Below are 72,089 nucleotides of genomic sequence, written 5' to 3' on the forward strand. Positions count from 1 at the left end.
GCTATTCCTCTAACCAGTTTGTACCTGGGGGGGCAAATAGAAACCTAACACTGCTTATTAGTAAATCTTAAAAAATAGAGGGCAGGATTATCTCAGGTTATTCTATTGACATTCTTGTTTTGTTTCTGAGGCAGTGGCTTAACTGCATTAATGAAATATGGTATAGTGTAAAAAGAATGGCAAGATTCTACACAAAGTGAGAAGGCAAAGTCTGATGAAAGGATACAAATTTATGAGAAGAGGATGACGTGATTTACAATGTAACTACCAACCAGGGAAATGCAAGGAGACACAGGTGAGCAGATACATGCTAATATCGCAAAACACCAAAATGAATTACCTCAAGAAATTGATTACCAGAAGCCACAGAGAGGTGCAAAATGTATCAGTGTCAGGACATATTACACAGAATAATTTATGGCATGCCAAGAAGTATATATCTGTAAAAGAAAAATCCTGTGGGTTTTGCAATTTGGAGTAGATATATATATATATATATGTGTCTATATTTCTCTAAGGCTGATAAACAGAAGATCTTTAAATCTAAAATATTACGCTGTGGTTACAGTAATAAGTTATTTTTATCAACAGCCTTCTATCCAGTTTATACAGCGGCTCTGCAGAGGATCACATATGAAACTAGGTATGTTCTTGTAAGCTTGTCAACACCAGACAAGACCAATAGATGCAATATTTTCTATACTAACACTATAAATCTATTTTGTTTTGAACAAGGCATCTGAAAAACATCTGTGATGGAGGCATACAAATAATAGTGGCACTGCTGCGTCCCTATATTTTAATCCTGCCCTGACAATTAAAACCTTGAACTTTAAATCATTTGAGCCTATTCAATCCACTTCCCCTTTTTAGATTAAAAACAAACCCAGCAAGTACTTCAAGTTAGCTCCCATTTATGGTGATCTTGACATGGCTACTTACTTGTGCTGGGGATTAAGTTTAGACAGCGTGAAATAAGTTGACCCAAGCAGCTATCAGGTCAACACAATTCTTTTCGACACATTTGTTCAGGGCAGATTTAAACTAATTACTTACACATGAAAGGTCTCGCTGTCTGCAATAACAGATTGGGACATACATACAGGCGCAGTCAAACCTGGATTAAAACCACCCATACAAAAGGACCACCTCTCAGTAATGAGCACACTGAAGTACTGTATGTTGAATGGCTTGTATATGAAGACCACCTTTGAAATACAACCAATTCACATGGTCCTGTTAGCAGTTGCTATAAGTTTGACTGAAGTGAATATACATTCAGCACAGCTGTACAAGTCAAAATAAAAATTTATATATATATATATATATATATATATATGGAGGCCCAGGGTACCAAATGACCTGCATCTGAAAATGAATAAGTATGTCTCTTATCTATAACAGAATGCAGGTTTATGTTTGTAATTACTGTGAGTCGTGGATCCAAAAAGGTATGATTGCACGTTACAAAGAACAGTGACAAATTGAAAAATTGAGCGGGCTGCTCTGCGTTCACTGAAGATGGCTGATCTAACTTTCTGCCCTATCTTATCGTTGCATGAAATTACCCAACAAATGTGTTTATTTAAATCTAATATTAAACTATCATGCATACTTTCTAACTTTTAGAATCTAACCTCTAGGAAATCTCTAAATCTTCTGAAAATGTGTTTCGTCAAGATAGATGCTCCAAAATGAGTCCTTGGTTCTATAATGCTTTTGTAAATTGACATTGCGATTTGTTTTACTATTCCAATGTCACCTAATCAGTGACTAGATCCTAGGTGTCTAATATGATGCATGGTTAGGCTAATGAGTTATTTTCAACGCAGTGTGATGGGTGTCAATCAAAACACACACACACAAAAAAACCCAAACCATTTTTATAAAGGAAAATCCCCTTTTGATAGGCATGTCACATCGACAAATTCAGGGAATATTACTGTTCTTTATTTTTTTTGTGTTCTTTATAATACTTGAGAAATTAACCAGCCTTATTCCTGTACCTTGTTTAATTGAACCTTGTAGACCAAAAACTGTTCTATGGCATACTGTCGTTACATCAGAGCCAAAAGTGGCATTGCACAGTAGTCAAATGCACGGTTTGCAATTTGCATGAGCATTCAACCATGCTTTTTAAACCAACCATACTGTATGAATGCAGAAAGTGAAAAAAAAAAATACTATTACTGCAGGGCTAGACAAATGCAGTTCCATTCTAGGCATAATAGATATAATAAAAGGGTGTTGCCTTAATGCGTCATTCTTAACAACTCTTACCCATGTTATCTGCAAGAAAAGTGTTTGAACAACTTTATTAAAAATCTAAGTTTTAACATTCAAGTCCTATTCTTTTATTGCTGATTTAGACACCACCACCAGTATGTATGAACTACTTTCAAAGCAGACTGCACAATCGATAAAACATATCTTGAAACTGAGGTTGTCTGCTGGCGCCACCTAATGGAGAAAAGTTATGAACATATCGGCATAAACACTTCACCCTTTTTGGAATGGTTTGGTTATAGCTTGTCACATCTTACTATAAAATAAGGTTTTCAATAACTTTCAATATGAATCCCACAGCAAGTTAACGATACCTTTGTGTTCATAAAAATAAATCTTTCTAGAGATAGTTTTCTAATAATGCAGAAGTATGCAAATCCATACATACTATTTATACTTTGATTTTATTGGTTATTTATTAATAATTAAAGTACCTGTATGACTTTTAAAATACTGCTTTTTCTGCCTGTTGAATACTTCTTAGTAAATCAGTTATTTCACATTATTGTATAACTTAAAGGTTTTCTTACAGACTATCTATTGGAATTCAAATTCAATTCAAATAATGAAAACTTAAAAGCACTTCGCCTAATGGTGTCTGAGGGCATTAATTGAATTTTGAAAGCCTTTAAGCAACCAGGACAGAATTGGACACACCTACAAATTCTTCATAAGTAAATGTTTTGGAAGAGACTGCAGGCATACCAATATTGACAATGCATGTGTATCGTCTAGTCTGCTAAACAGAAACCTCTTCTCACCAAATAGTTGAGGGAGAAAACTGATCAATCAGAACAATACTTCTAGATTCATCAGCAATGGGGTATCAGTAAACACTTCTGAATTCTAACCAAAGTGGAAAAACAAAGTTAATGTTATTATTATTATTTATTTCTTAGCAGACGCCCTTATCCAGGGCGACTTACAATTGTTACAAGATATCACATTATTTTTATATACAATTACCCATTTATACAGTTGGGTTTTTAATGGAGCAATCTAGGTAAAGTACCTTGCTCAAGGGTACAGCAGCAGTGTCCTCCACCTGGGATTGAACCCACAACCCTCCGGTCAAGAGTCCAAAGCCCTAACCACTACTCCACACTGCTGCCCACAATGTTCCCAGCATTGACAGAATACATGTACTTTAGTAGTCATAAATCACAGCATAAAACCTCCCTCAGGAATAATCACTGTAATTCACAAGACGCCAGTGACTGCTTTGCTAAAGACACAGTGCAGAGCAACACATTATTAATGGTTGGATAACCTTACCAGCATGATTCATGTTTGTTTGTTGACAGTGTACTGCTATTTATAGTTGGGAAGCCTACTTTACAGAAGCTCCAGGTGAGCTTTTACCCTATGATTTCCAAACACACAAAGACAGATACATACATTTTAAAATTCAATAATCTGAACATGTGGCTGTCAAATGTATATTTGAAAGTTTACAGGGAAACAGAAGAGCATGCTCCTATACCCCTTTTCATAACATTCCATGCAATAACCTTTATACTCAATTGTACTTCCATTGGAAAATCTAAATAATTTGTCTACTAAACACCAGAATTTGTGACCTGCATAGCAAATAAAAATGCACAACAGGAACGATTTATGCTACCATTTCAGTACCATTACGTGTTTATTATTTGTATACATGATTTGTTAGTAGATCTATTGCAAATTTGAGCTCAGTGATTTAATTCAGACCGAGACAGAATGCAATCACCTTCACCATTATTTTACTCTATTATTGGTGTAAAGTACTGGTTTAATTTCACACTACATCAAGAGGCCACGTACTGTATATTTTCACTCAACCAGGACTTTACTGTCAGTCACTAGACATGAACATTGAATTCTTACAAATTGACAATTTTTTCCCTCCCCATCAAAATGATACCACAAAGGGTGGCTAGAAATACACAAAGTGAAAGTTTAAACAACTTACATTTGGTAAATAGAAAGAAACCATTTATTTAAAACTAGTAGCTTACTACTGTCACTGAACATATTATTCACAATAATCATCATCAAATGAAACATATACCAAATAAGAAAATAAGTGATCTGGTGTTTCATAAAGAAATCACCTTGGTTAGAATGAATATATAGCTAATTTTAATTACTCATTTACAAAATACAGTAGAGAAATTAAATTATTAGACATACTATTCACTCAATTTACTGCAATGTCCAGCAATTGCAATTGAAGCTTATGAAACGCAGGTATGGGGAAGCATGTAAACTTGCCAGGTTTTAATAATAATCACTTCAAGCCTGTTTTAGGTATCGGTGTCATCTTGAATATTTTTTACAAATGTTGATCCCCGACACAGAAAATTCCTGTGCACAGAAATGCCACTTAAAGATGGGACACGAAGTGGACTGTGGTGTGTAATAAAGCAGCGTCAGAGAGAAAATAAACGTGTCAATAAATAGTATGCAACTATGCAGTTTCTACTGTACAGTAAAAAGTAAAAAAATAAAAACTGTGAGCAAGAGTCAGAGAATGCAAGTGGACAAAATAAAATGTCATCAGCTTCATCTTTCAGCCTACGACCTGCCACACATAGTAGAAAGACGTTTCTGAAAAGAAAATACAGCAGTTTAATTAAACAAATATCTATTTATCTATCTATATATGTTAGAGAGCCTGTGGCAGTTTTAAGTAGATAAAATTAAATAATCGAAGACAGGGAAGCAGAACCTAAGAGAACATTACCCATGCTCTCATGTTGTCTGCTGACTCCACTAATAAAACAAAGTTGTTTAAATAAACCCAATACAATTAAAGTTATTTGGAACTTTTTGAATGAACTATGGTGCGATTGTTAATCTTAAAATACATTGCTGGATACAGAGCCCGATTACCAGTAAGGTAACAGGGCTAATCCGGGTCTGTGAAACCAGCCAACAGTGGTACTGCATACATAGACCTCTAGTGTTGATGCACAAATTAAAAGCATTAACCTTAACATTTAGACTCACCAAATGTTTCTAATAAAATGTAACAATAACTTACCAAGAGCAACTTAATTTTCTGCACTGCATGTTCATCAAACTGACTCAGATCAGTCTCGTTCATTTCACTTGCCAATATCTGCATACTCTGTAAAAAAAACAACAACTTTAAATATCAAGGAGTAAAGAAACTTGATTTGTTGAAGGGAGCGAGATGAACAAGTGACAATAGTACCACATCACCAAGGAATTGGAAATGCCTTGCTAATTTTCATATTCATCAGAGGTTTAGGGTGCAGTTTGTGCAAAACTAAATTCAGAAAAAAAACATTTGCTATCTGCAAGGGCATTAAGGAACTGTCTGAAGCTCAGTAATGTCATATTTAATTGACATAAAATAGCTGTTGGAAACCAAAACTTACCTCTCCATTTCCAATTGGTATATTAATTAAAAGATCATTGTTCGGAGCAATCGGACTGCCATTCACCGAAATGCTATAAATACGCTCTCTGTGCCTTGGGTTGCGTACTGCTGGGGTTTTTGGAAGTCTAAACAAAAAAAAATACATATACATTACAAACACACACAATTATTATTTTATATATGAAAAAAGGCTTTTAAAAAATTTACACAAAAAGTTTAAAAGATTAAAAAAAAAAAAAAAAAAAAAATCTTATTTTCAGGACATTTCGGGCAAAAGCCCTTCCTGAAAAAAAAAAAAGATTTTTTAATCTTTAAAACTGTGTACATTTTTTAAAAACCTTTTCTTTCATATGCGTTCAATTTTGTGCAGTTATATATATATATAGACACGCATACACAATATCCACAGGGTGATACAAATAAATATGACACAACTTACCTTGAATCAAACCTTGGAGTAATAAGGGGTGTGGGTCCCATGAAAGATGAATCCAGTGCATTTGTAGCTGGAGTTGCGCAAGCTTTCCTGGTAGACCTAGTTCAAAAAAGATGCGGTTCAGTAAATACTGCAGATTTTTGCCAAATAATTTACTAATAGGTTATTATAATAAATTGTGCATTAGTACAGAAGGTAGCAGCATTTACTAGGAACGTAATAAAGCCAGGAGGCTATGCATATTGACCCATTATTATATGGCTTTACAGACTCCAATAAGGACCTTTACCAATTCTGGACTAACATACATAAGCTAACATTTAGTCCAAGAACCATGCTAAAGGTTATCAGTGAAACCAGGCATTGGTTGTGAATAGTAAGTGATGTGCTGATCATTAGTCACTATATTACTTGAAAGCATTAGAGAGAATTACATTTTTTCTTATGGCAGAGAATTTTCTTACTGCCCCCTCCCTTAACTACCCCCGTCACCTTGCTTTCTTAATATCCCACAATTATGTATATTGCATATCCTAATTCCTAAACTCAGATACAAGTCGAAGACATATGATATACACCAAAAAAAGTGTCTTAAAAAACTTAACCATTATGAATGCATTCCACATGTATACTTACTTTCTAATGCCAGTACCTGCTTGGTTTACTGAAAGAGCCCTGGGCTTTCTGGTTGATGGAGGAACCTTTTTGGTGGTTGCTTTACCCTAGGGAAGAAAAGTTTGATTTATTTAAGGATTTTTATAAAAGAAAAATGCAACATAAAAAAGAGAGAGAAAAAAGGACTAGAACGATGCAGTTGAACAAGAATCCAACCATGTGCTCATAAGTCACAAATTTCAGGGGACCTCCACTCTTCCATATCCCTGTCTGAGATATGCACCCCCATTTTGGGAAAAATCAATCATGTGTGGAACACATTGACCACTGCCCTGTATAAAGCAGTTACTGACCTTTTTAGTGGTTGTCTTGATTGGTGGAATATTTTCTGCTTCTTCTGAAATTGTTTCTGTGCCGAGCTTCTTTTTATTTGCTACATGAAAGAAAAGAAAAAAACAAAACATGAACTGCTGTTTATTTATTGTTCAGATAATTAGATAGCAGCAGTGTTTTCATACTAAACATTATTTGAAAACCACAGAAACAGGTTTCCTGACCTTTTTGTGTTGATTTTGGTAGCTTCTTAACTTCAGCAGCATTGTTTGCTACTTCTGAGAGGCCCAGTTCAGTCTGAAACAATATTTTAGGGATTTAGTCATTACACGTTTTGTAGTTTCACATATATACATGGGTTTTGCAAAATAATTTTTAATTGTAAAACACACACACATATATATATATATATATACCTTTTTAAATCCACTGATTCAGCAAATATGAACATACATACCTTTGCTACTGCTTCTATGGCTTTTAAGCTTCCTCCTACAGCTTTGGGAAACAGAGAGGGGGGTAACTGGTAGGGCATTTAAATAAAGCTTCAGTCAAAGTGTAGTTATTTTACTGCATTATTTTAAAAGATACATTATTTTACAATATCGGTTCAGCAAACACTTTACCAATTAAAATATGTAACATGTTTTAAGATAACTGTATTACCAAAATAATCCATCCATTTCATTTTTCTGACGGTCACAGGAAGCTTGATGATGGCAATGTTGTAGAAGTTATCAGCTTCTTTCAGGAGGCTGCTGGCCGTTGATTTAAGTTTTTCAACAATAGCCTTAACTGCAAGAATACAATTATTAAAAACAATTTCAGTCATGTATGCAGTGCCATCATCAGTGTACCACTATGTATATAGGTTTTGCCACATCCAAATGAACAACAATGCGCTACAGTGTAAAAGGGAAACGTATTGAAGCAGACTGTACCTTCACTATCAAAGTCTATGAAGAAAGCTTCCAGCTTGTCACTTTTTACAGCATTTTTACGCCCTCTGGCAGTTGCTCTCTTCCTTGTAGCCCGCATGACGTCAGAAACTAAAATCAGTGAAGGAAAACACGTCATGGAACAGGTTCACAAAGCAAGGAAGAGAATATGGACCGTTCATGCTAATGGGACACTTTCCACCCTCCCCCAGTAGCTGATTATACAATTGTTGAAGACAGACATGTATTTAAGAAATATACAGTCTAAAAATAAAGCCATGCATAAAAACGTTAAGAATGAGCAGTTTTTTTGTGTCAAATGGAACATTTTGGCAGTTATTTTCTTAAAGTAGGTATTTAAAATTTGTAATTCGTAGTTTTGTATGCGACCTGTCAAATGTTACAACCAGTGAATTTGGTCAGTACTTACAATCAGCGGCTGGCTTCAGACCTAGCACTAAACTTGGACTACTGTATCTAATGTTACTTTTAAGGTAAGGGGATTCAAGACTAATGCTCATTGAGCCATATATCTCAACGTTATAGAGTAATATTGTATATAAATAAAACAGACAATTACAGAAATCCAATATAAACATAATTGCCAAAATGTTGTTACTACAATTATGAGGCTCAAAATTTACGTGATTAGTTTAACACACACACACACACACACACACACACACACACACACACACATTATATATACACACACAGTATATTATAATATGTTTGTTTGGTTTGAAGATTGCAGTTATAAAGTTACATTGAGAAAGCCTTTCCTTTTGTAACCAGTTGCCGTTTGATTTTGGAATTACCGGTGTACCGCGAGTTGCTTTTGACACAGGCTTGTTAGTGTGTCGTTAGCAGACTCACAGAGGACGGTACGCGGTATTTCAGATCATTTTACAGTTCCACATGATGTTGTATTTACAATGTACCCAATCAACATGAACCATTATTCTGGAATTCCAGTTTTACACATCATAAAACAAATCCTACCCCCCCCTCCCTCCAAAATACAAAAAAAAGGTACAGTTCCCGTGTGCTAGATTGTGTATACCGCACTTGCAATGTTAGAAAATGAGATGAAAGGTGTTTTATTTTATTTAATCCAAGGCCTAGCTCAGCTGTTACCAAACAACAACACCCATGTAAACACGGACTGCACTTTTTTTTTTTTTTTTTTTTTTTTAAATACCGGGAATAGTATAATATAACACAAACAACATGTCTTTCAGCTATAATGCAAGAAAGCGTTGGTTGCGTTGTACGAACATAAACACTTTATTTCTTAAAAATTAGACGATGGTACGTTACGTTACATGTCTACGTCTGCTGCGCAAAAAAAAAAAAAAATACCTTGTCCCTATCAAGTAAAATCCTTTTCTAAACAACATATCGATATCTGCGCTTCAGTAAAACACACTGGACGCCGTGAAGGTTTATTTACCATCAATCCTAAATAAAATATTAGCTACCATGATCTACATACCTCCGTTTCAGCCCTGCAGCCTCTTTTTAAAATGCTGCTGTACTTGAAATTTTCAAATTCAACCGCCCATAGCCAGCCAATCATATTTTCCCACAGACTTCTGCGTCCTAACGCATTCCTTTCTAGCCAATCACACAAACAGAAAATAAACCTGTACTTATTTTAACCAATGAAACGGTAAATATTATGTCCAATCAGCAAATAGTTTAGGGCTACGAATAACAATAACGTAAGCCAACATCGTTCGACCAATAGATTTTTAAAACTACAATTCACAGAAAGCATTTGGTGAAGAGGCGTAAATTGACGTAAAACACATGAAGGCAGTTGATATACATGAGTTTCGACGAAATGCGTTTACATGCATGTAAGAATTACACCACGTAACAATTTTTTTTTTTTTTTTTGTTCATGGGTAGTAAGTGTTATTTCCTAATTGCTTATGCCTCAAAAGTATAGAAAATGTCTATTATTCCCCACAAACTTTGCTTTTGTGACCAGTTCAGTGATATTTTGAAATTTACCTATTTCCAATGAGTAAACGCTCGAATTTGTGTCTTTTCGTTCACATAAAGTCAGAAAAAAACAACATATGAATCCAAATTAACATGTATTTATACTAAAGTAATACAAAAATGACTACAAAAGATTTAGAAGTGAGTAGTTTTTCGAGATTTACGATTATACTGTAACTCACTTTCACGAATCAGCCCCCAAATGTAGTCTCCCATCATGTTCTCGTTATACTGTCCTTCATTGACAGCTCATCCAGGAGCCTCAAAGACGTGCTGCTCCATAATGGTAACAAGTACCCGTCTCTTCCCCTGGCTCACTCGGTGCACCTCAAAGAGGATTACAACAGCATCAAGACCTTGCTGGACGTCTTGAAGTATGATGAGTACGGCTGGGACCCCCGGAAGGTGCTGATGCCACCACTGCACATCAAATTGGGCCTTATGAAACAATTTGTCAGAGCTCTAGATAAGGAGTCGGCAGCCTTCAAGTACCTTCAAGACTTCTTCCCTAAGCTGTCTGAGGCAAAGGTCAAAGCCGGTGTCTTCGTCGGACAGATAAAGAAGATCCTGGAGTGCAGTGAATTCTCCAAGAAGCTCACTAGTAAGGAGAAAGCAGCTTGAAACAGCTTTGTCACAGTGGTTCGGGGCTTCCTGGGCAATCACAAGGCCGAAAACTATGTGGAGCTGGTTGAGACTCTGGTGAAGAACTACGGCACAATGGGCTGTAGGATGTCCCTCAAAGTCCATATCCTTGATGCTCATCTTGATAAATTCAAGGAGAACATGGGAGCGTACTCGGAGGAGCAAGGCGAGCGCTTCCACCAGGATATACTGGACTTTGAACGCCGCTACCAAGGACAGTATAACGAGAACATGATGGGAGACTACATTTGGGGGCTGATTCGTGAAAGTGATTTACAGTATAATTGTAAATCTCGAAAAACTACTCACTTCTAAATCTTTTGTAGTCATTTTTTTATTACTTTAGTACAAATACATGTTAATTTGGATTCATATGTTGTTTTTTTCTGACTTTATGTGAACGAAAAGACACAAATTTGCCCGTTTTCTCATTGGAAATAGGTACATTTCAAAATATTACTGTCCTGGTCACAAAAGCAAAGTTTGTGGGGAATAATAGACATTTTCTATACATTTGAGGCATAAGTAATTAGGAAATAACACAAAAATTGTGTTACATAGTGTTATTATTTTTTGAATCGCTGAGGGTATGTATATTGTTTTCTGCATACAGTCACATTTTTAAGATTGAAATAACTATAACATGCTTTAGCTGTTCAGATTAATGCATTTCGCGTATGTTAGTTTTCTTACCGCTTTTATAACATAATGCTGCAACGTGGTGTTTTATGATTAGTCGATTAAAATAGGGTTCCCAAGAAAACAGCGTCTTGGATGTTCGTATTCAGGGTTTGGTGTGTTTTTAAACAATTATAGCTTTGCCAGTGATACCAGTGCTGAGATCTATCTATCTATCTATCTATCTATCTATCTATCTATCTATCTATTATTAAATATAAAAACATTAGTACCGAGGTGTAAAGTTAAGTATTGATAGTTTTGGTACTTTGCAATCAGTTTTCATATTGGTTAATAAACGTTGATTGAGGTATACCATGGTAAACACAGCAAAATAGGTACAGTAAATTAATACTGTATGCATCATTGCCTTGACTTCATATGGTGAATTAAAGGGGGCTGTACTCATTTTGGTGTGTTCATTAAATCGTTTTACATTTTTTGGAGTCGGTATAACTGCTCATCAGCTTAACACATTTCTCACAAGTCATTTTGCATTAGATATTTTAATATTTTACTTGGACTTGTCTGAAGCCCCTTTATACATTATTATTATTATTATTATTATTATTATTATTATTATTATTATTATTATCCTGCTCTGCTGTTAACAGGACCCCCCCTGAGCCCCACAATCAGGTTATATGTGGAAAATTAAACTCATTGTCAACTTATTGTCAAAGAGAAAGATAAAAATGGAAAAATAAAAAGCAAAGTGAAATACTTGTGAATAGGTAGTAATGCGACAGTAATGAAAATAGCCTTCAATGAATACCACGTCACAAATGTCTAACAAAGTTGTTGTCGTGGCAGGACAGCATGTCAAAACAAGCCGCCATCTTGTCAGTTCACCAGGCAACCAAGAAGTGCTTCGAAGTGATAGGGCAGCAGCAGAGTGTTTGGGACTGCACCCTGGCAGACTGCTTACCTCTCCTCAGTTCCCTGAGCAGCCTGGGAGAGCAGCTTCAATCATGCAGCAAGGTCCGCTTCAAGAACACACCTTTACAGGGCTTTCCTGAGCTGGAACAGCGGCTGAGATGCAAACTCATCCAAGCTGTGGAAACAGTGCTGGGAAAACTGGGGGAGAAAATGTAAGATGCCAGCCAATGTTCTAATGTTGCCTCAGAAGCTATGCAAGATTATGCCTGGTCATACATGGATCAGTGACCTCCAAGGAACAGCAGGGCTTAAGTAAAAAAAAAAAAAATATATATATATATATATATATATATATATATATATATATATATATATATATATATATATATTGCTGTGAACTCCGTTATGCCTTTTTTTGCGGCATTTTTAATTTATAAAGCATTAAAAAAAAAAATTAAAAATAAATGCGTACCAGATGAAGACGTTAATTTCTGAGACTTTTTTTGTCTTGCTTATAACCAATCAGAAAAGCCATCATAAGAAACCATCCATCACTTGTGTGTGTTTTTGTGTGTAAGACTGTATGTGGACAGCATTTAATTATATGTAATGAATATGAAATTAATTGGACTTCATTGTACACTTCCTACTAGGAAAACACTAAGGCTAACGCCTATATTTGGCCAAAATTGTAAATGTTGGTTAATATTTAAACTCTAAACTATTAACACCCTGTTTTTAGGTTTCACATATATCCAGAGAACCAGTTGTTGCATATGTGGAATACAGATTTGGTCCTATATAATATGAATGAATTGTCATGTGACCCCCTTAATGCAAAACTATTTTAAATACTTGACCTATTTTCCAAGTACTGCAGTCTCCTTGAATACTACTGGCATATAACATAGGTGTCCTTAAAACTCTAGTTGTGATAGCTTAATAGTAGGGAGATTACATATAATCACTGGGCAATCTTTTTTTTTTGTAATCTAAGATGGTAGCACAAGAAGACATTACTTCTCAGATTTGTAGTCAATAAATATTCCACAGGATAGCTTGGCAACACAAAAAAAAAAAAAAAAACTTTTAGATCTTTACAACTTCAGACCAACTAAATTTAAAAATGACAAGGTCCTGAATTCACATCTAAAGCAAAGTTTGAAAAATGTAATATTTTACTGTATTTTGAAAATGCCATGCCAGATGCAAGCTGGACTTTGAAGTGTTATTGCTCTCAATTTTTTTTTGTCTTGCTGATCTAAATCTTAAAAAATCTGTCAAGAAAGAGACCCTTAAAGTGTCAATATGGGGGGAAAAAAACAGAACAAGTGGTTATACTTTATGGAAGGCTTAGCAGAATTGAACAGATGGCTTTATTTTATTTTTTTTGTGGAAAATACCCAATTTGCTTTATTTTTTCAGCATTCTCTACATGAAAACATTTAATGTCTGGCCATTAGTTGCATAAGATATCATGTGTAACTGCATATCCCCTTCAGTCACTGTATGCACAATTGTACCATGTTACGTTTCCTATCTAGGTATCTATTTTAAAATGCATGTATATATTTTTCAAAGTTATGGCAGGGGAACTTCTGGAACGCCACAGAGTTCACACAAACTTAACATTTTTAAAAATGTAATAAAAAATGTGTGACCGAAGGGGATATGATAATCCTATAACGGTGTTAAACATGTCCTGTATTCATAAATCATTAGCACAAGGTATTGATGACTAATGAAGTCAGTCCAAATCTATATTGTGATATGAATGTTATGTATGGTGTACACACCAAAACACAGTTTCTTGATGCATCTCATGTTCTCTTTTCTAGACAGATTACCACTTTCTCTCCATAATCGTTTTCCATCCATTAACATGGAACAGACTCCCATCCTAGGTGGATGGTCAACCTTCTAAAAAAACAACTCTCTTAGTTGCAGACCAATTACATGTGTTCTTATCCTTATTGCAGGAGTGTTCTGCAAACTGTTCAAGATGCTGTCAGTAACCAAGTGGCTACAGTTTTCCAGCAGTATGAACAACATGCAGACACAATTGGCCTCAGTGCTTCAATTGAGAGGTCATCTCTTGCTCCCTCAGTGGCAGACATGCTGGAATGGCTACAGTAGACCTTCAGAATGTTACATGTACTGTTAGGCTAGTTGGAGATACATTTACGATAATGTTCTCGCCTTCCCTCTTGGAAAAAGCTCTTTATATTCATGTATATTTAATACCTGTCTTCAAAGATTGTGAGAAAAATGCCTGACCATATCAGGGTTGCCCACAAGGACACAGAAACATCCCACTATGATAGCCCTCTAACTCTTATAGTAAGTAGTCCATCTATATTTTTGATAATCTGGAGTTTTATTCCCCTGCAGGGAAGTACAGATGCATGAATAGTTGGATCAACTAGTACTAGTATGCAAGCACTGTAGAGGTTAACAGCATTTCACAAACGCAAACCATTTAAAGACTTAAGCATTCTAGAAAGAGTGTTTTAGGACTGAATATTGGTAAAATGAGTGTGCTAAAATGTATTTATTTGTATCATTCTTTACAGACATTATAACCAGCGTTTTGTTTTGTCTCTTACCTGTTCATTCCTTTACTTTACATCAATATTCTTAAAGAGGAAGCTTTTACTTCAGACAATAAAGCCTGACAACTTTTCACACATACAAGCACTCCCTCAGTCCTGGAACAGGGTGTCTACTCAAAAGGGACAGGAACTGATACAAGGTAACCGGCAGCAAATGAACAGTGGACTTTGAAATAGTGCTTTTTATCTCTGTTTATTCCACGGTTTAGGGTGCAGTTTGTGCAAAACTAAATTCAGAAAAAAAACATTTGCTATCTGCAAGGGCATTAAGGAACTGTCTGAAGCTCAGTAATGTCATATTTAATTGACATAAAATAGCTGTTGGAAACCAAAACTTACCTCTCCATTTCCAATTGGTATATTAATTAAAAGATCATTGTTCGGAGCAATCGGACTGCCATTCACCGAAATGCTATAAATACGCTCTCTGTGCCTTGGGTTGCGTACTGCTGGGGTTTTTGGAAGTCTAAACAAAAAAAAATACATATACATTAAACACACACAATTATTATTTTATATATGAAAAAAGGCTTTTAAAAAATTTACACAAAAAGTTTAAAAGATTAAAAAAAAAAAAAAAAAAAAAATCTTATTTTCAGGACATTTCGGGCAAAAGCCCTTCCTGAAAAAAAAAAAAGATTTTTTAATCTTTAAAACTGTGTACATTTTTTAAAAACCTTTTCTTTCATATGCGTTCAATTTTGTGCAGTTATATATATATATAGACACGCATACACAATATCCACAGGGTGATACAAATAAATATGACACAACTTACCTTGAATCAAACCTTGGAGTAATAAGGGGTGTGGGTCCCATGAAAGATGAATCCAGTGCATTTGTAGCTGGAGTTGCGCAAGCTTTCCTGGTAGACCTAGTTCAAAAAAGATGCGGTTCAGTAAATACTGCAGATTTTTGCCAAATAATTTACTAATAGGTTATTATAATAAATTGTGCATTAGTACAGAAGGTAGCAGCATTTACTAGGAACGTAATAAAGCCAGGAGGCTATGCATATTGACCCATTATTATATGGCTTTACAGACTCCAATAAGGACCTTTACCAATTCTGGACTAACATACATAAGCTAACATTTAGTCCAAGAACCATGCTAAAGGTTATCAGTGAAACCAGGCATTGGTTGTGAATAGTAAGTGATGTGCTGATCATTAGTCACTATATTACTTGAAAGCATTAGAGAGAATTACATTTTTTCTTATGGCAGAGAATTTTCTTACTGCCCCCTCCCTTAACTACCCCCGTCACCTTGCTTTCTTAATATCCCACAATTATGTATATTGCATATCCTAATTCCTAAACTCAGATACAAGTCGAAGACATATGATATACACCAAAAAAAGTGTCTTAAAAAACTTAACCATTATGAATGCATTCCACATGTATACTTACTTTCTAATGCCAGTACCTGCTTGGTTTACTGAAAGAGCCCTGGGCTTTCTGGTTGATGGAGGAACCTTTTTGGTGGTTGCTTTACCCTAGGGAAGAAAAGTTTGATTTATTTAAGGATTTTTATAAAAGAAAAATGCAACATAAAAAAGAGAGAGAAAAAAGGACTAGAACGATGCAGTTGAACAAGAATCCAACCATGTGCTCATAAGTCACAAATTTCAGGGGACCTCCACTCTTCCATATCCCTGTCTGAGATATGCACCCCCATTTTGGGAAAAATCAATCATGTGTGGAACACATTGACCACTGCCCTGTATAAAGCAGTTACTGACCTTTTTAGTGGTTGTCTTGATTGGTGGAATATTTTCTGCTTCTTCTGAAATTGTTTCTGTGCCGAGCTTCTTTTTATTTGCTACATGAAAGAAAAGAAAAAAACAAAACATGAACTGCTGTTTATTTATTGTTCAGATAATTAGATAGCAGCAGTGTTTTCATACTAAACATTATTTGAAAACCACAGAAACAGGTTTCCTGACCTTTTTGTGTTGATTTTGGTAGCTTCTTAACTTCAGCAGCATTGTTTGCTACTTCTGAGAGGCCCAGTTCAGTCTGAAACAATATTTTAGGGATTTAGTCATTACACGTTTTGTAGTTTCACATATATACATGGGTTTTGCAAAATAATTTTTAATTGTAAAACACACACACATATATATATATATATATACCTTTTTAAATCCACTGATTCAGCAAATATGAACATACATACCTTTGCTACTGCTTCTATGGCTTTTAAGCTTCCTCCTACAGCTTTGGGAAACAGAGAGGGGGGTAACTGGTAGGGCATTTAAATAAAGCTTCAGTCAAAGTGTAGTTATTTTACTGCATTATTTTAAAAGATACATTATTTTACAATATCGGTTCAGCAAACACTTTACCAATTAAAATATGTAACATGTTTTAAGATAACTGTATTACCAAAATAATCCATCCATTTCATTTTTCTGACGGTCACAGGAAGCTTGATGATGGCAATGTTGTAGAAGTTATCAGCTTCTTTCAGGAGGCTGCTGGCCGTTGATTTAAGTTTTTCAACAATAGCCTTAACTGCAAGAATACAATTATTAAAAACAATTTCAGTCATGTATGCAGTGCCATCATCAGTGTACCACTATGTATATAGGTTTTGCCACATCCAAATGAACAACAATGCGCTACAGTGTAAAAGGGAAACGTATTGAAGCAGACTGTACCTTCACTATCAAAGTCTATGAAGAAAGCTTCCAGCTTGTCACTTTTTACAGCATTTTTACGCCCTCTGGCAGTTGCTCTCTTCCTTGTAGCCCGCATGACGTCAGAAACTAAAATCAGTGAAGGAAAACACGTCATGGAACAGGTTCACAAAGCAAGGAAGAGAATATGGACCGTTCATGCTAATGGGACACTTTCCACCCTCCCCCAGTAGCTGATTATACAATTGTTGAAGACAGACATGTATTTAAGAAATATACAGTCTAAAAATAAAGCCATGCATAAAAACGTTAAGAATGAGCAGTTTTTTTGTGTCAAATGGAACATTTTGGCAGTTATTTTCTTAAAGTAGGTATTTAAAATTTGTAATTCGTAGTTTTGTATGCGACCTGTCAAATGTTACAACCAGTGAATTTGGTCAGTACTTACAATCAGCGGCTGGCTTCAGACCTAGCACTAAACTTGGACTACTGTATCTAATGTTACTTTTAAGGTAAGGGGATTCAAGACTAATGCTCATTGAGCCATATATCTCAACGTTATAGAGTAATATTGTATATAAATAAAACAGACAATTACAGAAATCCAATATAAACATAATTGCCAAAATGTTGTTACTACAATTATGAGGCTCAAAATTTACGTGATTAGTTTAACACACACACACACACACACACACACACACACACACATACATTATATATACACACACAGTATATTATAATATGTTTGTTTGGTTTGAAGATTGCAGTTATAAAGTTACATTGAGAAAGCCTTTCCTTTTGTAACCAGTTGCCGTTTGATTTTGGAATTACCGGTGTACCGCGAGTTGCTTTTGACACAGGCTTGTTAGTGTGTCGTTAGCAGACTCACAGAGGACGGTACGCGGTATTTCAGATCATTTTACAGTTCCACATGATGTTGTATTTACAATGTACCCAATCAACATGAACCATTATTCTGGAATTCCAGTTTTACACATCATAAAACAAATCCTACCCCCCCCTCCCTCCAAAATACAAAAAAAAGGTACAGTTCCCGTGTGCTAGATTGTGTATACCGCACTTGCAATGTTAGAAAATGAGATGAAAGGTGTTTTATTTTATTTAATCCAAGGCCTAGCTCAGCTGTTACCAAACAACAACACCCATGTAAACACGGACTGCACTTTTTTTTTTTTTTTTTTTTTTTTTTAAATACCGGGAATAGTATAATATAACACAAACAACATGTCTTTCAGCTATAATGCAAGAAAGCGTTGGTTGCGTTGTACGAACATAAACACTTTATTTCTTAAAAATTAGACGATGGTACGTTACGTTACATGTCTACGTCTGCTGCGCAAAAAAAAAAAAAAATACCTTGTCCCTATCAAGTAAAATCCTTTTCTAAACAACATATCGATATCTGCGCTTCAGTAAAACACACTGGACGCCGTGAAGGTTTATTTACCATCAATCCTAAATAAAATATTAGCTACCATGATCTACATACCTCCGTTTCAGCCCTGCAGCCTCTTTTTAAAATGCTGCTGTACTTGAAATTTTCAAATTCAACCGCCCATAGCCAGCCAATCATATTTTCCCACAGACTTCTGCGTCCTAACGCATTCCTTTCTAGCCAATCACACAAATAGAAAAGAAACCTGTACTTATTTTAACCAATGAAACGGTAAATATTATGTCCAATCAGCAAATAGTTTAGGGCTACGAATAACAATAACGTAAGCCAACATCGTTCGACCAATAGATTTTTAAAACTACAATTCACAGAAAGCATTTGGTGAAGAGAAGAGGCTTAAATTGACGTAAAACACATGAAGGCAGTTGATATACATGAGTTTCGACGAAATGCGTTTACATGCATGTAAAAATTACACCATGTAACAATTTTTTTTTTTTTTTTTTGTTCCTGGGTAGTAAGTGTTATTTCCTAATTGCTTATGCCTCAAAAGTATAGAAAATGTCTATTATTCCCCACAAACTTTGCTTTTGTGACCAGGACAGTGATATTTTGAAATGTACCTATTTCCAATGAGAAAACGCTCGAATTTGTGTCTTAAAGTTTTCGTTCACATAAAGTCAGAAAAAAACAACATATTAATCCAAATTAACATGTATTTATACTAAAGTAATACAAAAATGACTACAAAAGATTTAGAAGTGAGTAGTTTTTCGAGATTTACGATTATACTGTAACTCACTTTCACGAATCAGCCCCCAAATGTAGTCTCCCATCATGTTCTCGTTATACTGTCCTTCATTGACAGCTCATCCAGGAGCCTCAAAGACGTGCTGCTCCATAATGGTAACAAGTACCCGTTTCTTCCCCTGGCTCACTCGGTGCACCTCAAAGAGGATTACAACAGCATCAAGACCTTGCTGGACGCCTTGAAGTATGATGAGTACGGCTGGGACCCCCGGAAGGTGCTGATGCCACCACTGCACATCAAATTGGGCCTTATGAAACAATTTGTCAGAGCTCTAGATAAGGAGTCGGCAGCCTTCAAGTACCTTCAAGACTTCTTCCCTAAGCTGTCTGAGGCAAAGGTCAAAGCCGGTGTCTTCGTCGGACAGATAAAGAAGATCCTGGAGTGCAGTGAATTCCCCAAGAAGCTCACTAGTAAGGAGAAAGCGGCTTGGAACAGCTTTGTCGCAGTGGTTCGGGGCTTCCTGGGCAATCACAAGGCCGAAAACTATGTGGAGCTGGTTGAGACTCTGGTGAAGAACTACGGCACAATGGGCTGTAGGATGTCCCTCAAAGTCCATATCCTTGATGCTCATCTTGATAAATTCAAGGAGAACATGGGAGCGTACTCGGAGGAGCAAGGCGAGCGCTTCCACCAGGATATACTGGACTTTGAACGCCGCTACCAAGGACAGTATGATGGGAGACTACATTTGGGGGCTGATTCGTGAAAGTGATTTACAGTATAATTGTAAATCTCGAAAAACTACTCACTTCTAAATCTTTTGTAGTCATTTTTTTATTACTTTAGTACAAATACATGTTAATTTGGATTCATATGTTGTTTTTTTCTGACTTTATGTGAACGAAAAGACACAAATTTGCCCGTTTTCTCATTGGAAATAGGTACATTTCAAAATATTACTGTCCTGGTCACAAAAGCAAAGTTTGTGGGGAATAATAGACATTTTCTATACATTTGAGGCATAAGTAATTAGGAAATAACACAAAAATTGTGTTACATAGTGTTATTATTTTTTGAATCGCTGAGGGTATGTATATTGTTTTCTGCATACAGTCACATTTTTAAGATTGAAATAACTATAACATGCTTTAGCTGTTCAGATTAATGCATTTCGCGTATGTTAGTTTTCTTACCGCTTTTATAACATAATGCTGCAACGTGGTGTTTTATGATTAGTCGATTAAAATAGGGTTCCCAAGAAAACAGCGTCTTGGATGTTCGTATTCAGGGTTTGGTGTGTTTTTAAACAATTATAGCTTTGCCAGTGATACCAGTGCTGAGATCTATCTATCTATCTATCTATCTATCTATCTATCTATCTATCTATCTATTATTAAATATAAAAACATTAGTACCGAGGTGTAAAGTTAAGTATTGATAGTTTTGGTACTTTGCAATCAGTTTTCATATTGGTTAATAAACGTTGATTGAGGTATACCATGGTAAACACAGCAAAATAGGTACAGTAAATTAATACTGTATGCATCATTGCCTTGACTTCATATGGTGAATTAAAGGGGGCTGTACTCATTTTGGTGTGTTCATTAAATCGTTTTACATTTTTTGGAGTCGGTATAACTGCTCATCAGCTTAACACATTTCTCACAAGTCATTTTGCATTAGATATTTTAATATTTTACTTGGACTTGTCTGAAGCCCCTTTATACATTATTATTATTATTATTATTATTATTATTATTATTATTATTATTATCCTGCTCTGCTGTTAACAGGACCCCCCCTGAGCCCCACAATCAGGTTATATGTGGAAAATTAAACTCATTGTCAACTTATTGTCAAAGAGAAAGATAAAAATGGAAAAATAAAAAGCAAAGTGAAATACTTGTGAATAGGTAGTAATGCGACAGTAATGAAAATAGCCTTCAATGAATACCACGTCACAAATGTCTAACAAAGTTGTTGTCGTGGCAGGACAGCATGTCAAAACAAGCCGCCATCTTGTCAGTTCACCAGGCAACCAAGAAGTGCTTCGAAGTGATAGGGCAGCAGCAGAGTGTTTGGGACTGCACCCTGGCAGACTGCTTACCTCTCCTCAGTTCCCTGAGCAGCCTGGGAGAGCAGCTTCAATCATGCAGCAAGGTCCGCTTCAAGAACACACCTTTACAGGGCTTTCCTGAGCTGGAACAGCGGCTGAGATGCAAACTCATCCAAGCTGTGGAAACAGTGCTGGGAAAACTGGGGGAGAAAATGTAAGATGCCAGCCAATGTTCTAATGTTGCCTCAGAAGCTATGCAAGATTATGCCTGGTCATACATGGATCAGTGACCTCCAAGGAACAGCAGGGCTTAAGTAAAAAAAAAAAATATATATATATATATATATATATATATATATATATATATATATATATATATATATTGCTGTGAACTCCGTTATGCCTTTTTTTGCGGCATTTTTAATTTATAAAGCATTAAAAAAAAAATTTAAAAATAAATGCGTACCAGATGAAGACGTTAATTTCTGAGACTTTTTTTGTCTTGCTTATAACCAATCAGAAAAGCCATCATAAGAAACCATCCATCACTTGTGTGTGTTTTTGTGTGTAAGACTGTATGTGGACAGCATTTAATTATATGTAATGAATATGAAATTAATTGGACTTCATTGTACACTTCCTACTAGGAAAACACTAAGGCTAACGCCTATATTTGGCCAAAATTGTAAATGTTGGTTAATATTTAAACTCTAAACTATTAACACCCTGTTTTTAGGTTTCACATATATCCAGAGAACCAGTTGTTGCATATGTGGAATACAGATTTGGTCCTATATAATATGAATGAATTGTCATGTGACCCCCTTAATGCAAAACTATTTTAAATACTTGACCTATTTTCCAAGTACTGCAGTCTCCTTGAATACTACTGGCATATAACATAGGTGTCCTTAAAACTCTAGTTGTGATAGCTTAATAGTAGGGAGATTACATATAATCACTGGGCAATCTTTTTTTTTTGTAATCTAAGATGGTAGCACAAGAAGACATTACTTCTCAGATTTGTAGTCAATAAATATTCCACAGGATAGCTTGGCAACACAAAAAAAAAAAAAAAAACTTTTAGATCTTTACAACTTCAGACCAACTAAATTTAAAAATGACAAGGTCCTGAATTCACATCTAAAGCAAAGTTTGAAAAATGTAATATTTTACTGTATTTTGAAAATGCCATGCCAGATGCAAGCTGGACTTTGAAGTGTTATTGCTCTCAATTTTTTTTTGTCTTGCTGATCTAAATCTTAAAAAATCTGTCAAGAAAGAGACCCTTAAAGTGTCAATATGGGGGGAAAAAAACAGAACAAGTGGTTATACTTTATGGAAGGCTTAGCAGAATTGAACAGATGGCTTTATTTTATTTTTTTTGTGGAAAATACCCAATTTGCTTTATTTTTTCAGCATTCTCTACATGAAAACATTTAATGTCTGGCCATTAGTTGCATAAGATATCATGTGTAACTGCATATCCCCTTCAGTCACTGTATGCACAATTGTACCATGTTACGTTTCCTATCTAGGTATCTATTTTAAAATGCATGTATATATTTTTCAAAGTTATGGCAGGGGAACTTCTGGAACGCCACAGAGTTCACACAAACTTAACATTTTTAAAAATGTAATAAAAAATGTGTGACCGAAGGGGATATGATAATCCTATAACGGTGTTAAACATGTCCTGTATTCATAAATCATTAGCACAAGGTATTGATGACTAATGAAGTCAGTCCAAATCTATATTGTGATATGAATGTTATGTATGGTGTACACACCAAAACACAGTTTCTTGATGCATCTCATGTTCTCTTTTCTAGACAGATTACCACTTTCTCTCCATAATCGTTTTCCATCCATTAACATGGAACAGACTCCCATCCTAGGTGGATGGTCAACCTTCTAAAAAAACAACTCTCTTAGTTGCAGACCAATTACATGTGTTCTTATCCTTATTGCAGGAGTGTTCTGCAAACTGTTCAAGATGCTGTCAGTAACCAAGTGGCTACAGTTTTCCAGCAGTATGAACAACATGCAGACACAATTGGCCTCAGTGCTTCAATTGAGAGGTCATCTCTTGCTCCCTCAGTGGCAGACATGCTGGAATGGCTACAGTAGACCTTCAGAATGTTACATGTACTGTTAGGCTAGTTGGAGATACATTTACGATAATGTTCTCGCCTTCCCTCTTGGAAAAAGCTCTTTATATTCATGTATATTTAATACCTGTCTTCAAAGATTGTGAGAAAAATGCCTGACCATATCAGGGTTGCCCACAAGGACACAGAAACATCCCACTATGATAGCCCTCTAACTCTTATAGTAAGTAGTCCATCTATATTTTTGATAATCTGGAGTTTTATTCCCCTGCAGGGAAGTACAGATGCATGAATAGTTGGATCAACTAGTACTAGTATGCAAGCACTGTAGAGGTTAACAGCATTTCACAAACGCAAACCATTTAAAGACTTAAGCATTCTAGAAAGAGTGTTTTAGGACTGAATATTGGTAAAATGAGTGTGCTAAAATGTATTTATTTGTATCATTCTTTACAGACATTATAACCAGCGTTTTGTTTTGTCTCTTACCTGTTCATTCCTTTACTTTACATCAATATTCTTAAAGAGGAAGCTTTTACTTCAGACAATAAAGCCTGACAACTTTTCACACATACAAGCACTCCCTCAGTCCTGGAACAGGGTGTCTACTCAAAAGGGACAGGAACTGATACAAGGTAACCGGCAGCAAATGAACAGTGGACTTTGAAATAGTGCTTTTTATCTCTGTTTATTCCACGGTATCAATGAAAAACTGTAGTTTGAGGTTGCAAATAAACCAGATTTTCATTTTTAAGCTGGTTCTTCTGTATAATCTGACGTTTACTTGTTTTTATTTGTTTTAGATACACTGATGAAGGTTTCATTTTTCATGGACTCCCATTGAACTTGAAAAGAAACTTCAGGTCAAATAAAACAGATCCATACAGTAGTACAGTTAGACATTTCATTACCTGCATTGTATGCACTGACAGCTGACAGTGGCTGCTGAAAACATGATTGAACTGCATTGGAAGGAGAGTGTTGGATAACACCACAAAACTGGCAGACGCAGGAATGCTGGGTTGGGAAATACTGCCTTTCTGTTTTAAGTTTCCATTGACTATTGGTGCAATAGCTGAGTTTGCCCATAAGATGGCAGCAATGCCCTTACATGCACCGTGTCCGAACAAATGACTGGAGCTGAAGAAACACAAGAAGAAAAGCAGCCAAACAAATGATGGCAAAAGGTACATTTAAAGACGTTGTTTTAAAGGATCAGTTACTGTTTTTTAATTGTTGCAAATTTGCTAAAAGGCTACAACTGCTACTTGCCTACTGTACTAGTAATAAAATATTAATGTAAAAAAATATGCATTTGTAGAGTGACAATCTTTTGTGGAGCTGCATCATTTTTGATCATTATCTGCTTTACATGATGACCTATGTGATAGGTAAAACATACTGTAGGGCTGGTTTTACCCAAATCTTGCAGTACCTTCAACTGGCCAGGCGCAAAGTTGTTTCTTAGACACTAGATTGGCAGGCCTTATTTATGAGTCTGTTTGATTGTTTCCTTACAATGGAGCCAAAATACATTTGTTCAGTGTTCTCTTGTACTATCCAGTCTGCACTGTTCAACTAGCAAGTACAGATCCCTAAAATCTTAATGTCCCTGTTATACTCTTGGCGGGCTTCGCGTTGGAATAAAATTCAAACTGTTTTATTTTTATGGTTTTGTATTTTTTAGATTTGACTCTTGGCGCAATGTTTTATAAAATGGATTATAGGGCCATATTAAGTGTCCTTGATTCACATGAATTTGAAGGAAAAAAAAACTGGGTAGTTCTCTGACGTCCGTCCATTGTTTAGATTAGAAGGTGCTGGAAACAACATCCATATGGAGCTATATCAAGTATGGAGATCTAGAACTATCTTTCTATCTGTCCATCCATAGTTGAGTCTCCTGTAAAAATAACATTGCAGTTTTAATCTGCAGTCCTGTATTCTAGTAATGCCTTCTTGCATGACTGTATTTGAGTCTGTATTTTTAAAGCATTCGGTGTGCACTGAAGTCCTACATGGGTTGGACAGAAAAAAAAAAAAGAAAAACCTTCAATACCCATAACATGCTTTTATGTAAACAGGCTGTCCCTAATTTATTATGCAAATGTAATCCATGACACATGTTCTATATAAAAGATGCATCTGCTTGTTTCTAGTTATTAGTAAGACAACAATTGGGCTTTGATAGCTAGTGCTTGTTTGGCAGACGGGCTGCAGTGGAAAGAAAATACCTCAATAAAAATAAAAACCGTTATCATATATTTCTTTTCCAGTGTCATGTTGTTCTTAACAGATTGTTCCAAGTGTTCCACCTGTTTCATGCTCATCGTATTCCAGCAAATGCTGTTGCAATGAGTTAGACTGAGATAAAGGTTATACCTTCAGAACCAGTAGTTCCTTCATGAAACTTTGCAACCGCTTACCCACTTGGCATTAAACTTGATGTCGACTCTATTTAGCTGAAGTCTGAGAATAACAGATTCTGAGGATAATGATTTATGATTATGTGATCATAAAGAAGCAATTCTAGCAGCATGTTTGATAATGTCATTATAAAACTGGAGAATGGACCACCATGCATAGCCCCTGGCATGTGTTATTATGATTTGACCTCACATGCAAGTTTTTATCGGATGTATGTGGTTATTCATGGATCATTATATTTTCACCACATGCAAAAGCGAACCAACCCTCTGTGGTTATAACTCAAGTATAGCTAATTCCTTCATCGGTGTAATTTACAGTGATGAATGAGTAAGCAACACATTTGCCAAGTCACATTGACTTAGCTTCTTCCAGTTTTACCTCAAGAGTTTATTTTAAGGTTATAGATGGTATCCATATAGAAAGCTGTGGTCAACGTATTTTCTAAACAGAAGATTTTCATTTGGAAGATAAGATTAACTAAGGTAATTTATTAAGTGTGGCGTCACTCTGCCATAACGGTTTCCCCGATGCTACATTCCTTACTGGCAGATTGACTGGGTTGTAAAAACCTAAAATTACATGAAGCATCAAGTCGTCAGATATCAGCAATTGTCTCAAGCAGATAACAGCTGAAACAGCTTTCTCCCAGGTCTCTAACGTAAACAGGAGTCAACGATATAAACACCATCCCTGGGCCTGGAACTAAACCTTTATCTGGAGATACGAATGTTATTATAAAGTTTTGGTGCTAACACAAATTTTGTTGAGAGACAAAAATAAAATGCCACCAAGGATCATGCAAGGAAAGATAACATTTGCCGACCCCCATATAGGCTGCAATGTTATAAGTAAGGATAACGTACCTTGGCATTCAAGGCCTGTCCATCACACAACTGATTCATGTCTTATGCATTTGGCTGCATCAAGTCAGTCAGTTTTAGTCAAGATAGGCTTAGTAGTAGGTAGTCGGTTGGCATTTGCTTCCTATCCCAGACTGCAGAAATTCCACATGGAACCCACTCAAAAGCTCTAAGGGCCCTTCTGGGGAGCAGACTACGTACAGTACTGGGGTTTTGGCAACTACTTCACTGTGATTGGTTGATTTCTGATATGTGATTTATAATTATAATGCCTTACTTTCTATGAATTTCCTCTAGGTTCTGGAAACTATCAGAAGCCAGACTTTGATGGCAGGTCAGTGTCTTACATTTCCACGGGTAGTTTAATGTATTGCCACTGTTTGCAGCAGTGGGACGTTATAATCACATCTTCAAGAAGCGGACATTTGGGGGCTCCCGAGTGGGGCATCCAGTAAAGGTGCTCCACGTGGAGTGCAGGATGCGCTCTATAGTCTGGACGTCGCGAGTTTGAATCCAGGCTATTCCACAGCCGACCGTGGACGGGAGCTCCTACGGGGCGGCACACAATTGGCCGAGCGTCGCCCGGGGGGAGGGAGGGTTAGGTCGGCCAGGGTGTCCTAAATGGCGTTTTAGTTATGCTGCAGACATTGTACAGAAACCGGTTATGATGCTCACATTTGTTTTAGCGTAGCTGGAAAGGACAATGAACTGTACTGGCCTGTGTAACTTAAGGCCACATGACTCCTGCAGCGGCACTGTGACTACGCAAAACCAAATCAGTCTTGTGAACATGATGTGCCATTGCTTTCTGTTGTGTCTAAGTGGAGTTTCCACTTAGAAACAAGATGAAATGTTTATTTACTTTCTGTACTCTACTGTTTGGAACCCTGATAATGAGAAACTTCTGTTTTGTTGCATTAGTTTCATAAAACTTCCCTCTAGGCCATGACACATCATTAGTTTTTATTTTCCCTTGGAACTTGCAGAGCACTTGAATGCCAGTTTGGGACAGTTTTCTGATTTGTGCTCAGATATCCTGGATGGAACCCGCCTAAAATGATCTGCCCTAGTGCCTAGTCACGAAATCCAGGCTGGGAACTGGAATCTAATTTATGATAATATGGCACATCATGTTCAGTAACTCCATTGACTATCATGTATAATGGCTCCTCTTTGACTAAAACAAGAGCTGTGTGTCATAAAACGAATCCACCCACACACACCTATGGCTCATTCTTAGATTTCAATACATTGTCAATAGATGGTCTCTCCATAAATTGATTCAATCACAATCACCATTAACTCTTGTGTATTGACTTTTTAAAATGATTGATCTGCATATTATAGAATGCCCCTCTTAAACGTTGTGATTTTCAAAAAGGAAATCCATGGCTATTCTTGTTCTGTGTGTGGTCTGTGTCTTGATTTTTATATCCATGGCACTGTAATCATAATCAAATAAAACACACCAAAACGGTCCAGGTTTTGTACAGTGCAAATGGATTTTCTGTCAATAATTTACCCTCAGTAAGTGCCCACAGATCACTATGGTTACAAACATGGACTATCCCATAAACAACAATGGCCATAAAGTATGGTTTGTCCATGGATTTAACCATATGAACTCTGGCTTGTCAAGAGTAGGGGTATGGCTATGTTAGTATGCAGGGAGCAAATATAACTCCAAGCTGAAAACCTGTAGCTGATACAGTAGACGGACTGTTTCTATTGCAATTCTTGCTGGGGGGCCTATTTTCCTTTCCAGATTATCAGGCAGGCTAACTGAACAGCTGAGCCCAGATACTTTGTTAAATTTTATAAGGGAACATGAAAATGATCCTGGTGACTGACCGCACACAGCATGTCTTGATACAGGCAAAGGAGTGAGTCACCCCTGGCAACTCAAGACCCGAGATTCATTTTCAGTCATTAAACTTTGGAAATCATTTCAGATACAGCTTGACTTAACCCAATGTACTTCCTGTCTGTACCCTGAACAAGAACTGTGTCTGTCGTAGCCTGTGTCTGTAGTGTCTGTACTGCAGACTGTAGGTATGCATCAAGAATGGCACCATCCATTTAAGTAACATTTCTTTTTATTTATGAAAAGACCAAAAGCTGATGCATGTATCTGTAAATTTTAACTTGAATACAGTTGTGCTCAGTGTGCTTGTCTCACTTTTTTTTTTCGTTATGTAAGGACTTTATGTTTTATATTTGTTTCTTTAGATAATCCCCCAGCCGCCTTTACACTTTCACGTGGATCATCATACAAAATACTTTTTCAACAGAACAATGTTTTATTTGAAATGAACAGTTTAATTATATTTTCTTCTGACAACAGGTCAGGCTATAGGTTTTAACATACTCTTTCTGTTTAGGTCACACAGTTTGAAACAATAAACTGCAAAAAAATATAATAATAATAATAATAATAATAATAATAATAATAATAATAATAATAATAATATTATAATAATAATAATAATAATAATAATAATAATAATAATAATAATAATAATAATAATAATAATAATACAAAAACAACAGAAACACATTTGCATGTGTCAGGAAGCTATTTTGTTAACACTTTACAAATGAGTTTCCTCTAGAAAATCAAGACTTCTTTTTTTCAGTACTATCCCTTATTTTGTCAATTTTTAGCATTCCTTCATCACGCTGTGGCGGCTGACCGCTGCTGCCATCTACAGTGTATCTCCAGTACTGCGCCAACATCACAAACAAAGAGGAAGGGGGAGACCGTGGATCACGAACTGGTCTTAAGAATCCTACCGAGTGGGTTAAAGGAGGGTCTCCCAGAGCCCAGCTAGTAGGAGATTCCTGTGTACTTCGTCCATCAAAAGAAATCATCATGACTGACTTGGATTTCGCCATTATATATTTTTATATTAACACTGTACATCTCTTGAGTGATCATCGCCTTCATCGATGAAGTCCTTTGCGCACCGCTACTGCATATTCAATATGGAATATAAGCCGTTGCCTGGGAGTTTTGCAGCAATGCTCCAGTTCAGAGAAGCGGCTTCATGCATAGCAGCGCTGCAGTGGGTTTTACTGGGTAGTGCTGGGAGTGGTTGCTGGGGCTGCCGTCCCTCTCTGCTGGCCTTTCCTCCTCCTGCTGCCCGGCTTACCTTCTTTGGTTTCTTTATTGTTTCTGTTCCTCCCGTTTTCTTTATTATTCCCTTGTTCTTCTTTCTTTTCCTTTTTGTTTTTACCCCTTTCTGAAAAAAAAAACACACACATCATCAATATGCAGATGACAAAACATTTATTTTACATGCATCTGACTCCAGTATCCAGTATGTAAGCACAGGTCTCAACCCAATCAACTAGTTATGTTTAAACACAGCCACTGTGTTTGTGCTTTAAGATTGAATGCTGCTATACAATTCATAGCCCTGTTCCGTCTCCACACTCAACTCTGTTCCAGCTCTCTAGGACAGACTTAAGAGGCTAACTGCCTTGGCAGTGGAATACAAACACCCATTAGGAGGATCTCAAGTGCTTGAAACCTGATAAAAAAAACAAAACAGTAACAAAACCACATGTAGTTATTCTTGTCCTCTTGCTTAGTCTAGGAATCGCCATACAAGAAGAATATTTATTATAAGCGCTCTGTTGTGAATTACAATATCAAGGCTACCTTGGATACTGCAATGATAGAATGAGCTCATGTTCAAGCAGAAGGATACTGAAATGCACTTTTTTAAAGCAGCTAATATAAACTGTTTAGTTCTTCATTTACATGCAGTATGCTTTGCTGTGTAATTGTATGATTTAATATTTGTATTACAGTGACGCCCTTCTTATAAATCATTTAATTTTCATTGGTGTTTATTAATCAACTCCAAATATGCAGTAAGTGGAATAGGTTAAGAGGGGGGCACATATCCAATTCCCTATAAACACACTTGGAAATATATTAGAAGTGGGATTTTATTTGGGTTTCGGCTTTCGAATTGTGTTCTGCATACCGCAATAATGAATTTTGTATGATTAAGAGGGAATTGGACCTTCTTGATCAATTTAACAAACTAGCCTGAAATATTTTCACGTTTCTGCATTGTTAAATGTTACAGCACTTACGATTCCAGTTATTCAGTTATTAGCTTTCAGATTATGGAAAGTGACCAGACTTAAAAACAGATCTGTTTCTCATAAATAATGTTATATAATATGCTGTTCAGGTACTGTCACCATTAAATACTACGGCCAGAAATGACAGCTGCAGAGGATTATGATGACAGTATAGCAACACACAGTCAATGGCGTAACTTTGGTTTCAAAAGTGGGGGGGGGGGCAGTTTCTGCAGCTGAGGCATACATGAAGATTATTCTATCTGAAATAATAAAATGTTACAAACAAGTATAACAAAACACTGCATCCCTCTGTGTCGAATTAAAAAGATCCAAAGACATTCCTGCGGCAACCATTCAAAACAATACATTGTTGGCACAGTGTTGTCATGAATGATGAGTGTGGCAAATAGCTTATATTATTTAGTCGCTTCTGAGTCATTGAATTACAAAGCCATGGCTTTAATCTTCGAAGAGCACTGAAGCTCTGCTCAGATCGGAGTCTGGATCCAGGACCAGATCCCTTTAGTACAGCCGACCCCTGAGGCAGCGGTGAGCGCTAGAGCGAGTGTGGCATCATGCAGATATCATGAGAGGGATGAAAATTCCCCTTGAAATATATTTCTAGAAAAGTTGAGGTTTCCCCACAATTGAAATACTTAAAATACATACAGTGTTGCTATTAAAATGATACTCGTACTGTATTGGTATAAGAAAAGGGTGTTTTTAAAAAGTATTGTCAGCTTCCATCCACTTAAAATATGCAGATGTAGCTTGGAACTTCAAATCGAAGTGTATGACGATAATGTAAATAACGCCAAGCTCCAGACAATGAGTTTCAAACTTTAAAACATGGTCCTGTTTACAGGTAAGAACTCAACTTTACTATCAGAAATATGAGAATGTTCGTTGTTTATTTATTAGTTTAAAAATGTTTAGTAAAATGTGAGTGAGTTTTTGGAACATTGATAAATAGAGATGCAAGACTCTGTGCGATGTATTTAAGCACGCAAAATAATTTAGAATCAGTAATATATCGTGATTAATTTGGTATAATAGTGTGTAAAAAGTTCTTGGTGATTTTATTGATGTTTATATTTATTTGCACAAGGCACAGAGGTCATGTTGCTGTTTTAAGTTTACTGTTTCAATTTAAAATGAGAAGTTGTAAGTAGACAGAAACCTCAGTGTGATAACATTAGTAAATAACACAAGCTATGGTGAATTACAAACTTAAAGCATGTTCCTGTATTTTGGATACAGCAGCGTAGTGCATCCTCCTCTATCTTTGTCCATTCGTTTGCCATTTTTCCCAACATTACTGTGATCTCAGGCTGTATGCAAATTTGTCAGCCGGGGTCTTTAAACTACGCGCCACGTATGTTCACTTCTCATTGGTCAGTTTACCAAGTTAAGACGCGTGCAGCTCCAGGATCGGATCACCATTACGGATCAGTGGAGCCTGACCCAGATCCTCGTAGTAAAACACCATCTCATGAGCTGGCTCCAGTGATCCCGGATCCGATCCCATGTTATACCAATAAATGATCGTGAAATAAAAGTTTTAGTACTCCTGCAATGTGAGGGGAACATTTCCCCATCATTGAAAAAGTGAGGGGGCCATGTCCCCCAGTGTAAATTACAGTAATTCAAACTCGAAATCCTGGTAGTAATCAAGCAGTACTAGCCAGACCAGTGCCTAGGGGACCATGCAGAATAGGGTTTGACTCACTTTCTGTTTATTTCCATATTTCCACCTTAAGAAATACAATTCTTCAGACGGTTTAGGAAAATGTCAAAAACATATCTCTGAATGATAAAATACAGATTTGTAACAAATGTTGATGCAAGCTCTGGAAATGTTAACAGTTTGTTTAAGGCCAAGTTTTCTAAAAACAAACTGTTCTCCGCTCACAGCAGCTCGATCAGTATTGTTATACAGGCGTTGTCACAAAAAAACAGCTGATTTATTAAAATACAAAAGGTCTTCAAGAAATAACACATTTGTGTTGATTTATGTATGAAATGAAAAAAATAATACATTCTGAAAGACACATGCTGTATCTCAAACTGGCCATTATCGCTGCACATGGGCTTGCCAGGTGGGGAAAAATGCACACCTTCTTCAATAAGAGCAATTCCTGACAAGTGCTTTATGAATTCCACTTATTGTAGGAGGTATTGTTTCCACTTCAGAACAACAATTAATTAAGAAAGAAACTGAAGTAGTATATATGATACGTGTTGCTTTAAATCCTGGAGCTGTTACATTTACAAATTTGTCAGCCTTCATAACATCCTTTTGGGGCAGTATATAATATTTCATTGTTAATTATTCCTCTAAACCCTAAGTAGAATTCTTTCCAGAACACAGGCGTCATGCAATGTAAATTCACTTCCCAGCTTTAAAACAAACCTGTCACAGCCAGCCGAACTGTGAATAATTGGGCTTTCCAGCTGAGAGAAGCAACCCGTTTCCTTTCTTATGATCTTAAATAATTGGGAGTACTAACTAATTTATCTGTTTACAGCTTAATTAGTTGCCATCTTTTTACTGTCCAACAATGAAAGACAAGTGCATTAAGTGGATGCAAATAACATTGAAGGAACTAGAATCATGTATTACCTTGCAAAGACTATGACAGCAGCTCTTCTGTGCTTTCCAGATGCCTGCTCTCATACCTACTTCAAAAGTAATAGGAATGAATTTTGAACTTAACTCAAAGAATTGGCCCAGTGTTCTGTGTCCTTAACCTAGAGGTCAAAGGTTTCCCACAGTCCTTGTATGTGAACTATTTAGCCTATTCAGACAATGACCTTTAACCTACTTAGTTTATAGATACAGGGTGTGAAAGATGGAAGGACTGAAAGACTTGTGTGGCTGCAGATAAATACGATTACATCAAGTTCCTTAGGATTAGCCATCCTAAATACTCAACACTGAACACTGAAATAGGCTATCTGCAAGCTACACAAACAAAAAGGAGAAACACTAGAGAAATAGCTGTTTACCAAGTCAAGTGTTTTTTTTTCACTTTGGTTTATATAATAAAATCTGCTGCAGATTATTAAAAAAAAAAAAACAGTCAGGAAAAAAAAAAGATAAATTAGAGCAAGTCAAATTACAACTCCAGGGCCAGATGATGTAAAAAGACACGCACAATACATTCTGCAAAACTGGTATAATATCTTCCCGCGCAGCACATGTGTATTTACAATGTCTTTTTTTTCTGTAAATCATAACCTACACTTTGTTAACAAGTGTGTCTCACACACCCACCCTGTGAAAGAATGACTTTGTTGATAACAATTCTTGTTTGACGTAGTCATTTTTAATACAGAATGTCAAGGGCTTTAAAGCAATATGGGTTTGTTGACCCTTCTTGTACCCCTTGGATCTGGCTTCAGTGTTTTGTTCTGTCTGTTGTTTTTCTTCTGAATGTGTCATTAGACTGACCAATCATGAGTAATTTTCTTCTCTTACAGTAAGCTACAGTGAATTGACACACAAAATAGGTACTCACCATTGCTCTGCTTAACAGCTCTTGTTCAGCATGATTGGTAACAGGTGGTCAGTAATGTGCAAAGTTAAACACAACAGGGTCCTTGTAATTTGAACACCAGTAAACTACAAGGAACATCTTGTAGTAATGGAGTCTTTGAACTTGGTACTGTTCTTTTCTTTGGAGCAAAAGCTTAGTAAATCTTAATTTTTTGGACCCTAGTTTACAGCTTCTTGCATCCCAAGAAGTTTAATTTTCCCTGCACCTGGGCTTATTTGTGAAATGGTAATAATTTTACACATAAACCTACAGTACCTTAAAAACAATACTTGTGACTGCATCTGCCAGACATACATTCCAAAGATTTACGTATTGCACACATCCAAAGCTAAGAGACGGCTTCAGGGATCTGATCCCAGGGTTATTCAATTTAATTTGGAGGCAGTGCTGATAAAGCTGGGTTTCGATGTGCTTACCTCCTTTGGCGCAGGGCTTTTTCTGCACGGTGCACGTCCGGTTCTCTGTTTCTGGGGGGCACAGTGACGGCTCTGCCAGGGGCGGCTGCAGAGATTCCCTGGTCCTGTTCTGAGTGCCCTTCTTAAACCCACACAGCTTGCCCTTCTTTGTGCAAGGCCCCCAGGACCCCCACTCTCCAAGTTCACATTGTACTGGCAGAGGCAAAAGAGAACCGTCAGTTTTTACAACAAGGAAATACACAGTACTGGAGTAATAATACCAGCTGGAAGAATGTACAGCTTACTACCACGCATATCTTTGTGCTTTAATAATTCAGATTAAATGATCCTACGGGCTTTGATTATGCTCCTCTGCCAATTTTAAAATAAACTCTCCATTTGGCCCCCTGGATACAAAAAAATTAATGAAAAATGCTGTCCCGCAGAAGAGTGTTTTACGAAGCTATGGCGAATCTTGTTCTAATATATTTCTATTCCATAAACATGAAATCGCAGAGCAATTTCAGCTTTTAATAACCTATACTAAGAATGCTATCTGTGGTTATACAAAAAAAGTGTTTCATAAAAGAAACAACTTTCCCTGAACTTAACTTTCCTCCTCTATAGCTTATTAAACTGGGACAAAAAAAAAAAAAAAAGATGAATGTTTGCACGTAAACCATATCATATGCAACACTACAAACAATACAGCCTAGAATTCCTACTTGTACAACTCAGTGTAGTTGTCCTAATTTCAACTTTCACTGTAGATAAATTGCTTTTTAAATGAGGTAACTAAACTGAATGAATTTACAGGAGTATTTAGGAGGTAATCATTCATGGACTCCAGCTCGTTTCTGTTTTAGACCTCATTCTGGCCTCTCCCTTCACCACATCCCCACCACAAAACCACTTGCTGCTGGGCCTGTCCATCGTTATAAGTGATGGGCTTCAAGTCCTTTCTCTGGTGAAACCGAGATCCACCCACACTCCTCCCTCCAGCGCATCACATTAGACATTACCTGTTGTTGCATGTGTTTCAACCAACACATGCAACCAATATTACATTTGTCTGAACCCATTTGGTCTAACTTGATGTTAAGGGCTTTTTGTTTTTCATTTATAAAAATTACTTTGAAACTGCCAAAATAATTTCATTGTGATGATAAACCTCAGGAGTATCCAGTGAACTGTGTATTCCCCAAAGAACTGCATTTCTTTAGGAGTGCCAAATTATTGAAGTACTAAAAGATGTGATTTTTAAAGAGTGCTGCTATTAATTCAGTGTTTGCTTACTTAAGACAGACATATTTTTCAAGAAATCAATACATTTAAAACCTTACCGCCAGGCTCCCGGCCAAACCAAACTTGGAAAAAAATTAAGAACAGCAAAGAACTTATAAAGAAAACATAGCTTTACTGCCATTTCCAGAACTGGTTTCTAAGAATTCGACAGACAGCACTTAAGAGATGATTGTTTTTTTTTTTCAAGGCTAAAAAGTAACACAGAGCTGGGTCTCTGCCCAGCTCTAAATCTGTGCGCCGGGGCATTGCAGCTCGAGCACAGGGCATGTCAATTTAAACAATAGGACGACTACTTAGGAATCATTAAGCGCTTTTAAGAGCTTGCAGTTATAGGGTGCTAACTGTGCTGGATCCACTTTGTGAATATAGTGTGCTGTTCTATATCAATGCTGAAGGTCCAAAACAGGCCAGGATTGCAGCACTGTACTTACCAACACTGCTGCACTCCACTGTTCCATTAAGGGCAGCGAAGCCTTCAGGACAGCTGGAGTAACATCTCCCTTTGTGTAAATACAAGGCTTCCTTACATTTTGTGCAAAAATTTCTACTGAAACAGGCCTCACAATTGTCTATTTTACATTCTGAAAGAAAAAGAAAAAAGATGGTATCAATACACTGAGAACACAGTAACTTCAGTACCTTTTTTTCTGCTCTCATAAAATTACACTTTTAATAAATCCCTCTTTCCCTGGATAGGAATGTAAGAGTTGTTTATTGTGTTTTACATATACATGCAATACGTACATATAAACATACATTATTACATGCATACATACTATACATACACAATACTGTAACTTGTAAGCACTGTATACAGAATGTTATATTTTGTTGACAAGTTATTATTGCTTCTCATTGACATGCAATAAAAAGATAAGGCATTGATATATTTGTATTGTGTACAAGGTTTCATGTCATACTTTGACTTCCTGGAGTGCTGGATAGCACTGGCAATGCCTCCTGGCTTGATCAATAGATTCAACTGCAACATCCTCACTATACTCACTATGCTGTCTTTAACACCAGCTTTGGCAATGGATATTCTTTCTCCAAACCATGCATATTGTAATTTTTAAGCTATGTCCAACCATTTTTGGCATAATTTGGCCAAACATTTGGCATAACAATCTGTAACCGCCAGTTCCATGAACTACCAGATCAATCCAACAAGGTTATAAGCCTCACAGGCTTTCATAAAAACAAACATCCAAACAAGAACACATGTAAAAACACTATGAGTGCTGTAACGTTCATTAAGCATCAGTTTATTAAATGGTGCCCCCGGTTTCTTAAACATGGCCAGGTCATATAACCTCCAAGATAGTTATTCATTACTGTACCAATTTGTTTCTGTAGTATATTGGTACAGAACATGGAGGAAGCGTACCAAATATCCTGTATTTATAATGCCTAATTTCTGAATGGCCACAGGAGACCCCTCCTCCTCCATCAACCCCCCCCCAACTTGTCACCTGATACCTTGATGCAAATAACATTGGGTCAGTGTTGCAAGGGATAGGTTCATGGTTGCACTCTGGTGTACCAGATATCCTTGAACTTAGACAGGGTTGTGAGGGTACTGCAGGGGTGCCTTAAAAAGTCACCAGGATGGGATGACTGTAACAGCATGTGACTATACACAATAACAAGAACATATAGGTCTCTCTTTAATACAAGCGATTCCCACCCCAGGGTTCCCAGTAAGTCATTATCATCAGGAAGATACTTACTGGTGCATTTGTTCATTTCCGGATTCCGAACTCCAAAATATCCCACAGGACAGGATGGTAAGCATATCCCTATCTGTCTTATGTCATTCCTCTCCAGGAGGATGAAGAGTTTGGGTAAACACTTGAGGCACCCGTTGTACTCTGAACATAACTCACATCCCTTTGGACAAACAGGGGTCACTTCTGTACTTACTAAAAGAAAGGAGAAAAACAGAACAGTAATATAAAGGAATACTGCATCTTATTAAACACAGTGTGAGGTTCAAAACATACCAGAAGCAGAGCTTCGGTTTATGAGATGGTATATAATCACTTGGGTCTGCACTGCAGACACTGGACCTCAACTGTTTTTTTTTACTGATATAGAAAAATAAAAGGCATGAGAACATTAGCAATTTGTATGTTTTACTCTCTATGTTCTTTACCTTAGCAACAACCAATTAAAAAAATAAAAATAAATAAATAAATCTTATTGTTGACACATTTGTAATCTGGGCATGTATTGAATGCCAACCAAAATGTTTAAAAACATATGTTCAGCATTACTTATTACGTATTCCAGTCAATGAATGTTACCAATTTTCATAATTGCAATAGGAAGACCTGGCCCTCAATCACAGTATGTGGTTTCACTTCTTGTACTAAATGTCCAAGCAAACATTTGTAAAATCTGGACAAGCTGTTTTGAAGATACAGTCATGCCAAACCAAACAGAGACCAGAATCTATGCAAATGAACACTCTTGAAAAAAGTGCGACATGCTAGCCAGACACAAATCTCAGTTTTATATTATGGATAATTACTAACTAATTCCACTTTTCCCATCAATGCCACGTAAAACTCTCATCTCGTTCCAATATCAAACTGGAGCTGCCGTCCGTTCTCATCTGTAGTCTGCAATCCAATCTGCAACTGGATAGTACTCAAAGGTCAAGATCGCCATAACTACTGGGGCTGTGTTCGAAGGTTTGTTCACTAGCAAGGAATTCGAAGGTAGTTTTAAACCTTCGAAGGCTTGTCAAGTGGCATTCACGCCTGTATGTTTTTCTCTGTTAACAGAAACCGTTTGACAATGTGTGAATACTATAAATCACTGAATTACTATTAAATGTCACACACATGCAGAATACGATCTTTTGATTTGTATAATGCATATTACGTAAACAAAAGTTTAATTTTCATTTCGAAAACTGAGCACCGTCCGCGCCTCCCCCTCCAGCTCGTGTTATCCAGAGGCAAACCTTTAATTTCTTCATTCGCCGTCTCGACAGCAAAGCGATGTCTTGAAACCCCTCTGCTGTTTGGGATTTCTTTGTTGAATGTAAACTGTGCAAGTGACTGTTGATGTATCATGGAGGCATAATGTAAATGTGACTTACAGAAAAGGCACCTCCATATACCCCAAGATTAGGATACACTCAATAATAACTTGAGCTTGTGCTAAACAACGACCTTAGTAAATGTCATCACAATTAAGAAAGTGTCCGTATGATTGGACAAGTTTGTCCCCGTCTGCCACGCCCCCTCAGCAACGATTTTTAGTTAATTGTATTATTTATTTTTAAGTACTCTACACACAGGTTTAACCACATACATTTACAAGAACCATTATTTTTTAAAGGTGCAAATTCAGTTTCTGGTCTGTTTTTTTTTTTTTTTTGCTACAATAAACAACGCTAGTAATTTATAACTGTTGCTGTACATAACCTATAGTTGCTAAATATATTTATAAAACAAAAACAGTTTTATAAATCAGACATGCAGACCAACCATCTGATAAGGTGCCTAGTTAAGCAGTCAACTTCCAAAAGCAATCATACAGTATGAGCCAAAGTACTGTTGGAATATTGTATCTAATCCACAACTGCAAACAGCGAACACACACAAGCTGTTAACTAATATATCAACATTTATCTGCAAACATTTCAATCATCATCCATCTTGATTAGTAACACCATAAAATATGCACAAGGCAAACCATTATATATATATATAATTTTTTTTTTTTTTTTTAAACAACTGCAAGCATCTGGTCGTAAATTAGCCTATAATGATTATATTTGCTTGTGATAATAATGTCACAGTAATGTCTGAATGCAGAACATATGGCTGTACTTCAGCATACCTGGCATTTTGTGATTTAATCCCACTAAAGTTATTGTAGGCAACACAACAATTCCATAAATGCTACCGGTTATTTTCAGGTTTTAAAATCCAAGTACATGTTTCAGTTAACATGTGTTTGTTTCAAAACCGCACATTTCAGAACTATGTAGTTAATGGAAGTGCAAAACAAGATTTATGGAATGATTTTTTTTTTTAGCTACAATCACTTTAAGTAGCAGATATTTTCTTTTAGAAGTACATTATCAAATACATGTAGTTTCATGTTTCTGTGAATGCAAAGAGAAAAGATAATGGCAGGATGGTACTGAGCTGACATTCTGGAGGGATATGATGATCATTTCTCAAGGAGTACCATCACTAACTCCTCCAGGGAGGTTAGGTGGTGGGAATCTGCTTTGAGTCACTCATTATTTAGTCTTGGATACAGAAGCACCTGTCAACTGAGCACCAACTCTCATTTTTCTAGTCTGTCGGATATTCTATTATGATCATGAAACTGTTTTGCAACAAGAACATGTCGCTTCTGCATTACTGAATACATGTCAGGGATGCAATTTGCATAACCTGAGAATTACTAACTTACACAAACATGGATGCTACATATACAGTGTCTGGTCACTTTATTAGGACCTGTCTATCCGACTGGATTTGGAAGCACTATAAAGCTGTGGGAGTAGGGTAATGGAAAACAGTCTACCAGAAATGGGGAAAATCGAAAAGACGCTTTGATTGAGGGTGCACAAGGACATATTGGTAGGCTGCACAGTGTATCAGCAATGGCACAATGTCATGAATTAATGCTGTGGCTATAGGATCCATCATACAGTTTTCTTTGAAAAGCTTGTGCTAAAGAATGTCCTAACCATTACAACCAGATAACAGTTTGTGTCTTGAGGGATGAAGCTATGGTTATACATATTAGATGTGGGACTGATGAGAGAAGAGTTTGTTCTTGAATATATGACATATATCTTGATTTGATCTAGTAAGAATTTAAAAAAGGGACGTCTAAAAAATATTACTACACAGATGGTGGTGGTGGATATCAATAGCGTAAAAGTACTGTCCAGTATAGTGAAAGATTCTGAACTCTTTCTAGTAAGGAAGGTTATCTGTAATCTTCCAAACGTTAGACTATCTAAATTAAAATACACCTCATGACTTACTCCTGATGGCACGACTTTCAGGAAGAAAGAAAAACAGGAACCGGTTTGCAATATAACAAGGACCATAAATGTTTATTTTAAAATCCCATTAAAAATGTCCTGTTCAATCCCTCTGGCTTCCTGCTGGAACAAATGTGTCAAGGACTATTAGGTTTTTAATTTCCAAATTGCAGCTGATCATTCATTGAAAGGGTATACGTATCACATGTTCAAATTAGCACCGTCTAAATATAGTGTGTTGACTTTATCTAAACGCTGATGACATTTTTATTACTTTTTAACATGCAAGCAAGATCGTTCACTGCAACAAAATAAAACCAACAAGGTGATGTGTTTTTTTTTCATGCAGCTTGCATTCCGTGCACCTTTTCTGTGTGCAAGCTGCAGCGCACATTCCGTTTTTAAACATTTTTCTGTTTTTTTCTACTGGTGCGAAGATAAACACCCACAGTTGCAAATTATTATAGCACAGTTCTCCAAAACCCCTGAAAACGTACACTCTGGCTTTTAACCCTTTCAGACCTCATGGTCCCGCCTTATCTTAGTGTCGTATGTTAACATATGCCGTCGGCCCCGTTTTGTCCTGTTCTCATATATACTCAATAAAGGCGCTTATTCTTCAGCTCCACAAAAATCATTCAGGACTGAAAGGGTGATTTGCGAACACACATGGGTGTGATGTTTTGCATCAGGAAATTATGTTTAATAACTATAATTTGGGCTTGTAAATACTTTCTTCTGTGACACTTCCAAGACTGAGGAAGCATTAACAAGCCCGCCAACGATGTACTGCACACAGATACAAACAGCAACCCCACCTACGTGTAACACATGAACTACAACTGTAATTGCTGCTGGAGCCTGGAAAGTATCCATTTAAGAAAAGTCCAATTTTAAGTCTGAGAATGACAGAAGTCAAATTGAATTAGAGCTCTTAAACATGTCAAACCAATTCCAGGCAGGGCGCTTATCCAATCAAGTGTCAGTATCCTATAGGGAAGGTGACCTACATCCCATACATGTGTAGAACCTCATAGAAAATGCCCATGCATAGTTTCATCAGAACTAGTAAGTGGCACTAGATTTTGCCTTAATCAGTCACACCAAGAATCTAAAAGTCAACATGACCCGACTACTGTAGACACCTTGAAGGACTTGCACTAAGGAGCGTCCCTACCACGTTTTCTCTCAACTGAATGAGCGTTTGTACTCCACCACCACTCGATTGGCCTCCACACAATCCAGTTCTATCTCTTTAAGGAAGAGCCTGACTTATTATAAATGGCAGGATGGATGGTAGGGGGAAGCTCACAATTCAATCATAGGAGATACAGGTTTGAAAATGAACACATATTAAATCTGCTCCAGACAACGCAGTATGACTGAGAATAGAAAGCCTGCTAGGTTATCCTTAATACCAATATCCAAATATCACACTGCTTCACAAGGTAACTGATTTCAATTCAAACCGTAGTAGAAACTCTACAGAAATTAGATAGCCAAAAAAATAGCAGAGTTACTTAAAGAGGAAGGAAAAAGAATAAAAGTCAAACGGATGTAAGTTTAGTTAAAAAGTTCTTCTGATCTTGTAGTCAAATATCTGTGTGGAAATGTGCAATACTTCAAGCAACACTTGTTAATAGGTCCCCAGTGACTGATCTCTAAGATTTACAAAGCACTGTTAAGGGGGAATTTTCTTACACATATTATGAAAACAGCTCATTTGAAAAATAAATTTAGAACACAGAACAAACAAAAAAATGTATGCAACTAGATTTGACTGCTGGCTTTTGCTGTATGTTTGGTTAGAGAAGCATCAAAACTTCAAAGCGCTGCACAAACAAATAACTCCAGCCAACAAAATAATAAAGAAAAAACGAAATGTGTAACAATCCTTCTGTTTTTTAAATCAGAAGGAAGGGTCAAAACCACAACATCCTTAATATTAGCTGGGTTATCCTGTCAGATCCTTGCATCTTTACAACTTTTAAACTGAGTGATAAGTTCAAATCCCAATTAATTCAGCTGAATTTGGCCACAGATGGTGCTTTATACAAAAATCCCACAATCTAAATAAAAAATGTGAATTACGATTTGATGGATAAAAAAAAAAATGCTATTCATTAAACTGTTCTGGATGTCATCTTCTTCAAAAAACATGTTTCATAGATACAAAACTTTCCTTCACAAAATGCTACTAATAAAAAAAGGAAACAAAAAACATAGGTCTAGCGCTGTTTGTTTTGTTCAACAGTGGCGGTAGGTGAAGCAAGGTCTTTCAGGAAGGTTATTTTTAGTTTTTTTCTGCTTCTGATTCGTGGGTATTTAACACATCATGACTATGAAGAATGAAAAACAAGAATAGCCCACAGCCAAATGTACCCTATTACTGTATAAGCACCAGCATGTGAGGCACATGTCATCTCAAGCACAGTTCAATGCATTAGGTTGCTCGTGTGCCGCTAGGCTGGCATCAGTCATTTAGGTGTTATGGGCGCTGCATGCTAGCAAAGTCATTTTCTGATCTACATTGTGATCCAATTAAAACTACTCTTCCCATATAACTCCTATTGCAGGTTAGGTGCTCTGTCTTGCTGTACAACATGCAGAAAGTTGCCTACTGTAATACACGTTTCTGCACAAGACCAAGCTGTGACTGTTAGAATAGGTGTCATTTAATGATTCTGTTGTTGCTCTGGGACCCTCTCTTGCACACCTTAAACTTTCAAAGAGTCATCCAAGGATAAGGGCGAGCTGTCATGTCACAGAGAAACACCATGTCCCTCATATGACTATTCTTTTTCAGAATGATCGTAAAGCTGTTTACATTGCAACTAAGTGAACTTTGAACCGCACTGGATTTTAGTCTGTAATGTACCGAGCAATAGAGTGGAGATTTCTGCCTAAAATAATAAGCATTTGGTAAATAATCAATTTGCATGTTTTTGGATGAGATGTTATTGCATTTATAGAAACATTAGAAGAGAGACTGGTAAGTTAATTCACTATTCAATTTGTTATATGGGGACCAGTTTAAATGATTTTTCTGCTTCACTTATACGTTTGTACTAACTTTCCCTACTGCAAGTACAGTACTGTGACGATCCAGGATTATAAAATGCATTTTTCTGAAGTCCTATAAGCCTCTAGTTTGTTTGCTGTAATCCTATGCTACTGGCTCACCTTTTGTTTAAAACGCATGGTGCCAGCATTTAAAGCAGCATGACGTGTCTAAGTATTCATTTTAATATTATTAAAACATGCTGTTAACTGATTGACACCCACAGCGAACTGAAAAAACAGAATCAGTGACAAGTGTACTGAAATAGAATCATTTCAAAAACGATATTACCTTTACCAGCTGTGGAAGCACAAGATCTGATCACATTGATGATGTAAGTCCTTGTTATTAAATACGCATTTTTGGCCAATCACGACAGTTTAATGAAAACATGGCTAAGCACAGGCAAGCATAGAAGGATGGTAAAGCATTGTAAATGACATAGGTAATTGTGGTGATTGACATAAGGGAACTGTCTTCAAAGCATGTTTCAAAGTTTTAAAAAAATAGTGATACCAACAAACATGATAATTGTCTATATACATTTTTAATATAAAACCTTGTTTTAGAAATCTGATATATATATATATATATATATATATATATATATATATATATATATATATATATATATATATATCTGTGCAACATTTCCGTGGGTCATTTATTAACATGTGTGTTATATTCAAATAACAAAAAACCCTATGGTTGCCATCCCTATATCTTTATAATTCATATACAACAGTGTATAATAATATAATTAACGTAAATCCATTTGTATGACTGCTCCGTAAACCGCCCCAATGAGTGCGTAAAGTTCGAAACAAGCAATCCTCAGACTGCATAACAAACAACTTTCCTCAGGTTTAAGGTGTTTCCGTACTTAAAATGTCATTCTGACTCCATAACAAGTTAACTGCCATTTTAAGAACGACACGAGCACCATAAATGTTGTGACATGCCTGTCTGATTTAGTATAAACACATCCTGTGTTTGACTTTCATTGATAAGACATGCTAACTTCAATTATGATGATATCCCTCTCAACACTACAGAACGAATCTCAACTTGTGTAGAACTTCAAAATATTGTTAATGGTAACAGAACCTAAAAATAACATGCAAGCTCAACACTGGAAAACTAAGGCAGGCTCTGCAACACTACTGCAATGCCAGCCTTCCTCCTCTAGGGGGAGAATAACACCTCAAACTGAGCGTATGAGGGAAAACAGGACGGGATCACTGTCACAAAGAAAATTGAGCTTGACAGATGCTTGACAGGTCGCGGAATGGCAGTTTCCAGTATCCCTACAGTTCAGTTAATCTAATATGTTTCTATAATAGGCTCTGCATTCCATCTTATCGGATTGGAAAGGCGAGGTTATTTAGAGGCTAATTTACCATTTAATGGACTGTCAAAATGTGTTTTTTAGGGGAAAATACTGGGTGTTTAGCATAAGAAATGTATGTGGGTTCATCTGAATGGTCACTACAGACAGGGGATTAATACACGTTTCTCTGTTTATGCATCTACCACTGGTATACAGTAATTGTGGCATTAGCGGCAGACACTGCCCATACAAAATAGATTCTGTAGGTAAAGTTAAGCCCACTGTCAGGTAATTCTGATGTATCAGAACTGAAGATGAGACGCCTCACTGCACAGTAATGTGGAAGTCATCCCTGCTTTCAGTGTTAAAGACCTGTGTTCAATGAAATATGATGTATTACATGCATCCATTTAAAATATTAAAGCATGATGCCTTTATCTGTTTATATTTTATCATTTTAATTCTCTTTTGTACATATGTTACAATTATCCTGTTAAGCCAAATAAATGACTATATATCACTTAGCCAAATCCCTAAACATGTTTTAATTGTTCTATTAAATGCCAGCCTTGACAGACTGACTACATAATTTATTTATTATTTATTTTTACTAAAAAAATAAATTAGAGCAAAAATATGCATACATTACCAGTATGAAGTAGTCATTTAAAAACTCAATATATAAAATCTCTCTCTCTCTCTCTCTCTCTCTCTCTCTCTCTCTCTCTCTCTCTCTCTCTCTCTCTCTCTCTCTCTCTCTCTCTCTCTATATATATATACAGTATATGTGTGTGTGTGTAATTAAACAAATAATAAATAAATGTGTAAATGTTATTAGTGCCATTGACTTTTAGCTAATACTGTATTTGCTTTAAAAAACGAGATCATATTTGCATATTTAAACCAATCAGATATAGAAAGACAATATTGTCCACTTACTTCGTCTCTGCCTCCTTCCCTTTGAGACCTTCAGGCTGCCTGTATAATCCATTAAGCTGAAGGAAATCACCACTACAAACAGTCCAAACTGCATAGTAACTGCGCAGCTCTGTGGTCCAAAAGCAGGCTGATTGGAGTAGTCCCTTCCACAGTGCAGGTGTCTGCTCACTGCTCACCAAGCCTGGCTACAAGTACAAGTCTAAACATGCCTTACACATGTCCTGATGCACAGACCAGAGAAGACTGAGCGCTGAATAACATGGTTCTGACACATTCAACCCATGAAGATCCCGTTTCTTTGGAAGAGACCCATCTGCTTGTGACGCAAGGCTTGCTACAAGTGGTGACGCATTTATCAGCACCAGCTCCTTCCTGCCAGAAAAAATAAAAACAATCAATCACGATCAACAAAACTGATATTAAAAGTTGTAAAAGGTATTTTCTTTTTTTTTTCTTCTTTAGTATGAGTTAATTTGGAAACTCCAATGTCATTTCCATTTGCAGCTTGAATGTAACACATTTAAGATGCAGTTTGGCAGTTTGTAACAGTGAAGGATTTACACGGGTACAGGGTACAATTTGTAGTAGATGCGTTGACTATAGCTGGGCACTTTGCTGCTCCCGCAAATACAACAAAATAGTTAAAATATTTTAAAAAAAAAAATCTTCATTTTATAATTTCCATTTTATAAGATCATGAATGAAAAGGTAGCACACAATGCGTTACATTAGTTCGTTGTGTTATTGCAACACAGTGGCTGAAGGTGTTTGTGAGAGTAAGTCTTCATTTTGGTGTGAATTGTCTGTGGTTAAATAAGCTAAAGGAGCTAAAAAAAGATCCACATTATGGTATAATCAGTGTCAATGTACGGATCATGGCCAGACTAGCCGCTCTCGAGTGTTAAATTGCACTGTCCACCCCCGCGGTCATTAATCTGATACTCAGGGTATGCATCCAACATATCCAGATTATACTAAAAGCATAGGCTTCACTTTGGATTGTTGTATCAAAACCCCCACGATGTATACGTTTTGTGGAGTCGCATTTGATTTAATTCTCTGTGGGGCTTATACTTCCCAGAACTGCAGGTAAAACAAGGGCCTGTCTACCAGTAATCACATCTTATCGATGACATCATTCTCTTTGTTTAATTAGCATGTATTAGTGGTTCTAAAGGACTGCATACTAATTGCCTGCAATGAATTAATGGCAAGAGAGTCTACAACCTGCCAGCAATGCATCAACTCGTAACCCATTAATGCAAAGAGTGAAAAGGCAGGATCATAATAGCCCTAAGTGGACAGTTAGGGTGTTCAGTTCAGGGTGGAAATTTATATTGCCAACTGTGCCTGCCTGCAGCCAGAGAACAACAACAACCAGAATTACAAAGAAAGAACGAAATAAAGCGGGTAGGTATTACATTGTCTTTAAAGAAATTCTATTTAAATCATACAGCAAACCATCAAGCTTGACCAAAATAAGGAAAAGTCTCAGCATTCTCCCAGCTCTGAAGATACTGGGCTACATTCTCAATGCACCAAATAATCATCAGTATCATTTATTCTGAACATGAAGTACATCAATTACAGTAATACAAAGGTAATAGGGAACAACTTCGGACTACTCAAAAGCCCCTAATTTAAATGTCTCAGTTGGTTATTTTTGGTTGTAGAACTTTATTTGTGTACTTCAAAACATATTTAAATGACGACTTGTAGTACAGCTTTAAGAATCCAGCACTATGCTTTTAAATGTTTTAAGTAGACGTATTCCACAGCATTAAGTGAATCTTCATAATGTTTCCCCAGAAACAATGCATATTTGTCAACATATCAGAGTAAATAACATCTTTATTTGATAGCACAAACAGACAAAACATTATACTGCGGTATCTCGGAGGCCACATTGTGTGACAAATATTGAAAATCCTGTGCATTCCACTGAACAATCTTAGTAGCAATATAGCAAGTTAACAATGTCAAGATGTTAATTTAAGTGGTAAAGCAATAGCCAGTGTTTTTGTGGGTTCCAGATCTCTTTGTTCAGTGGCAAGAAAAAAATCACAACAAAGACATGCAAACTACACCACAAACATCATTAAAAAATGGAATCACGTGCACCAGAACAGACTACTAACATCTTAACTTAATTATCAGCCGTTACTTGGCCTTGTTGAATTAGTCCAGGTTTATTTCAATTCAACGAGACCTCCCAACATAAATAAACAATTCTAAGTACAGTATTACCCAAATCCTGTACAGCTGCAATAAAGAGTGCAAAACCTAAGAGCAGTCAATCATTTATATCTGATAACTATAATATAAGCTAGAGGTTGCTACTAGCAACTCAAACCAAGCCAGCATTTAACCTTCAGTCAGTAGAGAATACTATGTTCAGGTATGTCCTTTACTTTTACAGCCTTGTCGGAAAAAAAGCCATTACAAACCATAATAAATTATACTGCCGTACTGAGGGTTTTAATTTATCAACTGTAGCAAAATCCAGCATATATACCTAAGCTTGCTCCTCTCCACACATCTTCGAATGCTTCCTGCAGGCTGCTATGTGATACTGTATACTGGGAACCAATAACCATAAATTCTTATTAATTCGACTTGTATTTAAGTTGAATTAAATGTTAATGAGCAGTCCATAGATATACAATAGGGTGTTGTGTTTTATCCAATTGTAAGCTAATATTCTGTATGTAAGTTTAACATGTTTAATTAGCTTCCTGCTCTGACAAATATGTGGAGAGACTGCAATGAAACACACTAGTAGTTATTGTAATGATTTGCAATAAGCCTGATTGATATCTATGACAGTTTATTAACATGCAACGGAATTTCAATAAAGGACTAAATCGCATATCAATGAAATACTATGTCGCTCAAGTTTTACTCTTTTTTCTGTATTAATTCTACATTCATTTTTAAGAACATTAAACATAACAATTACATCTTTACTCTTAAATTATAAAAGGAACACTTGCAAATGTCTGAACTGGCTGATAGAATGTTTTTTTTTGTTTTTTTGGGTTACGTTTTTCAACATAACTGGAGCACAAATTAAGTCTTCTGAAACAGTAAGTATTGTAAAGATTGCAAACAAATGGTACTTTGGGTCCTATGGGGATACGCATTTTAGACAAAAGGACCACTTTGCAAAGATTCAGCATGAGAACATCTTTACTTGAAATGCCAATTACCTTTTTATGGTGAAGCATTCATTGTTCTATACAACTATTTATTTTATTTAGTCAAAGAAACCACATAAAACTTTAGGACTTCAGTAATGATTTCCAGAAATCAAACAATAATGGAAAAAAAAAGATATGAAAAAACTTAAGTGGTTGCACCTGGTTTTTTTGTAACTATTGTATCTCACTCAAGCGTATAACACATGTACAGTATCACGCTCTAACTGAAGGATTCTTTCACCTGTATGACAGATGCAACCTCATAAAATAATTAGAAGATTAAATTGACTCCTTTGTGCTCTGTTTTATTTATTAATAACGTATACATCTGTATAAAGGAGGGGACTTAAACACACAAAGTGGAACAGTTACCTAAAAACCATATCTATCTGTTGGTATCATTTCAAATCGCATCATCTTGAAAAATGTTATTTTTGTCTTTCTGAAAATCTCTTAGAAATTGACAGGTTTTAACTGTAGCTTATTAACAGTATTTTATTAACAGTAACAGTATTAATTGTGACAGAACGGGTTTAAAATTGCAATGTTTTAAAATGCAACGGTGCAATACACATTCTAACCCCTTTCATGTCTTCAGTCCTCTGCAACTGTAAATTTCAAGAACTGGGAAACTATATAAAGTCTCTCAAATGTAAACATCTGACATTATGTACATCCAGCTGTTCATCATTGGGATGCACAGCACTCTCCATTGCCTGACCAAGTTTCTATTTCGAATTAGCAGCGGTTCGCAAACTACAGCTGCACAGACACTGCAGACCGAACAACTAATATTGTTATTAAAATCCAGCCATGGGTAAATCTTCCGCCAGTTTTCCTGAAAATCTTTTTTAACGTTCCCTTCACTGACATCGCTTATAGTGCTGTGTATCACTAAGGCTGTATGCTGTCACAGTGCGCATGGATTTCACAATTTCCATGAATCAGAACCAGTGCAGTGTAATAATAATATCCAATTCTCCATAAAAATCTCAATTGCTGAAAAAACATTTAACATTTAAAAAAGGGTTGATTAAACGTTCACTTCACCAGTGGACAACATGTTATATGAAATCCAGTTGAAGTATCTGTATTTATTCTGTGTTGTTTTAGAATGAGTATGAAATCGCCTTGGTACCCTTCAGTTGGATTTATGTTTTGCCCCCTAGAACTGCCTTGGTGCCCCTGAATCTTCATGCCCAACAAAGGCAACACTGCCTTGCCCTTCATGGCCTTAACTTCATGCCCTGACAAGGTATCAAAATATATCATAAAGCAAAGCAATGGCTTTGTCAGGGAACTCACTTTAACCTTACTTAAAATCACGTAAATATCAAGCACACGTCAAGTGCTCCCAACATCAGACTAAATCACCAATCAAATAGCTGGTTCCTTATTCATTCCTCGATAATTAATATGTCCAATGATTGGAAACGATTTATATCTTACCTTAATCCACTACATCCCCTGCTGTGCGCCAGAGTTCACCTCCTTCTCCCCAGCCTCCACCTGCTTTTTGGCTTCGCCTAACAGGGAGGGCAGTTATTCTGCCCCCGCTGCCCATGGCTCCCTTACGGTCAGCCTCTCCACTTCCCTGCAAACTAATTCATTGGCAGAGGTACCTCGAAAGGCGAGGCATCAAAGGCCAAGGAATGAAGCATAAAATCATGTGCATTGTAGTAGTGCTGTCTAGTTTGTTTTAATAAATAATCTATAATCTATCCCACAAGTTTTCTGAATGAAAGAAGGTTCTTGTAAATGACAACAGTTTCAGCATCCCGTTGTACTAAACAGTGAGTAATCTATTTTGTATTTTGTTTTTATCTTCAGACATCAAACAACTCAACGATCAAACGCTTGAAGTCTGTGCAGCAGCTTCCAAGCATGACAATGAAACTTGAGCACTAAACACACAATAAAACCATTCAGTTCACTAACAACTCGCAACTTGTTTTTTGAAACTTTCCAAGATGTTCATTTCTCTTTTCCTAATATTTTAGCAGTATGATTGTGCTTTTGTCATATAAAGCATCAGCCTTTTAAATCACACGTCAAAAGATGTCATCACTTCAAACCCACTACTCAGGCTCATCAAATAATGAACTACAAACTCTTGCTAACAGTGAATGACTGGCTGGTTGCACTGGTGTATGCTTCTGTCCTACAAGGACTCTGTCGACTGGTTTCACAGACACCGATTAGCACTAATCTACCTAAAATAACATTACGGTAGTCCAGGATTAGTGCTAATCTGGGTCTGTGAAACCAGCCCTTTATGTTCAACAAAAGAACATACCATATAAAAGAAATTCCACAGACTAATTGAGCACAGTGGGGTTCAGGGTTTTGAAAGCGCCAGGGCGAAGAAATGTTAACTTATTAAATAACTATTAAACACAATGAATTACAATTATTTCTCATATGACTTACACTGGTGTACCATTGGATGTGCAGAAGTCCTATTGTTTCTGTGCTTTATTAATTCATTGTTTAACCTATAATGCACATCTAATTTCACTGTGTCAGCTCAAAGGTAAAATCTATTACTTTGACTCCACCTTTTACTGTGAGATTAATTAAACACACCTCAACATAATTCAACTCATCTTCTATGCACACCATTTTACCATGAAGGCTCACAGGAAAACCTGGAATGGAACTGCTATGCAATTGGATACTTAAGTTATACACTACAGCAGAATTCTACTGCCCGTGCAGCTGGTAAATGCATTAAAGAAAGCTGTTGACAGTTGACCATTGAAATCTAGTAAATCACCGATTGCACAATTGTACTTATCGAATAGCTTTCCTAAAGAAAATGAGTTGCTGTTTTTGGTTTTACTAATTTCAACTTCTTTCTATGGTCTATTTCCAGCTATTTACAGATTAAAAACCTAGCCACCTTAACTATTGACTTTTTGTCAACTAAAACTACCTCACATCCAGTCTTTCCTAAGCAAGACTATAAATGACACCAATAAATCCAGGCCTCCAGAAGTTAACGGCATTAGATTAAAGAATTAGATGACTGGGGCACCATTATTGTCCAAAGAGTACAGGGCCTTGATTTACACAAAGATCTATTTTACTCACCATACACAGCTTCCTGTTCAGTATTGTTTTGTGGTGCCAAAACAACTGACACCTTCAAGTCAAAGTGAAGGGTGCCACTACATTTCCATGACCTTGAAAATATGAAGTTTGCATCTGAAATGTTTTTTGAAATATTAGCAGTTGAAGCAGAGCTGGCAGAATGACAATTTCATATGCTGTAATCTTCTCTCATGGGAAATACAGTGATGTCCCTCTATTATGATGACTGCAGAGAATAGACAGGCAGTATATTTACATTCTTAAATGTTTTTTACAAACAAAAATAATGTGTAGGTGGGGTGGAGAGGTCCCTTTTACCCATCAGCCTTCCCAGTAAATATAAAATATTATTAAAAAAACACAAAACCTTTCCCCTGGTTTCCATTAAATATCCTTGCTTTCACTCTTAGGAGTCTGAGCTGTAAGGTTACCCTTGGAAATCCTAAACCGTATTGTAGTATTTACATTAAAGCTTGGCAAAACGTATGTCAAGCTAAGATTTATTTTTCTCCTTTAAAAGAAAACTCACTTTTCAAACAATAACACACATGAAGAACCTATCAAAGGCCATTGTAATGATAAAGTGTTTGTTATATAGTTCAAGTTGTTTTTCAGTACAAAAAACAAGATGAAATGAGAAGCATCTGCAAAATATAAACTTAATGTTAACATTCATACTTGCTGTATCCATGTTTACATGTCATGCTGTTTATCAATTCAAATCCTCAGAGCAGCACCAAATTCATCTTACTTTTCACTTTAAAAACAAAAAACAAAAGGAGGGTTTCTCTTTCTTTCCTAGATAAACCATACACTAAAAACATGTTCTATAAGCTGTGTCCTCAAAGACCTTGTTTCAATTTACTCCTACAGAGTACTGTAACTTATTACTATTATTATTATTATTATTATTATTATTATTAATAATAATAATAATAATAATAATAATAATAATAATAATAATAATAATAATAATAATAATAATAAATACTGTTGTAAAAGTGTATGGTGGATTACAATACTATTACCTCTGGTCTAATGGTGCCATAAAACAAGCTTATTCAAGTTGTGCAAAAATATTAAAAACCCATTCCAATCGCTGAACAAAGACTAATTCACACATTGTATTCAGCAAAATAACAACGTTAAGGAAACATGACATTGACAAATGAATTCCACAACCCATTTCACAAAATACATTGGCTTTAGTTATATGTTAAATCTATAGAGCACACATTAATGTCAGCTCGTTCTCCCCGCAAATAATCCATGTTAAAGCCAGCTGACCTAGCCAAGATTCAAGTACAATACTGTCGACAAGCAATACATCTTTGAAGGCCATACTGTCAAATATCACTTGACATGAAACCTTCAGTTTTCCAGAAATGTCATTTTTCAATCTATCCGTTGGCCAAAAAAATAAACTGTTGTAAAACTTTAAAACAAAATTTAAACAAAATATGTGTATCATGTTCTTCTTTTAATGAATTACGATATGTTTATATGGCCCTGTCTCAACCAAAGAACACAAGAAGACACTCTTATACCACAAGAGACAAGCTCGACTCTACACTACCATGTTGCTTGAAAGCTGCTGCATACCACATCTGAAGTAACTAAAATCCTACTGGAAATCGGGTACATTTTTCTACATGCTCCCTGCTATAGCTTTGGGTTTTTTCGTTGGCAACCAGATCCTCTTCCCAGAATTGCACAATTCAAGGCTGATGTGGTTTACTCTGGAACAATAATCAGTCTGCTTCATCCAAGATAATCTTATTTAGCTTTCCAAACTCTACACATGGGGTGCAGACATATTCCAAACAGTGGAACAGCTGACCTGAAACTGCCTTTGGGACAGTGGTGAAGAACCTTTTCTTGATAATGAGTGCCTAGGTCAATACCTGAGTTTTTAGGTGAATACCCCAACTAAATAACACACAATGCACAACAAAGCAGTTAATCCTGGTAACCTTGAGAGTAAATACATACATTTGTAAACTGATGTCCATTTATATTTATTTAATAGTCTTTTAAATAAAATGTAAAAAAAAAAAAAAAAAAAAAAAAAAACACAAAGAAATCTGCCTTGTTGGATTTTTTTTTAATCAAATAAAATAAAATAAAAAATCACTTTGTCCTGACAAGACATAGTTTTTATTGTAAATGATATTAGAATGAATCTCAATATGCTTTTTCTCGCTGCACATGTTATGGTTTACAGCATTGCACATAGGAACACCTACTTAAACAGTGTACTAAATCAAAACGGTACCAAATCAAAGAAGCTTTTCTTAAGGCTGCTACCCACCAGACACTAAATAAATAGAACCTATACTTGTGATAATTAGCTTTCACACCAGAGGCTACGCGACTGGCGACGCGAGAGCGGCACCAGAGAGACACTAAATAAATAGGATTTAATCCTATTTTTTGAGATTTGACGCGCGTCAACTAGGGCATTTAGAAATCAGAGAACGGCTTCAATCCACGTTGTCCAGCAGGGTGAAGCAGTATCCAAAATGACGGAGGAAGCAATAATACTTGCCATTGAAAAAATACCCAGTGCTATGACAAAGGGCATCACAATTATAAAGATACAGATTTAAAGAACAATATATGGGAGTCCATTTCAAAGGAACTGGATAAGCCCGGTATGTATGATTTATTGTCATATGTGTTGAAATACAGTCAGAGAAGACACTCATAATGTCCACATCACGTTGACGAATATGTACCAGTCTTGTCAATTTTTAACAGTTGTACAGATGTGGCAAATTTCAAACCTGTCGCATCGCCTCTGCGCCGCTTCTGATCATGCATGATGCTGCTCGTGTCTCGTTAGATCGCGTCGCTTCTGGTGTGTGGAGACCATTATAACGTACAGATTACAGGTGACCAGTAACCTCCTCACTAGATCAGATACATTAATGATCTCCAGACTGTCTAAATTGTATGCTGTCTGTCACACGTAATCAGACGACAGTTCATTCAACGTGCAACTAAATGTAACTGGTAAGAGTTACCATAATACCATTATACAATACTTTTCTTTCTTACATGTTTGCAGTAATAAATAAAAACAATGTAATACTTGTCATTAGTATTTTGTAATATCCAACTATAAAATACATACAATACGATAAAACACCAATGCGGTGCAAATATCATACACCCTTTAAACACATACTCATATGCTACTAACAAGTCTCACACAGCAATTCCCAAACATGCGCCCGTTAAATGGTTAAATACTCGTTGTTTTATAAGACAGTACATCACACATTCAGATTGACTTTTTAGCAGGTGGGTAACGCTGCAGAATGACTGAACAAGAACACCGAATTCGAATTTAACTGTCACCAAACACACACTGCAAATTTAAGAAAAACGCACCCCAATTTGCATCCCCCCCCCCCCCCCCCCCATAAATAAATAAATAAATAAATAAATAAATAAATAACATTTTGTAAAATGTTATGCGAAGCCGACACTTTACTAGTACACCAAAGTTTAGGCCTACTGTAAGTTTCAACGAAGTAGCTGTACAAACGTTACTAACTGTAGCGTAGCAACAGAAGATATCTCTAGTCAATATGCGGGATGCATTGAACGGACTAGCTGGATAACACACGCAAACTGAAGTGGTTTCTGTTTCATTTTTGATTTATACTAAATATACTAAATATGTGTCCTAAGTGCCCGAAATAAATGAATTACAGAATGTTGCGTATTGTTATGAATTAAACTCGCATTACCCTTCGGTAAAAGACCACGCCATTCAAGTTGCAACCTAAAACCAGCATCTCGGTATTGTTGCAGCCTGCTACAGTAGGCTGGTGATGATAGGGTAATGCAAACCGTTGCGCCTACTTGTTCTACACTGTGTAGACTACAGAACAATTTTGAGGCTGCAGCAAAAGACTGAATCCTGCTCAGCAGCAACCCGCGCACACAAACACTCCATCCGTCTAACCGCAATTATACGGAACAAATTATTATTAAAATGAAACAGTGCTTTACTTTATCTGTATGTAATCTAAAACAAGTCTAATGGTTTATTACTGGTCTATTTCTTATTGTATATGTCTATATTGTTATCTAATTTGTTAAATTATTTAATGAATTGCGTCATAAAGAACTCCCTCTCCAAAAACTTACAATTAATGAATATATAAAAAGGGATACTAAAAAAAATGACGTCGTTATCTTCACTCTTTACAACATGGAATCATTGTGAATAGTAAATTGCATAAATCTATAAGGATAATCAAGTCCATCATAACAAAGTGAAATTGCTCAAACTAGTGTACCTGCACTGTGTGATAACCCTATTCTCTAAACTTCCAGATAAGACAAATCATTATAATATGTTTAATATATAGGTTAGCACTACACTGCATGTTTTATATGCATCTCTCTCAATGAATTAATTTCGTTTTTACAGTACGCTCAAGTACCTGTTCAATATTGCGAGCCCCGTTCACAGCAGCAAAATGAATGAATAAATTCCGTTTCTTGACGTGTTTTAAACGAACTCCTCCTACACCGGTTTACACAACACTTCCAAAAAGGGAAAAAAATAAGTATAAAAAATGCTTTGCAAAGCCACCAATTTTTTTTTTTTTTTTTTTTTTTTGGAAGTTCCAAAATCTATTTTTAAGCAAAATACTTCACTGCGAAGTATTTCAATGTAATAATAAACTCTCCCTTTTTAAAAACTAAAGCCATCATTTATACGCAAGCTGTTCGTGGTCATTTCAGAGGATTTTGCACATAAATCCACTTTTAGTGCAGGAAAGCATCCAACTCTAAGCAGTTAGTCACAATCTTAGGAAGTTTGCAGCATCCAAACCTGTAAAACCATCTCTTCCAACTGCGCAGCGTGCAAAAGCATGCCTGCTAGTCCCACCTCCCCTGGGCCCACACCACAAAGCGTTGGAGAAAAAACCTGTCGTGGATTCAACTTGGAACAACTTCATATTACAAAGTCAATTACGTTTTCAAAAAAACGAATAACTATATAGAACTGTAAATTGACCACCGCGATTTTTAAAATAATGTAAAATATATTACAATTATAAGATTGAAAATACCAAAAAAAAAAAAAAAAAAAAAAATCCGGGAATTTTTCGTAGTTTATTTACATATATTATAATAGGGATAACATCATTAAAAAACAGTTTTTAATTGAAACATCGGTAAAAATCGGGGTGGCCGGAGGGGAGAATCTCAGTATGCACACTTTACATGTGGAATAGGATGCGTAGCAGTTCTGGTTTCTGATTAATAATGTTCCTGGCATGTATGATGAAGCAGAATCTGTGCAAGTCGAAGCCACGAGATACCTGGTACTTTGCGCACGTTTGGGCACTCGCTGTGCTGACAGAAACAGCATCAACAGAAGGTATGAACATGACATCAGCACAAAACAAGCCAGGTTTATTGGCCTTGAAATCATAAAAAGAAAATTGACAGAACTGGGTGGTGCAAGCCATCGGGAGACGCGTCAAAAGTCACACTGGACATATTCATCAATGCATTCCAAAAGCATCACCACTTCTGTCAAATATTTGTGATTAAGATTGTCGGCGTTTGGCAGCGTTTTTGCTGATGGACAGACCGTTCTGTCGCCCGAAGTCACCAACACATACCTCTCTGTACAGTCATTCTGCGCTCTTTTTATTAAAGCGTGTGTAAAAGCCGCGTAAATGGATTGCTTGTCTCTCAATTCACTTTATTGTTTTAGTTTACTGATTTGCTAAAAAATATTATATTATAACGTGCAAGTATATCAATGTAGTTGATTTTGTGTATTTTGTCTATATTATGCCTGCTGGTATTTTCCACCAGAGTTAATTTACTGAACCCCTATCATAAAATACCTGCATAATTAGAGTATAAAACAAATATAGCTGGTTTATGTGTTTTTGGTCTGCCACTGTTTAGATCATTAAACATCTGTCTCTATAAAGAAGTCCAGAATAACCATAGGTATATACACCCCTGCCACTACTGGTTATCAATTGAATATCTGCTCACAGAAAAACAGTACAACTTCAGAGTTATGAACATATTGGGAATGGAGGGTGTTCATATGCCTGAGATGTCTAACTCTGCAACTTCCATTATGTCCAGTGTTGTAATGCATGTGTACTGTATTAAAAAAAAAGGTCTACACATTTAATTGAAGAAATAATGAGCCAGTAGAGCTGTGTTTAACTGGCATATATCCTAGTGTCTGATCATCATGTAATTTACAGTAGCCAGAAGCCAAGTTTTTGGTTTGAAGTAGTGTGTTTGTTCGAAACTTGTGAATGAATGCTACAAAAATAAACAAGTATTAACAAAGAAGGATAGGCAGCCAGGGATATTGTCCTTCATGTATTGCAATAAGGTATGTATGGTAATTACATATGAAAAGGGCAATAATGGGGATCACACAATGAAACAACAGAAAAGTAAATACATTTTGAATTAGCAATTCACTAACCCAGAAGCTAGTTTTTCATTTCCACATCTGTAGTTAATTGTTGTGGGACATTTTTCGAATAACTACACATGGAAACAGTTTAAATGAATTTACTTGCGTTGCCATTATTAGATAATAGACTTCAGTTTGCCACCTTTTTGCGTAACAAATGAATGGGTTTGTGTGCATTTCTCCATTTATTTCCTTCAGAAGTTGCACAAACATGATTCTGTGTTAGTAACGGACCAGTGTGTTCACCAGCAGCAGCTATTGTGATGAAATGTGAACCATTTCCCTTTGAATATTCTTCTGAGGTTTCATTGTCACTTCAAGAGGTAACAGTAATATACAATAGACATACAAGTTACTCTTAAAGGGGCCATAGCAATATATAATATATTTTGTTGAAAATTTCTCAGTGGTTCATTACTTTGAATAATCTTGAGTGGGGGTTGGTCACACAGTGGGTCACGTTGTTGTGTGTTGACTACCATTAAAAGGTACATTTACACTATTAAACCTTGAATAACATGATGACCCGATGATATCACTGTCTTGTTTGCCACAGCAGTTTGAGATTGTATACCCCAATTAAATGACATTTTTCCATGCTTAGTGTCATGAAATAATCTACACAGCTCTTAATAACCACCAAGTGGGGACACACACCAGTAAACCTGATGCATACAGTATTAAACTCTCATGTAGATTTTTGCCAAGCAAACATTCAGATCACAGAGCATGACATCTTAGCCTGCACAGTATCAAAAACCTCAAAAGGCCTTAATTGAAAGCTTGCGCGTATCGGGGGGGGGGGGGGTCCCAAGCAATTTGACACCCAGATATTCAGAGGTTTTAATTTTCAGTTAGACCAGTGTATGAGATATATGAAGGCCTTGACCCCTAAGGACAGGAGTCAGAATGTCAGCTGTTGGAATTCATTTTAGTGTTTGTCTTCCATTAGGATGAAAGCTGTTGAAATGCATGCTTGTTCTGTCTCAGCCAGAATTTCCCTCTTGTGAGTCATCAAGATTACTCTCTGCAGTAATACTCTTAAACCCTAGCCCGTCCTAACAAATATTTATTAATTTCTTACTCACCTAAAAAGACTGAGTTTTGCTAACTATACATCAGCAATGTGGTGGCAGCAGTAGCGTGCAGTTGACTAATAAAAAGCAGAAACGTTTCTAATGAGTTTTGGCTTGCTAACCAGGACAGGAGATTATATGATGTTTACACCATTGCTGGCCTAGTATAAACCAGTCTTGCATGACATGGAATCATGCTAAAAAGTGTTTTTAGTAGCTAAATCAATCTCTTGGCGAATATGACGTTTTTACTGTAAGTTATGGCTGTTTGTTATTTGTTTAACATTCTGTCTGCTGAGCAAGGGTGGTGGCCTCTTGTCCTGTTTTATTTCATTGTCTTCACTGGGATCCCTTCTTAGGACTTCCAGGCTCACTGCTTAAAGTGGCTGTAGTTTACAAAATAATTATATATATACTGTATATATGATTTGTCCATAAAGAGATTGTGGATGTTGGGTGTTAAATGCCACGTAATTAAACTGGTCATCAAAAATTGGCGTCAAAAAATTGTATTCAGTCCTCCTTAATGTGTTAGAGAACAGTGGCAGGGCAAGTGAAAAGCAGGTAGAAAAAAAGAAAAGGAGTGTATGAAAGAGAACAAACTTCTAACAAAGAGAGATATTTGCAATTAACGGGAGTTAAAACACAATTTAAGATAATCGTGTTTGTCATGATAGTTGAAAATAAAAAATGTCATTATCGTCCAACCAAACTGTGTGAGACAAATATTCATGTTTCTGCTGCTACTGGACCTGAAGCAGTTTATCAATGACACCGTCAAGGTCTGTTACAGCTCATGGCACAAAACAGAAATGTAAAAAGGGGATTGCCTCCTCCCCCCACCCCCACCCCCCCAAAAAAAGTTATACTTTTGTTGTTTGAATAGCATTTTATAGGATGCTTCTACAGAGCATGTATTGACAATATGAATGAATGGTGCACTAATGGTGCATTAAGAATACAAGTAGTTTCCAATATGTTCTTGAACCAACAGGGGGCCATAAAGAGCAGTTTCTGAAGGTTCTGCTGTTGAGATTGAAAATCTTACTCTTTCCAGCTGATGCAAAGCTTGTGGGTCTGTAGTTGACACATGCATGTATACAGACGTATATATGTATATGTTATAGATGTTTTGCATTGATTCATTATTAAAGCAATACACAATTTGAGTGTGTATTATTACAGTAGTTATGACATACATTTACCAGCCCAGCTGAATGAAGGATCATTGTGTCAGAAGTGTTAGCGAGCCCAGCTAATAAACTCATATTTCTCATCCGTGAACATGGTAATTCCATTTTTTTTTTTTTAAATCTGCCAGAGCAAGATTAAAATGTGGTCAGGTCGTTTTCTCCCGTTAGGCATTATCTTTTTTATGTGTGAATCTGTAGTTTAAGGTAGCTAATTTATTGCCTATTGAGATCTCTTATTAATAGATTCCGGATGCTTAATTTATTACGGACCTAACAGATAAAGGGCTTGTCGAGGCCTGGTTTGTTGCATGTGGATACTTGCCTGTTTGTCTTTAACTGAGAGCTGTACAATTGTTACACCTTTTTCCCCTCTTTCTCCATTTGAATGTACATTTCCTATGTATTATTGATGTTATTATCCATCATATGATAACACTGATGAAACCATGAGCCAAAACTACTTACCTTCTATTAGTTAAAGCCATCTGAGCCAGTACTTGCGAAGTCTGAGTTTCATCTGAGATAAACGGTTGAAGATTCTGACGAGCTGCAATTATAGGTCATACATCAGTTGTAAGCCAATTGTTTCAGCCACTGCTTTCAAGACTGGACTCTGAAGATAACACGAACCACTAACAGTAACAGAGAGCTAATGGTTACATGGAGCTTGTTGGAAGAAGGGAGAAATTGATTGTATATGAGGTATTTTCTGAAATATGAACCTAAAACATGTTATACACACTTTTGTGATACATGCTAAAGTAGAGGCCCTATTCACAGAACTTTAAGGACTGTTTTAAGGAATATGTTTTGATCAGTGTGTAGACACATCATCTTAGGTTAAACAAGGCTTTGAAAAATATGAATAAACCTCTAAAAAAACAATTGAAAAGGCTCTGCAAACTTCAAACTTGATTTAATTAGTCAAAACAGGCTTTTAAAAAAAATATATGGACTTGTATATTAAAAATATGTTTTAGATACAGTATATATCAAAGATTTTGATACATACAATTAAAGCTGTGTTTTCTGGTGCTAAAGTTTGTAGACTGCACTTGCCTCATAAACACGAAGCCAAAAAAAAATAGCTGAATTCCCCAGCAAAGCAAGATTTATAGAGCTCCATATTTCTGCTAAGGGAGAGCTGAGATCCCCACGGCGATAGGAAACCACCACACTTCTTGACGTCATCAGCAGAACTACTTCATTCCTTGTAAGGACCTGTTTTTGCTTCCAAAGATTTATTTTTCAGCAGAGTTGGACAGGGTAAACCAAATACACTTTATTAAGCTCATAACTTATCAAAATGATGCCTGGTTATAGAAACCGTCATGATGCAGTGAAGCATAGGAAACATTTGCGGTAAACGCATGCTGTAACCGTGGGGTAAGCATGGTAAACAGCAAACCTTGTTCATATTGATAGAAATCTATACACAGGAATGCTAAGAATAATACAGAGCTACTGTTACAGTGACACAGACTTCATAGCTCTGTCAGCGATTCACTGTGGAATTGTGTCATTTCTGTGGATCATATTCATCAAGCATTAGCACGCTGGTAAATGTTAAAGACTGCAATGCATTTGAATCCTTTATCAGTACAGTCCCTTGTTCTTTGTAGACCCACCTAGTTGTAAAAATGGGTTTTAGGAGGAGCAAACACTGGAAGCAAAACAGACAAGACACAAACTATAAAACAATTCAAATCTTGGCTTAATTTCACGCTGGAAGTCTCTGAATGATATTAAAAGAAGCATACGAGTGATCCTGCAAATATAACAAAAATGTGCCTAGACAGAGACAAACATTTATCACGATAAATTCAATGAGAACACAGCAAGACGTTTCAATGAATACCCTAACTTGGTGGTGCTTGGAGCAAGGTGCTTATAAGGTAATTCCAGTGTTTGGAGACAGCCTTGTTATAAATGCATATTCTTTTTTATACACTTTTCTAATATATAATAAGAACATCATGGTTGAATTCCTGCCTTTTACCCACATAGTTGGACATCAGTCACCATTAATGAGTTCGCTCATGATAAATAACCAGTAGCAGCTCTTGGTAAAGAACCATACTGTTCTTTAGAGGTTGAAATTAATAACCCTTTATTGCCATAATCCACCCCAGGTGTTTAATCCAGTCTTTTACTGGCAATGTAGGCAGAAGAATGGGTTCACAATATACCATACAAAGAACAGAAGCCGCTTAAAAGAAAAAGAAAAAGTAATAATTTTCCTGCAGCATGACTATACATGCTGATGAAATTCACAGCTGATAAAGATTATAGGCAAGGATTAACCCTGGGGAAGGCGACGGATTTCATAAAGACGGGAGTTCAGATACTGAACCAGACTCTACCACAAACTACGACTTTACATCCAAGAGAAGCCTGTAAGTAAGGAGTAACATAATATAGAACACAAGTCAGAGAATCCCCCAGTGAACAGTATACAGGGAAATCAGATGCTGAAACACAGACGATTAAGGTTGTTTTGCTATGCTATGGTAGCTAGTTTTAAGGTAAGATTCTTGCAGAACAATTTTCTTACATCTTCTGTTTGAATCCAGTGACATCCATTTATACTGCCACAACACTATAGATTCACTTCCTCTGCAACAGGTATTAAGACTCCACCTAAAGACCAATGGTAGCTGTTAGCCAGTTATGGGGAAAAAATATAATTTTATATGACATTTGAAGCGCTTGCTATTGAACAGAGTTTAAAAAAACTGATCTTATTTTGAGGCACAGACACACACAAAAAAATCAAATTATCAATAAGAGAAACGTTGTGCGACTCCCAAAAAAATTTATTTTCCCTAAATGTTTTTGTATGACAAAATAGACTTGACAGACCGTAACTTTTTCTTGAAAATCTGCTATGTCTAGTGACTCTAAAGATGGACCACTGTTGCCCAGATCTCTAACAGGCCTTTATTGTTATCATGTCACATCTGTATTTTCATTCAAAACAGAAAACCTGACACTGGAGCGCAAAACAAGATCTAAGATCAACGTATTTAAACTCTTCATATGTTTATTGGAAAAAAATAGGTTTTTCAGATGTTGACAAAACTGGAGGTTTGTTTTTAATTTAGAGGGGTGCCAGGAGAAACATTAGACTGGTTTAGATAGTCTAACTATGCAAATCAAATAGTTTGTCCTGAGACAGTTCGACAATAACAAATCATATTTCATGTTGGTGTTTGCACACTTGCTTTGTTTACCAGAGTTCAGCATTTCTTTCTCTATGACCACATAACTTTTGTCGATACTGTGGTCGCATGTTCATATGTATTCCATTTCGCAGGAGGAATATCTGAAAAGCGTATAATTTTTCAAATTACTTTCTATAAAAAAAACATTTTCAAGAATAGACAACAGCTGCTTCATTGGAATCCTATGTGGAATTTGGGTTATTGTTTTTAATATCATTGTTTTACTGTTAAATCTAGTTGGGGATCATCATTAAGACTAGATTTCTATCACTTCATAATATGGGGCTTAGCAGTGTTTCAGACAGATAACCCTATGAATCCAGTAAATTTAACTCTACCTCTCCAAGAAACCTGTGTCATGCTCCTGAGCTCACATTCTTCTAGAAATTTTCCAAATCTGTATTTTTTTAATGAGAATCAAACCCCAGTAAAATAACAAAACTAGAAATAAATGGAAACACCAATATCTTTAAAACATGACATTGGTTTGATATGTTTTGTTGTCGTTATTTAGAATAGCTGGGTTTTCCTTATTTGGTTAAAAAAAACACGCTTTGCTTATGTGGCAGGTAAGAATTTCCTCTGAGTAACTGTGTACTCAGCAGATCAGATCTCCATAATTTAAACCCAATAAATGAAGGTATGAGAGTATGTCTGATATACCAGGTCATAAATAGGCAGTGAAACTGAAGATGCATTTACTGGCTTGTCCAGACATCAAAGTTGTATGTAGAAACCACCTGCAAAGAGATTCTCTCTCTCTCTCTCTCTCTCTCTCTCTCTCTCTCTCTCTCTCTCTCTCTCTCTCTGAAAAAGTTCAGAAGTGGGCTGATTGTAATTAGGAACAGAATGTTACAGCCATTGTATAAGGTCAACGTATACAGCTGGTGTTAATAGCAATATGTTCTGTTAATGGTTTTCAAAAGGTCATTCAATTGTTCCATTAACATTTTTTATTAACCAACTTTAGAAGCAAAGTACTGGGGGGGGGGGGGGGGGGGGGCAAACTAGCAGTATCAACAATCATGGGGTCTATTCCAACAATCTAAACAGTGGCAGATCTTAATACTTCCGATCTTTAACTCTCTGTCAATCCTGCTGGCGTTTTACCATGGACTGATTTAATAACCTGCTTGATTAACATTACTACCTCACCTACATGACCTACTGCAACTAGGGGCATTCACACTGTAATGAATTGGGATCTCAGCCCATTAAATTGAATGGAAAGGCAACTGCTGGATGCGAACCACTGGTGCAAAGACGAACGTCTTGCCATTCAAATAAAGAGGGAGCTCTGTAGAGCAGAGGCAATTGCATGATGATATGACTGCATGGCTTTAGACTCACAGAAGCCTTTTCTATTGTTGGAAATATTGCATTTTTCAAGTTTTCCTGGTTTTCATTATCAGCATCCCTGAATTGAAAGCCAGCATGCCTACTTCCATGGCAGTGTAAATGGGAAAACAGCCTCTAAAAACAAGGCTGTTGAAAGCATTCAGAGTTTTCCCAGACACACAGAGAGATGTTATACCCAACATTGTGCCCCCTTCCTCCTCCCCAATGGATTGACATGACCAAAATGTATTTCTGCAATACAATAAGCCATAAATTAAAATAAATGGTGAAGGAGCCTGGAATTGTGTATTTAAAGGCAGAGAGAAAGTCCACAGCTCAATGCTTGTTTAAGATTTTAACACGGGAGCCTATGGTAGCTTAGCTTGAGTGCAAACCAAGGTATAGAAAGTGCAACCCTTGGAAATGGTAATCCAGTTTACGAAATACTTGAGGGGAGTCTGTTCACCTCAACATCAATGCAATTAAAGATTAGATACATCAAATACAAATACATGTTTATAGGTGATGTCACCTTGGCAGATGTTTTAAAAATTGAAGTCGCTTGTAGGTTCAGATTATCAGCAATTTACTTATTGGGCAAATCCATTTTAATCAATTTCAAAAGGAGACACACACAAAGTGTCTGACTGCCAAGTGAAGCACACAAAGGAGCACAGTAGCAGTCATACCTTCCAGTGTAAGATATATAAGATGCTTATCCATGCACATGTTATAAAATAGACTTTATTAAGGTCATAATTTCTGTCAGAGTCTATAAGCCAACAGTAGTTAGGGTCACTGTAATGTCTCCAGGGTAAAACTCTCAAGAGCCAGTTTTAAGGATTTGTGGCCTCACTGAGAGATGGTTCGAGTTTAATGATGTTTAATGATAGGTTTATGACTCCAAAATCGTAGTGTTTAGAGCAGTCTCACATTAATGCCAGAATAAAATCTAAGTGTGCTCTTCAAATACATCACCGAGAAGAAAATATCATCTTAAGTGAATGGCCAAAAAAGAAAGAAGTACCCCGTAGTAATCCGGCTAATGATTAAAACATTTTTCTTAGAAAAAAAAGGGGAAAAGTAAATGCTGCATGATGAATAGATGATGAATAGATATATAGAAGAAAGGACTGTTAGCAAGGCCAAAACTGTGACTTAAAACAACCCTCAAGTAAGTTTTGCATTGAAAATATTATGTTTACCCCTTTTCTGCAAAGTGCATGACCTCCTCTCGGTGTGACCACTTTGAGAAAATCCACCACCAGTGTACTAACAGACAGTGGCTTTGCTTGGGTTCTTCTACAGTGAGGCCACCAATGCCACTATTTCACCTCACCCACCACCTCATTAATAAGCATGTCATTAACATGTTATAGACCAGGGGTGGGCAATTCCGGTCCTGGAGAGCTGGTGTCCCTCCTGGTTTTTGTTCCAACTGTGCTCTAAATTACTTAATTAGACCAATAATTGGGTAGCATGTTTTAATAAAACATTATAGAGCATTGCATTATAAGGAACGTGTAAGCAGCCTTTAGTTGTTTCTTATAAGCTTTAGAATATATTTGGTTTTCGTGCCAGAAAAAAAAATTACCGTTTGGAGTAAATAGCTTTGAGAATATCACCTTTAAATATTGAATTTGATTACTTTTAAAACAACTGACGATCAAGAATGAATGGCATTTAAACACAAATTGGAGGTACTGTTCAAAGCTGGGCAAAGCTGATTTTTGTATACATGCTCAGAAGTAGAAATAAACTAAACAGATTGTGTTGAAAAAACAATGGAATGGTTACACAGTTAGTGTGTTTCTAAGTCTACTATGAAGCTTTAAATAAGGTACTAAACTAAAATCTAGATTTATGTACCAAGTTAAAATAATAATTAGAAACTACAGCTGAAATATGTCTGTTCTACATAAATTATAATACGGTTTTGCGTATCACTGGCTTATAGGATTATCATAGGGTATTAAGTCATATACCTGCTCAAGTACTGATAAAAACCTTTTAAAAAATGTATTTGTTTACTTTTCAAGTCTAAGGCTGTAACATCTATTTTATATATATTTAGCTATTTCAAGAGTGCTTATATACTGTTTTGCTGTATATGAAACATACATTTGTTTAAAAAAAAAAAAAAAAATGTTGACAGCTATTTTTAAAAAGTGGAGCCCTTCCCACAGTTTTTCCATCCCATGCCAGTATATGTTGATCTTTCGACTAATTTACTAAGTAAAAAGGACATATTAATACTAAACCTAGAAGTTTTCAGCTTGTTCAGAACGCAGCTGCTAGATTGCTTTCTCATACACATTAATCAACACATTACTTCAGTGTTAGGTTGCCAGTGAGCTACCAAATTGATTGTAAAGTTGCTGTAATAACTTATAAGCTCCTTCATGGGTTAGGGCCATCCTATCTCCAAGAACTACTAGCTCTGTATATTCCTTGTCATTCTTTGAGATCATAAAATGCAGAACTTTTATTTATTCCAAAAAGTCTTCTTAAAACAACTGGAGCCGGAGCTTTTCGCTGTTGTGCTCCTCGATGGTGGAACTCTATTCCGATTACCATCAGACAGGTTGAAACATCAGATTCTTTTAAATCAAAATTGAAAACATGTTTTTTTAATGTGCTTTTAAATACTTGGTTGTAACTGGAGTGTTTTGTACACATTGTTTTTAACTTTGTACAGCGCTCTGGGATGCCATGGCGTGAAAGGCGCTATATAAAATAAATTTCTATTGTATTTGTATTGTAAGTGAAAAGGATAGATTTAGCTGATATTATTAAACTTCAGAGTAAAAACATGCCATCTTGTTAAAATCACTGTCATTGATGAAGTGATGTGAAGTTTATTTTGGTTGCAATTGCAGTGCCCAAATGCACGTAAAGATATATCGACTTTAAGAAGCCACATTTAATTTTAAGACAGATTGATCCACATTTATTTTTGAAGCTTAAATGGAACAGTGTGGACTTAAGGGGAATTCTAAAAATGTAATTGCAGTTGAACTGCATGTGTGTGTGTGTGTGTGTGTGTGTGTGTGTGTGTGTGTTTTAAAGTAAGGGCACCAAAAGGTATTTTTTTAAGTGAACATTAATAAACAATAGTGCTATAGTTTTTAGAGCATTTTACTGTACCAGGGAGTCCACCTGGATTGCATCAACATTTTTAGGGGTAATCCTGGGATACCCACATATGGTTAATGCAACCCATGGTGATTCCCCAGTACTGTAAAATGTTCTAAAACAATCTAGCCGTGGCTTATCCCAGTCGGGTATATGTTTATTGTCTTATTTCAGCAATGCTAGTACAGATGTATTGAGGTGGGTTCTAGTGCCTATGTTTAACATGCTTTATATTTGTGACTACAGCTGTGGGAGTTCTAGTTGTTGTTAGTTCTAGAGGCTTGCACATGGATAGAGACCTTTATCAAGGGGAACCAGATGTCAGTTTCTGAAAAGGTTAACAAGATGGTATGAGGTAAGACTTCAATAAAATCTGTATACAGAGAATTACCTAATTCCTTAGATTTTTTTATGATGCATTCTTAAGCTGACGTGTGGGAAAACTGCATGCTTCTGTAAAAATGTTTATATGTTTGTGCTGCTTACAGCTGATAAAAATTCATCAGCTAGTGACCAAGGCTTTAGTTTTTTTCTTTTAGCATTAGAAAAAACATAACCCTTCTATTCAGCTTATGATTGTTTGTTCATTTCTTACTTTTTTGCCCATGCACAGTAGATTATCTTAAATACAACACATGTACCTATAAATACATATAGTTTAACCAGCTAGTAGATGTCTGTAGTACTGTGCTCAGTACTGATGCAATAAGGACATACAATAGAGAGGTGGAGATATTGAAGGGCAATGACAATCAAATGCAAACAATAACACCTTAAAGAGAAAATGAATTTTTCTCCAGTGTACGCATTTCTGCCCACCTCTCCAGTATACAGTCTAACAGAATTTAGTGTCAGGCTATGTTTTGAAGATATCCTGTTTGTACATAGCAACAGCTTTCATCAGATGATGTACTGGTGGTAAAATCCACCTGCGTGTCGTGGTGTCAAAATAGTCACTGACCTCAGATATATATCTTTCTCCTGTGTATTTGTCCCGGAACAGGAAGACATTCCTTATCCACTGATTCTGCACTATTCCGCACATCACCAAAAAAACATAATGAGACAAACAGGGTGTTCCACAGACAAGTTAATCCCCCCCCAATTGTGTTGTGTTTCCAACGGTGTTAATAGCTCAATGACAGTCTGCAACACTCACAGAAACGCTAATCTTTTCCTCAACAGAAAAATGTGAAGATTACCTAATGCCACAGCCAGGAAGCTTTGCAAAGGAGTTTTGCTTAGTAATGCTGCTTCTGTTTTTGCATGGAGATTCTGTCAGCCTCTAATGCACAGTAGTTTCCATGTGTAACAGTCAACACAGCTCCAAATTTGATGCCCGCCTTTTATTTTTTAACTGCTGTGACTAAAGTGTAGGTTTTTATAGTTTTGTTATTGCCCAAATAAATTAAAAGAACGCCAAACCGAATTAAACATAAAGAAACATAGTATAACTTGTTTTCTAAAGATGTTTTTGGATCATACAAAATAATCTAACAATGCAAACAGTTAAAAAAAAACTATTGACCATCCTGGGACTGCAAAGTAGTTATTGTCTCTTACCTTTATGTCTTTGGATTATTGATCTTGCCTTTCAGTTGATGCTAAAAAAGGCTTTGGTCTATCTTAACATATTAACCTATGTACTTGATTTTCTTTGTTGTATTTATTGTGTAATTTTAACCCTATATTGACAAATTATTTTGTCAGGAATTACACTATATTATTTACATTATATATTGTAGCGATCTCGGTTCCCGCAGGCAGGCGCATCACACAGGGCGAGGCAATCCACACGCAGGCGGAGGGCGGGCGCGAACCTGGGACCTCTCACACTAAAGCATAGCGCCGATACCGCTGTACAAAAGAGCCGGCATTTATGTTTTCCCCTGCTTTCATAAACCATGCCAGTTGTACTTAAAAATGACAAATAATGTAAACCACACAATCTATTTTGAAGACAAACTACTCCACCACAATTTATCTTACCACTGTAAACACCAAGCCCAACTCTATTGTGAACACCTAAATAAAGCCTGTCATCTAATTAGATGGGATCACAAGAATGTTATGGCAAACATTTTCTTTGAAATTCTTTCCATTGCTCCAAGCAAAGGGTTGATCGTTGTGGAAACAATGTGCCTAGCATTCTGACGTTGCCAACATATGCTTGCCATATTTCTGTTCATATAGCGGGCAGCTTGTTAAGGAAGTTAAACTACCAAGCAAGCCAGACAACATTTAACGGTGGAGATTTGGTCACTGTGTAATGTCCAGAGGGTGTAAAAGAAAGACGAACAAACAAATACACACACAATAAGCTTTGGAGGAACAGCCGTAACATTTCACTTTAGTTACAACAATAAACAAAGAGTGGCTGCCTACTTCCGGAACATTGGAATTAGAGAACATTAGGAAATACAGTTGTGTGAAGCAGTTTGGTGTCCCTATCATGCCATCATTTGATAAATGATGCAGGAAACTAGATTGAGACTTAATGTATTTTTCTGGTGACCGTAAACATCACCGAAAGGAAAAAAG

The 72,089-nt window shown here is 36.4% G+C and overlaps 4 protein-coding genes across 14 annotated transcripts; 1 reads left to right on the plus strand and 3 right to left on the minus strand.

The window, feature by feature from the left end:
- Positions 1-4,241: 4,241 nt before the first annotated feature.
- LOC117413007 (borealin-like) lies at positions 4,242-12,396 on the minus strand. 4 transcript variants are annotated; one of them, XM_058999553.1, is made up of 11 exons: positions 12,258-12,396; positions 8,003-8,110; positions 7,728-7,856; positions 7,519-7,559; positions 7,286-7,358; positions 7,082-7,161; positions 6,750-6,835; positions 6,117-6,212; positions 5,676-5,802; positions 5,315-5,401; positions 4,242-4,878 (listed from the first exon to the last, which is right to left on the minus strand). In XM_058999553.1, the coding sequence occupies exons 2-11, from the start codon at positions 8,097-8,099 to the stop codon at positions 4,846-4,848; spliced, it is 849 nt and encodes a 282-aa protein (XP_058855536.1). In that variant the 5' UTR covers positions 8,100-8,110; positions 12,258-12,396; the 3' UTR covers positions 4,242-4,845. The 4 variants fall into 4 exon arrangements, with proteins under 4 accessions (XP_058855536.1, XP_058855534.1, XP_058855535.1 ...); XM_058999551.1 differs by lacking the exon at positions 12,258-12,396 and adding an exon at positions 10,192-10,243; XM_058999552.1 differs by lacking the exon at positions 12,258-12,396 and adding an exon at positions 9,495-9,639.
- On the minus strand, positions 12,270-21,880 carry LOC131701489 (borealin-like). 4 transcript variants are annotated; one of them, XM_058999557.1, is made up of 10 exons: positions 21,742-21,880; positions 17,485-17,592; positions 17,210-17,338; positions 17,001-17,041; positions 16,768-16,840; positions 16,564-16,643; positions 16,232-16,317; positions 15,599-15,694; positions 15,160-15,286; positions 12,270-12,406 (listed from the first exon to the last, which is right to left on the minus strand). In XM_058999557.1, exons 2-10 carry the CDS (start codon positions 17,579-17,581, stop codon positions 12,332-12,334), a joined length of 804 nt encoding a protein of 267 aa, XP_058855540.1. In that variant the 5' UTR covers positions 17,582-17,592; positions 21,742-21,880; the 3' UTR covers positions 12,270-12,331. The 4 variants fall into 4 exon arrangements, with proteins under 4 accessions (XP_058855540.1, XP_058855538.1, XP_058855539.1 ...); XM_058999555.1 differs by lacking the exon at positions 21,742-21,880 and adding an exon at positions 19,686-19,826; XM_058999556.1 differs by lacking the exon at positions 21,742-21,880 and adding an exon at positions 18,977-19,121.
- On the plus strand, positions 20,712-25,879 carry LOC131696800 (AFG2-interacting ribosome maturation factor-like). Of its 4 annotated transcripts, none has more exons than XR_009308826.1 (4): positions 20,712-20,721; positions 21,632-21,904; positions 23,664-24,436; positions 24,605-25,879. XR_009308826.1 is itself a non-coding variant. In XM_058999559.1 (2 exons), the coding sequence occupies exons 1-2, from the start codon at positions 21,633-21,635 to the stop codon at positions 23,818-23,820; spliced, it is 429 nt and encodes a 142-aa protein (XP_058855542.1). In that variant the 5' UTR covers positions 21,621-21,632; the 3' UTR covers positions 23,821-24,573. The 4 variants fall into 4 exon arrangements, 1 of the variants encoding a protein (XP_058855542.1); XR_009308825.1 differs by lacking the exon at positions 20,712-20,721 and having other exon boundaries at positions 21,621-21,904; positions 23,664-24,024; positions 24,328-24,436; positions 24,605-25,333; XR_009308824.1 differs by lacking the exon at positions 20,712-20,721 and having other exon boundaries at positions 21,621-21,904.
- A 3,326-nt stretch (positions 25,880-29,205) lies between these two features.
- On the minus strand, positions 29,206-58,004 carry LOC117413940 (R-spondin-1). Of its 2 annotated transcripts, none has more exons than XM_059000291.1 (6): positions 57,954-58,004; positions 46,806-47,177; positions 38,183-38,374; positions 36,884-37,033; positions 35,169-35,360; positions 29,206-30,333 (listed from the first exon to the last, which is right to left on the minus strand). In XM_059000291.1, the coding sequence occupies exons 2-6, from the start codon at positions 46,897-46,899 to the stop codon at positions 30,164-30,166; spliced, it is 798 nt and encodes a 265-aa protein (XP_058856274.1). In that variant the 5' UTR covers positions 46,900-47,177; positions 57,954-58,004; the 3' UTR covers positions 29,206-30,163. The 2 variants fall into 2 exon arrangements, with proteins under 2 accessions (XP_058856274.1, XP_033879301.1); XM_034023410.3 differs by having other exon boundaries at positions 57,559-57,976.
- Positions 58,005-72,089: the final 14,085 nt, after the last annotated feature.

This window comes from Acipenser ruthenus, chromosome 25 (genome assembly GCF_902713425.1).
Source record: "Acipenser ruthenus chromosome 25, fAciRut3.2 maternal haplotype, whole genome shotgun sequence".
Classification (NCBI taxonomy): Eukaryota; Metazoa; Chordata; class Actinopteri; order Acipenseriformes; family Acipenseridae; genus Acipenser; species Acipenser ruthenus.

What these genes read in the sequence shown, in the direction of transcription:
- LOC117413007 (XM_058999551.1), bottom strand. Translation starts at nt 10,228, where the DNA reads ATGATGGGAGACTACATTTGGGGGCTGATTCGTGAAA. An exon ending in ACCAAAATCAACACAAAAAG is followed by an intron (nt 7,162 to 7,285) that starts GTCAGGAAACCT and finishes TCTTTCATGTAG; the next exon opens with CAAATAAAAAGAAGCTCGGC. An exon ending in TCAAGACAACCACTAAAAAG is followed by an intron (nt 6,836 to 7,081) that starts GTCAGTAACTGC and finishes TTTCTTCCCTAG; the next exon opens with GGTAAAGCAACCACCAAAAA.
- LOC131701489 (XM_058999555.1), bottom strand. Translation starts at nt 19,722, where the DNA reads ATGATGGGAGACTACATTTGGGGGCTGATTCGTGAAA. An exon ending in GCAGGTACTGGCATTAGAAA is followed by an intron (nt 15,695 to 16,231) that starts GTAAGTATACAT and finishes TTTTTGAACTAG; the next exon opens with GTCTACCAGGAAAGCTTGCG. An exon ending in ACTCCAAGGTTTGATTCAAG is followed by an intron (nt 15,287 to 15,598) that starts GTAAGTTGTGTC and finishes TTTTTTGTTTAG; the next exon opens with ACTTCCAAAAACCCCAGCAG.
- LOC131696800 (XM_058999559.1), top strand. Translation starts at nt 21,633, where the DNA reads ATGTCAAAACAAGCCGCCATCTTGTCAGTTCACCAGGCAACCAAGAAG. An exon ending in GGAAAACTGGGGGAGAAAAT is followed by an intron (nt 21,905 to 23,663) that starts GTAAGATGCCAG and finishes TCCTTATTGCAG; the next exon opens with GAGTGTTCTGCAAACTGTTC.
- LOC117413940 (XM_059000291.1), bottom strand. Translation starts at nt 46,899, where the DNA reads ATGCAGTTTGGACTGTTTGTAGTGGTGATTTCCTTCAGCTTAATGGAT. An exon ending in GGGAAGGAGGCAGAGACGAA is followed by an intron (nt 38,375 to 46,805) that starts GTAAGTGGACAA and finishes CCTTTCTTTTAG; the next exon opens with TAAGTACAGAAGTGACCCCT. An exon ending in GGAAATGAACAAATGCACCA is followed by an intron (nt 37,034 to 38,182) that starts GTAAGTATCTTC and finishes TTTTTCTTTCAG; the next exon opens with AATGTAAAATAGACAATTGT.